Here is a 62,900-nt window from a genome sequence, read left to right on the forward strand (position 1 = left end):
CCTTGCCTGCTCCTCTGGGCCGCCTGCTCCTGCTCCTGCTCTCCAAGGAACCTTCCTAGAAATCGCCGGGTTTATTTTTAGCTGTGGCACAGCAGTGCCAGGCTGGGAGGGGACAGGCAGTGGCAGATGGTGGCTACATGAAAGGCCCATGGGGTGTCAGTGCCCCCCACAGCAGGACTTGGGGGCTGGGGGACCTGGGGGTCCTGTCCTGCTGTGTGGTTCCCTCACTGTGGTGGTGAGTGGGGGCCTGGGGGCGCTTGGGCTGTTCTGGGAAGGGTCTCTTGGGCAGGGAGGGTCAACATGGACAATGGGACCAGTGCAACTGCTGGGAAGAGAGAGTGGGGGCTGGTGGGGCCAGTGGAACCCCTGGGGCCAGTGGGACACGGGGAAGAGCAGCTCGGCCCCTCTTGCAACAGCTGATGTTCTTTTGCAGGCTGGGGATGGGACAATAACCCAGCGTGGGCTGGGGAGGGGGTGAAGGCACCAGTGCAGGCAGAGTACAGGCAGAGGTACAGGCAGGGTACAGGCAGGGTACAGCAGTAGTACAGGCAGTGGAACAGGCAGTAGTACAGGCAGGGAATGCAGGCAGTGGAACAGGCAGGATCCCGGCTATGTGGCTTGTTGGCCTCTCTCTGGCCTTTTCCATGGGCAAGTTCATCCCAGAGGCTGCAGTCCAGGAGCTCAGAATGCTCTGGATGCTCCACGGTGGCACTGAGCCCTTTACCGCTGCCAGGCTGGGCTCCAGGAGTCGTGTCCCCCTGGCTGTGCCATGTCCAGGTCCCTCTTTCCCCGCCTTTCACTCCATGATTATGTTTTGCAGCTGATGGCAAGTGCAGGGGGCCTGGTGCTCCCCAGTGTCCCCGCTCCTGCCTGACCCACTTAGCGGGGCCATCTGGTCCCCGCAGGCAAAGCGGATTAACCGGGCCAGGATCAGGGCTGGGCGCTGCCACCGCCGGGGTGACAGCCCTGCCGGGGCCAGCCTGGGGGATCGGCCACAGCAGGAGCCCCTGCCAGGGACCCACATTGGCCCCTGACATGGAGGACCCTACCCGTGACCCTGCACTCTCCGGGACCCCCAGGATCCCCATCTGCCCTGGCCATAGGGCCTGTTGGCTCACTCCGTACCTACATCTGCATCCCTCTGTCCGTCCATCCATCCATCCATCCATCCATCCATCCATCCATCCATCCACCTCTGTCCGTCTGTCCATCCATCCTCCTGTCTCTTGTACCTACCCATGCCCCCAGCTGTGCACTCACTAAATCTGTCCATCCCTCCACCCAGCCCTCCGCTCGCCCCTCCCTGTGCTGCCCCCCGGGGCCATTTCTTCCCTTTTTCCTTTCCCCCCTTTTCCCTCCCTTTCTTCCCTCCTTTTCCCTGGATTTCCTTCCCCCTTTTCCCGCCCCCCCCGCCCGGTCTCTGGCGCCCCCTGCCGGCCGCGCCTCAGACCCCGCCCCTGACCCCGCCCCGCGCGTGTCCGGCCCCGCCTCCGTCACGCGCAGCGCGGGTTCCGGGTGCGGCGGCGCGCGCAGGTGGGCGGGGCCGGGAGCGCGCGGAGCTGGGGAGGGGGTGCGGGGGTCGGGGATGGACCGGGAATGGACCGGGATTGGGGTGCGGGGACCGGGGAATGAGCCGGGAATGGACCTGGGATTGGGAGTGCGGGAATCGGGGAATGAGACCGGGATTGGGAGTGCGGGGACCGGGGTGTCCTAGGAATGGACCGGGATTGGGGTGCGGGAATCGGGGAATGGGCCGGGATTGGGGTGCGGGGACCGGGGGTGTCCCGGGAATGGACCGGGATTGGGGTGCGGGAATCGGGGAATGGGCCGGGATTGGGGTGCGGGGGTCGGGGGTGTCCCGGGAATGGGCCGGGATTGGGGTGCGGGAATCGGGGAATGAGCCGGGAATGGACCGGGATTGGGGTGCGGGGACCGGGAAATGAGCCGGGATTGGGGTGCGGGGATCGGGGAATGAGCCGAGATTGGGGTGCGGGGGTCGGGGGTGTCCTAGGGAATTTGGGCATCGGGTTGAGGCCCGTGCAGGGGTCCCGCCAGTCCCGCTGGTGGAGGCGGAGCCCCCCCCGACCCCAGCTCTGTACAGGGGCTGTTGCCGGGGAGGGGCTCATTACTGAACGGGGCTCATTACCGGGGCAGGTGGTTATTACCGGGCGGGCGCTGGGTTATTACCTGTGCGTGGGTCATTCCCGGGCGGTGGGTCACTCCCTTCGGTGGGTCACTCCCTGCCGTGGGTCACTCCGGGGCAGGTGTGGGTTGCAGGGGTCCCGCCCTGGGCCCGGGCACCGCGTCCCCAATGCGGGCAGGAGCCGGCACTGGGCCATGAGCAACGCGACGGCCCCCACGGCCCCGGGCACGGCGGGCGATTCGCTGGTGGGCTCCGTGCTGGGCCCCTTCCTCTTCCTCACCCTCCTGGGCGCCGTCCTGGCCGCGGTGAGTGGGCGGGGGACGGTCTGGGGGGCACCGTGGCCCCCGAGCCCGCGCCGCTGATGCCTTTCCCCGCAGGTGATGTACGTGCAGAAGAAGCGCAGGTGAGGGGGGTCGCGGGGCTGGGGGCCGGGGGCTGCGGGGTCACCGCTCACCGCCGGCCCCCCCAGGTCCGAGCGGCTGCGGCACCGGCTGCTGCCCATGTACAGCTACGACCCGGCCGAGGAGCCGCCCGAGTCCGAGCAGGAGCTCCTGGTGGAGGCCGAGGAGCCTCAGGTGGGTGCCAGTGGGTACTTGGATATCCAAGTTTTCCATGAGAAATGTAAGCAGCAGCGAGGTGCCCGTCCCGAGGGAGCTCTACGTGCATTAAGGTTAGAAAAAGACTTCTCAGATCGAGTCTAATCTCCGGGGAGACAGGCTTTGGGTACATTCCAGAGGGTTTTGGGAGGGTTGGGCTGCACAGCTGGTGCCTGCAAGCCCAGGGCTCCCCCACGCATGCCCTGCTCGGCCTGGGGGAGCCTGGGCTGGGCCCCTCGTTCCCCCCAGTGCCCGGTGTGCAGCTGTGACCCTCTCTCTTGCAGGTGGTGCCTGGATGGGGGGGACCCTCACCCCCTCGGCCCCCACACAGGGACTGGAGGGCCTGACCCTGCCCGAAGCAACAGGACCAGGTCCTGCCCATGGCAGGGAAGGGAGGACGGTGCTGGCACCATGGGATGGGCAGGACGTGCCCACAGTGGTCCCACACCCGAGCACTGACTGGGGAACATCTCCCACCTCAGCAGCTGGTTTTTTTTTTTTTTTTGCTTGAACTGCTTCACCAGCCCTTGGAAGGCTCAAGGTGGGGCAGCAGGGCCTGGGGAGAGCAGCAGGCTCCGGGCACTGGGGGATGCCTGGGGGCAGATGGAGCAAATAAACGTGTCTCTGCCTTCGGCCATGGGGCTCCACATGGGGCTGGGGGTTCAGCAGCACTGCCCCAGCCTCGGGGGGGAGTTTTGGGGGCAGGGGGGCTTTGCATGTTTGTGTTTCCATCGGCAGCTCCTGCCCGTGCCCAGGGATGGCCGATGGCTGCCGCCAGCACGGATGTGCCCCTGGAGAAGGTGCCATGCGGAGCAGCCACACGTGGAACCCACCTGCCCCCCCAGCCAGGGCCCGGGGCAGAGCGTCCAACGTCCATAAAATGTTTTATTCAAGTAACTGCAAATAGGAACCCAAAAGGTCGTTAACAGTGAACCAAAAAAAACCCAAACCAAACCCCGATTCTCTCCCGCCGGGGCCGCCCGGCACCGACCTCCGGTCCCGCTGCAGCCGTCATGCCTGGGCAGCGTGGGGGGGGGAGCACCCCACGGTCCCCCCACCCCACTGCCCTGCCAGCCTCAATCCCCTGGAGCAACAGAGCAAACCTAGACCTCAAAATAACAACTTTAAAAAAGAAAAACAAAGCCCAAAAAAAAAAAAGGGGAGGGAAAAAAAAAATGCCCCACGGCCCCCAGCAACACCCCGAAACAGGAACCACCAAGCCCACGGTGCCCCAGCAGCGCAGTAGCACGTCTGTGAGTTCAGAGAGTGGAACTTAAATATCCAGAGGTAGTTGTGAATGAAAGGAAAAAAAGTACTAAAAAAAAATATATATCTATACCAGAACCTATGAGGAAAGGGCTGCCCCAAGCTGGCCCTGCAAAGTCCCCCCCCAGGACAGGCTCCGGGCCTCAGCAGCGCTGCGGGAGCTGCTCCCACACACAGTGCAGTCGCCCCAGACTGGGAGGGTGCAGGGGGTGCCCAGGGAAGCCACAGGCCAGAGCAAAGGTCTAATGCATTTGGGGGTCTCACCTTTGCTGCCCCCACTCTCTTTTCTGCAGAGGCCCCAGGGCAAAGCTTGATGCTGGGGGGGAGGAGGGGGCAACCAGCATCCACTTTGGCTGGGTGAGATCACTGCGGGGGGGGCAGCGAAGGTGAGGGGTCCCAGCCCCGGCTCTCTGCCAGGCCCCCCCTTACCAGTGGGGCTGCCCCGAACCCCAGTGCTGGGGAGGGGGAGCCGGGGCAGGTGCCCCCCCGGGCGGGGGCTGCAGGGGCCGCCCGGGTCGGGCCATTTTCCAGTGCTGCCGTTGTCTGAGGGTGAGGAGGGAGCGGAGGAGGAGGAAGCCAGGGCGGCGCAGTGGGTCTCTCCCGGTCCCTCTCACCCGGCCGCCGCGGGGCCGGCGGGCGATGAGGTAGCGCCGGCTCAGGAGGTGTCACTGCTCCTCCTCGGATGACTCCTGGGAAATGTTCACCTCCTCCTGGACCTGCTGCTGCGAGGCAAGGGAGTGTGTTTGTGAGGGTGCCGGGGGCACAGCCCCACTCCATTTTCCCTGGACGAAGGGCTGCCCAGGCACATCACACCCCTCGTGCTATGAGGGAAACTGAGGCACCAGCACCCTCCCGGGTTTAAAGACTTGCCCTGACTCCAGGTTCATCCGTTGCAGATTAAATCCCAGGTGGGAAGCCCCCTGGGTAGACCCACAGCAAGGAGGGGGGACTGTACACCCTGGGTGCCTGACACCTGCAGAGGTGGGACTATGGTCCCTGGGCCACAGCCAGGTCCCCAATGGCCCCCTGGTGGGTGGGGGCAGGACCGGGTGTCCCTGTCCAGCCCTGCATGCTGGGGTGGGCGGCCATGACCCTGCACAGGGCGGTGACTCAGGGTTGAGTGAGCCTGAGTCACATCAGCCCCCACTTCCTCCCACTTCATCCACAGAAACGCCACTGCGGCTGCCAGAGGGGGACTCCGTGTCCCCTGCACGGCCCCACTGGCACAGGATGGGCTTGTCCCACCCCCCAGCACTGCCTGCCCACCCTGGGGTCCCCAAACAGCCCCTGGCATTGACGCTAGCACAGGAGATCCCAGGATGTGACCCCGGGTTTGCAGCCATGGCTGCTCCCAACCCCTCACACTCCACAAGGAATTTCAGTGGGAAAAGGAGCAAAATCTGGGACATGAAGGGAAAGGAGATAAAGCTCGAGTGATGCTTGTGGGTGCCCTGCATTCACCTCAGCTGCAAGCCGAGGGGGAAAGGAGAAAAAATGGAAAGGAGGAGGGAGGGCTCAGGGAACGGGGAGGCTGCACCCACAGGAACTGCGCCAGCAACAGGGCAAGGGCCAGCCCAGGGACAGGACCGGTCACCTCTACACTGCTCCTGGGGCTGGGACCACTCAAACTCCCAGCCCCAGGGAACAGCCGGGTTCACAGCCCACCCTGTGCCACGCTGTGTCCCCTGCTTGGTCACAGCTCTGTGCTCCTCCAGCCCGGCAGCATCCACTCATCCTCGTGGGGCCAGCCAGGGGATCTGTGCCCCCAAAGTGCACAGCACCCCACCAAGTCAGAGGGGGAAGGGAAAAAAAGCCTGCTCACCGATTTTTTGGGTCGCCCTCGAGGTTTCCTCCCTGGTGTGACTGCAGTTTTCTGAGCAACAACAACAACAAAAAAATGGGCATTTTGGTCAGGCTGTCCCTGAGATGCTGTTTGGGGGGGTGGGAGTGGCGGGTGTCCAGCCTTCCCCTTCCTCCCACCATGACTGCCAGACTCATCACCCCAGTGGCATCTCCTGGGGCGCTGCTGCCAGCTCCCCCCAGCCCCAGGCTGCCCCGTGACTCACGAGGTGGGTGCAGGATGTGAGTCGCTGTTTTGCAAACAGGTTTGTCTTGGGTGTCCTCGTGCTGACACACACGGCCCCCCCAGCTCCCTCCATCCTGCCTGGGGGCCAGTGCCCAGATCCCACCTCTCAGGGGCAGATTTGCCCAGAATTGTCCATAATTGAACTCAAATTGGATCTGTGGTCCCAGGGCTCAGCTGGAGCAGCCCCATCCCCAGGCACTTACCCTGCCCTTTGGGGTGGCCTTGTTTTTACTGCCCTTTGGCCGTCCACGGGGTCTCTTGGGGGTTGAGGCATCGCTGGGCTCCTGCTGGAGGAAGAACAGAGGGGGGCTGCATGCCCAGAGTGGCTCCCAGTGCACCCCAGGATGCTCCTGCCTGGGAGTCCTATTCTTCCCAGCAGACCCTGAGAGGGCAGAGATGCTCTTGCATGTGGTACTGGGAGCACTGGGACTGGAGATCAGGCACAGGCTCCTGTGTCCTTCAGCTGGCTGTACGTGACCTGTCCCCTCCAGCATCAGCTGCTCAGCTCAGCCAGACAGTCCCCACAGCTCCTCAGCCCAGACCCTGCTCACTGCCAGTGCCACAGCCCAGGAAGCATCAGGGAACCCAAAAATCGCCTTTTCTGCAGGAAAACAATGTGCACAAACTCCACCTGCCCCGGGGAAACTGAGGGGGGGTTGGCACTATAAAGGCTCCAGCAGCATCTTATCCCTCTGAGCAGCTTTTGCTAATGGGGCTTTAATTAGCCCATCTGCAAAGGCAGGTTCAACTGGGCCTGGGGAGGGGCAGGGGAGCCCCCAGCCCAGCCGGGGCCGGAGCAGCTCTGGGATGCTGCAGCACTTGGGGGTCTCGAGCCCCCCAGGAGGGTTTTGCTGCTGGTGAGCACTGGGGAGGTGCTGCCCAAAGGGGGGCAGTGGGGGCTGCACTGGGCGTGTCCCCAGCCCTGTCTGGGGGATGCAGGTGTAGGGGGGTTCCCTGCCTGTCTCCCCCTTCCTCCCAGGGGACCTCACGTACCTGTGGCTTCTTCCTGGGCCGCCCTCGGCCCCTCTTCTCCGACACGTCCTTCTCCCCCTTGGAGGCCAGGGGCTGACTGGATTTGGCGCTGGATTCGCTCATTGTCTGTCCCAGCAGCGGTGAGGAGGAGCAGGAGGGAGGAAGGTCAATCAGCAACAGCTCTGGCTCACCGTGCCAGCCGGCTGTGCTGTCCCCCCAGCCCTTGCACTGGGGCAGGTGAGATGTCACCTGCATCCTCCTGGCACTGCCTGGGCTGCCCCAAGCCCATGGCACGGCCACCCCCTCAACGAGCCAGTACCTGGCCCTGAGGCATCTCCCAGGGCCCCCTCGGGCATGTGGGGAGAGGTAGCTTGGCCAGCCCTTCCCACCCGACCCCTTTCCCCAAAAAGAGGAGAGCGGCTACAGGTTTAATCTGGAATCCTTGAAATCCCAGATGTGCTCCTGCACCAGCAAACTGAGACAGGATGAGTGGTGGCACCAGGGGCCTTGGGCATCCCCAAGGGGTGCCAGGGCCCTGGAGGGGCCTGCAGCCCTGCTCCATCTGGGATTAGGGACAGGCATCGCCTGGCACTTGTCCTGGGGATGCTGGGTTGTGCCCCCCGCACACGCTCCCAAGGGCTGGGCAGCTTTCCTTGCTCTTGGAGAAACCCCACAGAGGAAAAGGCTCTCCACCTCGCTGCTTCCCAGGAGTGCAGGGAAAACCTGCTTTTCCAGAGCCGTGGGGGTGGTTCCACACCCAGCTCCCGGCCTAGGAGCCAGGAGGGATGGGATTGGGGATGGAAGGAGCAGGATCACTGCCACAGCCCCTGCACTCAGCAGTGACCCTGTGCAGGGCACCTGCGCTGCTGCTCAGCCAGGTGACCGTGGCCATGCAGGGACCTCAGCCTGGAGCGGGAATATGAGGATTCCCAGCAGGAACAGGGAAGGGAGAGGCAGGTATGAGATTGTGTGCCCAGTCTATGTCTGCTGACAGAGGCACCCTCCTACCTCTGGGATAATAACGCTCAGTTTTGAGCAACTGGTTCCGATTTGGATGGTGTTGGAGGAGCTGGGACAGAGGGGCTGCAGGGACAGTGGGTGCTGAGCCCCCCAAGAAGCTGATCCTCACTGGGGCAGCTGGGGTGGGTGTGGGCAGGACGTGCAGTGTGAGGAGCCACGCTCAGACCTCTGAGGCTTTTCAAAAAACAGGCGTCAGCTCCTGCTCCCCTCTGGAAGTGACTCATGAGTGCAGAACAACAACAACAAAAACCACCCTCAGAGCCTTTTTTTTTTTTTGGGAGACAGAAACCATGCTGTCGTGTAAACACCCCGAAAATATTACTCACAGCATCCCAGAGCCCTACAAGGAGTCTCTTAGAAAAAAAGAGAAGTATGGTTTAGATTTAGGCCAGCAAAAGGCCAGCTGCTGGCCGGGCTGGGCCGGGGTTTTGTCTCTTTTTAAGTCAATCTCTGTCAGAGGCAGCACAGCCTCGAGCCACTCCGTGCCCCCTCCCGCAGCTGGAAACAGATGGGCCCAGCGTGGCTCCCACCCTGCCGCGTTCTCCCCTCCCTGTTGGGGCTGGGCCCCACGCAGCAGCTCCAGCTGGGGATGCCAAGGGGACCCCCAACACTATGGGGGTACCACTGGGTCTGCCCCCCCCAAGACAGAGCCTGCTGCCACAGAGTTGGTGCTGGGGAAAGCACGTGCACATCCCATCCATGCCCCTGCATCCCAGCAATCCCTCTGCATCCCAGCCATCCCTCTGCATCCCAGCCATCCCTCTGCATCCCAGCCATCCCTCTGCATCCCAGCCATCCCTCTGCATCCCAGCTCTCCCCAGGGCTCCAGAGCTGAAACCACACTGGGGGATTGGGGGGTCCCTGCCCCACTCCAGCAGAGGGGGTTAGGAGCAGGATGCTGGAGATGGAGGGTGCTTCTCTCCCACCCCAGCACCCTCCCAGCCAACACCCTCTTCCCGAGAGCAGCTCCAGCTCCCCGCAGTGCTCCCTGCTGGGTGGCACCTGCCAGGCCCTGGGTGCAGCCCCAGCCTGGGGGACCGCGCCGGGCACATGGCGGAAGCAGCTCCAGCCCCGCTCACGTGCGACAGAGCCATGGAGGGAGGGAGGGAGCAGCTGGGTTGCCATGGAGGAGAGGAAGCAGCTGAGAGAGAAACCTTTCCAGGCAGGGAGGATCAGTGGGGGATGCGGGCAGGGGCTCCCTGCAGCCGTGGGGGGGGCCACATCTCTGCACGGTTTGGAGGTGGAGGGGCCACATCTGCCTCTTGATGGATGGAGCAGGGGGAAGAAAACCTCCTCCCCTCTCCATCCCTACGGACGCTGAGCCACCGGGCTCTCCTCCCCCAGCGCCATCGCTGCCCCTGCTCCACAGCGTGAGCGGGGCTGTTCTCAGCAGTCACCTCTGGGCTGCACAAGGGCCAACCTGTCCCCCCGCAGCGATGCTCCTGCTGCTCCTGGGCCTGCTCCTGCCTTCCCGGCCGCCTGCACTGGCTTACGCTGCTCTGTGCAGATAACCCCACAAATCCCCCTCTCCTGCCACCTACTCTTAGATTAAACAAACCGGCCCAGGGGAAGCGGGGAGACAGGCGGGGGCTCAGGTCTTTAAAAAAAGATATAAAATCTCTTCACGCCCTGGAAAACCAGCCTGATGGCAGCTGGAGAAGGATCCCGGCCGCACCTCCTGGCAGAGGCATGGGGAGGGAGGAGGGGAAGGAACCGTGGAGCAGAAGTTGAAGAGCCTGTTGGGCAGGGGCGCGGGACAGGAGGGATGTGTGGGCTCCTCCTTAGCACAGACCCGCCGTGGGGCTGCCCTGACCACCACCCCCGGGGCTGCCATTGAGGAAAGTCCCCCCCTTCCTTCCTGGGATGCATAATAAAAGGAAGTGATAAAGGAAAGGAAGGAGGGAGGTGGGGGAGAAAGAAAAGAGGCGGGAAGGGCACCATCAGGGCTTTGTGAAGCCCCTGTCCTGGGGATGGAAGAGGGGGGGTAATAAAACCCCGCGTGGAGCCAGAGTTGATGGCAGGGTGCGGGGCTGGGCGGCGCGGGGCCCCACGGTCTCGCAGCGTGGGCACCGTTCGGGTGCAACTTTGCACCGACCCGCGTGTGCGTGTCCCGTGAGCTGGGCCCGGCCTCGCACAGGCCCCACGCACCGGCCCCGCGCACCTTGCGCCGCCCCGGCCCCGCACACGGGTCCCGCTCCCACGGCCGCGGCCCCACGCACCTTGCACGGTCCCAGCCCCGCGCACGGCCCCGGCCCCGCGCACCCCGCGGGCCGTCCCGGGGCCGTGCGGGCCCGGCCGGTGCGGGGCGTTTGCATCAGCCGCAAGCGGGGAAGCGCAGCAAAGTCGCTCCGCGGCGGGGGCAGCGGCACCGCGACCCCCGCGCCCTCCTCCCCGCGCCGCGGCCCGCCAGGTGCATCACGCTGTTAACAGCGGCGATTAATGGCAATAAAAAAAGCGAAGCGCGGCGATCCGCACGCACCCGCAAAGCCCGACACCCCGGGGCCGATCGTGCCCCGCATGCGGCGAGAGGGAACAGAGCCCCGGCCCCCGCACCCCCCGCAGCAGAAGGAAGAGGAAGGCGGCACTCACAGTCAGCTTGATCCCGGAGCGGGGTGCTCGGGGTGGGTTTTGGGGGCGGTTTGGCTTTTCCCGGCGGGTCTGTGTTGCGGAGCGAAGGGACCTCCCGCCCGCGGCGACTGCGGATCTGCAAGAAGAGAGAGGCTGCGGCTCAGCCCCGCATCCCCGGGCCCGCCAGGCCCCGCGTATTTATATAAATAATAAAGAGAGAGGAAAAAAAAATTGCTCCAGGAGGAAGGAAGCTGGGTCAAAATCATTTGCAGGGAACGAGGAAAAAAAAAAGGGGGGAGAAGCGGGGAGAGGGGGCGAAAAAAAAAAAAAAAAAACCGGAGCGAGCTCCCAGCCTTACTGGAGGGGATCCAGCCGCTAAAAATAGCAAAATCACACTCGAAATTAAATAAGGGCAAACAGGCGAAGGGAGCTCCCAGCGCCGGCGGAGCGGGGGAGGCGGGGCCGGGGCCGCGTCACGGCGGGGGCGGTGCGGGGGGCGCGGCCCGCACCGATTGGGTCGTTCAAAGGATGGAGCGGCGGTTGCGGGCCCAGCCCCGGGCGGAGAAAGGTCCCGGAGGGGGGATGGAAGGTCCCCGAGGGGGGATGGAAGGTCCCCCGGGGCGGCCGGAGGCACCCTCCCCTCCCCCTGGCCCGGGATGCTCCAGGGATGTGCCCGGCTGGAGCCGTGCGGGGGCTGCGGCGACCCCCGCCTGGGAAACCCTGGCTGGGAACCCCGGACTGGGAACCCCCGACTGCCCCCTCGCACTGTTTTGGGCTGGCGTGGGCGGTTTGGTGTCCCCGTGGGGACAAACAGCGGCCAGGGCCGGGCCACGCAGTAATGGTCAAAGCACGATGCTCTTTCCATTTGCTGCCTCCCCACCAAGTGAACCCCCCACAAAAGCATCCAGTCCCCATTTAGAGGCACCAACAGTGGGCTCAGTCTGCAGTAAAAAGCTTTGTTCAGAATTCCTCTGGTCTGCTTGGCAATGGTTAAGCTCAGCCTGGAATCAGCCAAGCTCTCCAGCTGGGTACCCCAAAACCCCAGGCCCCTGCTGTGTCAGGGCAGGGTTTCCAATGCATATCAGGCACATGAGATCTCATGGTGGGTTTCTTGATGGGATACAAGGAGATCCAGAGCTCAGCATCCTCTCACTGATGGGATTGTGTAAAATTCCCCCAAACTCCTGTGAAAACTCTAATCACAAATCTAATGAAAAGTCTGACTTAGGTGCTTTTGACCATGCTAAATCTAAGGGTTGAAATCTGGAGTGAGGAGCTGAACTTCAGACTGTTGGATTTAGGTTTCAGGCAAGTTTTTATTGAAAAAAGGGCAGCTTTAAAAACGTGAAATGTGAAAGTAACAATATCTGCTTGTGCAGAACTGCTCTGGTGGGAAAGGTTTGCAGTGTAAAACAAACCAAATCAAACCCAGCCGGACTTGGGGCACTTATTTCTGCTAATTGTTACTTGGATTTTTTAAATCCCCTGCAAATTCCCCTGCCTAAACCAGAATCCGAGCAGTGTGCCTTTCTGAAAATTAAAAGATGAAAGCAAAGAGCAGGGGAGAACTCTCCTGCAAGAGGGTTCCTGTTCCCAAATGCCTGCAGGAAGAGCAGGCACCACCCTAACCTGCACCCCCGTGGTTGGGGCTGCAGCTCCCAGCCCAGAGCAGTGGTGGGTATTCCCCATGCAGGGCCTTGTGTCCAGGCAAGGGGTTGTTTGCAGACCCTGAGTATTCTTTTTTTTGGCTAAAATTCATGTTTCCTCACCTGCAGGCAGCCCTGCCTGGGTTTGGAGGTGCCAAGGTGTCTTCTGCCCCAGCTATGCCCAGGATCACATTTGGGCTTCCCCCTTTGCTGGGAGCCCGATGAGGAGTTTGGTTTCTGTCCTGGCAGAGGCTCGTTGTTATTAATATCCCTTGTTATTTATTCTGCAGTGGTGGTAAATGGCACCGGCTGGAGCACTGCAAAGGACTGGGGCTATTCTGCCTCGCTTTGATCTCTCAAAGTTTTGGCAGTTTCCCACTCGCCAAGCCCATGCCAGGCCCTCCACACACTTGGTTTAAAGGCCACACTTGGTCTTTAAAGAAGAAGAGTGCTGAGGTGGTGCCCCAAAACTAAAGAGTGGCAGGGAGATGCTCCCAGGAAACTGACCCAGAACCGCGTGCAAGGAGGGAAAAATGGGGCAAAACCCTGGGCTGGAGCAGTGCCCAGGGCCGTGCCCAGGATCACAGTCCAGGAAGATCATTCTCACTTTTGTTCCTGCAGTTGGGTTCCTGAGTTACAGCCCGTGGCCCAGTGGGTTTGGGAGCAGGACTGGGCAGGCTCCCCCAGCCTGCGGTTCAGTTCTGAAGAGAGAAAAGAAACTGAAAATGGCTTGAAACAGAGAAACAAGTAATTTATTACCCCCACTTCGCGGCTGAGCCCGACGCAGGGCACGGGGGAGCAGCCTGTGCCGTGCCGGGTCGGCACCGCACCGAGCTGTGCTGCCCCAGTACCCCAGTGAGCCGAACGCGCTGGGAAAGCCGCCGGAATTTCAGCAGGGATGTCCCGGCCAGACTGTTCACAGGGCTGGCCGGCCATGCGGGAGGGGACGGGGACAGGGGCGGAGCCTTTGTTTCCCCTCCTGGCTTTGTTTCCCGATGGCCCCATTGGAGAAGCCCCATGTGGCCAAACAGCCCCGGACCCACCCCAAAACAGGCCTATTTTTTTGATTAAATGGCTCCTTCCTCCTCAGTCCTGGAGCAGATCGAGCTCTCACCAGGGCAGCGTTTTCCTGCAGCCTTATTCTGGGGACAAATTCCTAAATCACCTGATAACTTATAAGCTTATATCTTAACCTAATGCCGCTGCTTGGGCTGGGGTTTGCAGGACACAGCGACACGGGCGCCATGGGGCTCCTGTGCCGCACACGTGGAGTATTTCACATCTATTTATTTCCCCAGTATTTCAGCCGGGCAGGAGATCTGATGGGATGATGGGTGCCCAGTGCTCAGGAAAAGCTGAACCTCTGCAAGGTCCCCTGAAAAAGAGGTGCTTGAAATCACTCCCAGTTCCTCGGGCTCCACTCCTGCAGGTTCTGATCGGCTACCCCAAAACACACCCACCTGTGGGGAGTCATGGGGGACCAGAGGATGGCCCTCAGGGCACACATCTTGTCCTGCTCTGCCCTGTGTCCTAGTGACTGCCACCAAGCCCCGTGGCGTTTGGGGATTTGGGTGCCTAATTCCTGCTAATTTCCCTGGGAAAGGCAAAACCGGATCCTCTGAGGCAGCTCAGGTTGTTGGGTAATTGGAAGGGCCAGCCGGCTAATTAGGAGTGTGTGTGTTTGTCACCTCCGGAGCCCTCTGGAACAGCAGTTAATGCGGAGTGATGGGGACTGGATCCCCTGGCTCCGGGAGCTGGGGATTTACAGGAGAGCTTGGCCGCAGGGTGAGGCAGGAGCCAGGTTTGGAGGGGCTCCCTGGCCTGGTCTCTGGGGTGCCAGGGGCTGCAAAATGTACAACCCTCACACCCTGGGAAACACACAGCTAACTCTTGGTATCCTGCTGATCCTCCGGACAGCGCGGGCTGAGCCAGGGCAGCCGCGGGGCAAGCAGGATCAGCCGGTGGGGCTGGAAAGTGGCTCTGGCTTGGGCTCAGTGCTGAGGCAGCCACCCCCCACCTGCATGCCCTCACCTGCCAGCACCAGTGGGGACATGTCCCTGCCTGTCACCCCTGCTAGGTGGCAGGAGGGTCTGGTTTAGTCCCACTCCCATCCCCTGGGATGGCAAAGATGCATTTTGGGTGCTGCTGCCATTGGGATGGGGTAGGGAAGGGACCGTGTGTGTGGTGCTATGGCTTGGGCACACCAAGCTAGAGCACCCCTTGAGTTTTGAGGAGCTGCTTGGTGTCCCATGGCAGGTGCCCTGTGCTCCTCAGCCACCGGCTGTGCCACCTCCTGGGCCTGGGGAGGCTGCTGGCCCCGCAGGGAGCGGGATGCTCCGGGGCTGCAGTCGTCCCTGCTCGGCTGCACAATGGCCTTTTGTCTGCGGGGCTGCCCCGGGAACATCCCGCCATCCCAGTTTCCCAGTAACATGAAACCTCCTCGGGGCTGCCTGGCGGAGCACAAAGCCTGCGGCTGCTGGGTGGGGGGGGCTCGGCCTGTTCCCGGCTCTCCCCACGCTTCAAAACATGTGCACCGAGCACGTTGGGGCTCAGGCGGGTGGTGCATGGCCCCAGCCGAGCCAGGCTCCTGCTGGAAAGAGGGTGGCATGAACCAAGGGAGCACCAGGAATGGATCCGTGTGCCATCCCCCTGCCCACAGAACCTCTGTGCAAGGGTGCAGCTGACCCATGGTGGGGTCTGGCAACTTCCTCGCCTCTGGTCTCCCCACCATCGCTCCCCAATCCTCCCTGGGGGGCACTCAGGGAATGTGCCAGTGGGTGAGAAAATACCTCCAGGTGCTCCCTGGAGCCCCTTTCCTTCTGCCCTGCCCTGCGGGTGCCAAGGGGGTTGTGGGGGGAGCGGGACAGGCCGGGGAGGAGCTGCTGTAAATCATTAACGTGGTTGCGAAGGAAGGGAATGCCAAGGGTCATTAATCCAGGACTTGTTGAGTGGCTCGCAGGGGCGTCTGGCAGCCCGGTATTTTTTTAATCAATATATTTTATTGCAAGTGGCACATCAAATCTGAACAGGGCAGCGAAGGAGCCGGTGGTGGCCGGCAACATCCCCGGACGGGTGGGGGCATGCACTGCAAGGGGCTTCCTGGGAGTTGGAGGACACGTGGTGCAAGGGACAAGGGATGTTTTTCCCACCCTTCCCAACCTTTCGTGGCTCCTCCATCCCCTGGAATCTCTGCAGTTCTGTGTGATAGGAAAGGAGACCCCCACTCCCTGGCCAACTGCTGAGTTCACTGTGGCAAAGGGGACACAACAAGAGGCTGCTCCTTGTCAGGACTCCCAGAAAACACTTTTCCCTGCCAAATTCCGTGACACTTTCCCCTTTACTCAGTTCCGGTTGGAAAAGCATCAAGGACCGAGGGACTTCCCTCTGTCCCAGTGACTCAGGTGGTGGTCACCAAGGTGACTCAGCTGCTGGCAGCGTCCGGACTCTGGAGGGGCACGGGGGCCTGGGGTGACAAAGAGGCAGGGAAACAGGAACAGGAGGCGATGCCGGAGGTGACGGGACAGGGAACGGGGCCAAGCTGGCTGCTGGTGTAAGGGAGGGAGCGGGAGCCGGAGCAGCCCTGCTCGTGTCCCCTCCGTGGCCTGGGGTTTGACTAACGAGCTTTGGGGGAGATGGAGATGGGTGGGGGCGGGCGGTGGGTGCAGCACCCTGTGGTCAGTGCATGACCCGAGGTAGCAGGGCTGGGCGGGATGGAGCGTCCTGGAATGGAACCAGAAGGTTTTCCTGCGGGGAACACACTCCCACCTTGCCAGAACCACAAAATTATGGAATCATTTAGGCTGGAAAAGCCAACGCTGCGGTTTCCTGCTGCCACCTAACGGGGAGAGGCTCCGGTAGCGGGGTGGGATGAGGGGGGGCTCTGCATCCTTCCCTCACCCATTCCATGGTGAGCTCCAGCATCCCCCACCGGGAGCAGGACGGTGCTGGGGTGGGCTCGGGGCAAAGCAGGGCCGGGCAGGGCTGATGTGCGTTCCTGACACTCCTGCACGCAGCCTGCCCTGGCAGTGCCCGCGGGGACTCGCTTGGTGCCCTGGGGAGGGATGGACAGGGTGCAGGAGCTGCAGCTGCAGTGACCCCGGCTGCAGGGCTGAGCCCTCCACAGGCTGTTGGCTTTGTCCCCGGACTGCAGGGGCAGCAGTTTGTCTCCACCAGGGCCCCCCCAGGCACGTGGTGTGTCCCTGACCCTGCTATGTGGCTCTGCCATTTCTGGGGGAAATGTGACATCCAGCCCGGCCGGGGGATTAGGGCGGCTATAACGGGCCGGGTGGTCACCGATCGCTCCCGGCTCCGGTTACGCCCTGCCTGGCCCGATGCTGCCTGGCCATGCCAGGGGCTCATCTTTCAAATGACAGGGACAGGGGGGCTGTGGGGGTCATCGAGGGGGTCAGGATCTGGGAGGGGGGCCCACAAGGCTGGAAACCACCGTGGGGCTGAGCATCCCACCCCTCCGTGCCCCCAAACCCACAGTGTGGGGAGCAGGCTGGGGTTATCCCCCCAGCCCCTGCCCAGGAGGGGGGTCCCCCATGGCACCTGCCACCTTCGTGACTTCACTGCGGGGGCAGGAGGACCCCGTCCTCCAGTGCCCCCATCCGTCACGAGAGCAGCCGGGTGGGAGTTTGCCAGGCTGTCACCCACCTTCCCAGCCAGCTCCAGGCCTGCTGAACGGCTCCCTTGGCAACTGCTCCTCCGTCCGTAGGTGCCGCAGCCGCAGGCGCAGGCGTGGCCCCCCTCGAGGGGAGCGTCACGACACCGGGCTGGGGGGCGGCTCGGCGTGACTCGCAGCTGGGGGAGGACAGCAGTGTTCCCGTTCCTGATGAGCAGTCCCATGGTCCCTGTGGGGGGGAGAACAGCCCTGAAAAAGCCCACCCCTGGGCCAGCACCCACATGTCGCCCTTAAATGGGAGGATGTGGCTGCCTGGAGGGTCCCTGCTCCCCAGCACCCAGATTTGGGGTGCATTGACTGGAGGGGAGATCTTCCCTGGAGATTTAGGGAGGGCTCCTGGGGGTTGTGGAGATGTAGCCTGTGTTTCATCTGCTACACAAGGGGACAGGAAGGTGTTTGCATGTGGGGCAGAAGGGGACAGTCCCCAATGCAGCCATGTGTGTGTGGGGTGGGGATTTAGGCTGGTGATTGCCCCAAACACCTTCTCCCCATTTGACCTGGGCTCAAGGGATCCCAGTGTGCTGGAATTGTTCTGCTGTGTTGCTGCAGTGAGAGCAGCTGCCATGGGAAGGCACTGGTGGCCTTTGCTAGAGATGCTGAGCCCAGCTTTGAGACCAGAGTGCTGGTGCGGGAGCGTGGGCTGGGGTCTGTGGCAGCTGGGGGTCCCAGGGGCCGGCAGCTCCTGTGGGACCTGGCTCTGACCAAGGTTGGCTCCAAATCCTGGCTGCACAAGTTGCTCTAGATCATTTTTTCATCACTCAGTGAAAATCACCCCACCGTGCTGAGCACCCTCCTCCCAGTCCCCATCCCCTGCTCCTGGGGTGCCTTCTCCCTCTGGGATCCCACAGCTCCCTCCTCCCCCTCCCCAGCACTGAGCCCCCTCAGAGCTGAGAAATGCACCCACCTCTGCCTCCCTCTTGTCCCAGGAGACAGGGCTTTGTTGAACTGTGCTATAGCCAGTGCATAGGAAAAACCCCAGGACCCCTCGCTTGGGAGGTGTGGGATTAAAAAGAAAAACACGCAAGAAAAAATAATTATAATAATAAGGGGTTTGAATATTGTGCAGCCAAATGTGGCCAGGGCCTTTGCTGAGCTCTGCAAAGACAGGGAAATAGGAAGGAGCTCATAATGAATTGATTAGCATCCAAATTGAGAGCTGAAAGGGGCTGGTGGGGGAGACTGCTGGCAGGCATGTGAGCCTGTGTGTGTGGAAGGGGCAGAGGATGTGATGGGGATGGGGCTGGATCAGATCCAGGGTGATGCTGGGGGAGATGGTCCCTCCTGGGGTGGCTTTGCTGGTCCAAAGATGGAGCCATGAGGATGGGGAATCTCTTGGGATGCTGCTTTGCATTGCGGGATCCTTCTTCCCTCTCCCCAAACCCTTTTATAATGCTTCCAAAAGCCACTTTCTTGCACAGGGAGGGGCCACACCGATACTGGCTGGGGGGGCCCTTCCCAGCGCAGCCCCTGCTGCAGCCCCCGATCGATGACCAACACAATCACTCCTGCAAAGGCAAATCCGTGCGGCCTCGGCTGCTTGGTCACACTCCAAGGAAGACAGTGTTTCCTTGCAAGGATGAGGCCATGAATATTTTATGTCCGAAGAGGATATTTCTTTCAGGAGGTTGTTGCATGAATTATGGAAAAGTTGGGAGGAGAAGACGGGTGCTGTTTGCCAGGGCTGGCTCCGAGCTGGAGGCTGTGCTGGCACTGCGGGGCTTTACCCGGGATCCCTTTCCCTGGGTGATGGGCAAGGTCTGCCCCTCGCCCCTCACCACAGCAGCAATCAGGGGGGTGTGCTGGAGGAGCCTTTGCTGCAAATCCATCCTGATTTGGGGCACTTTGTGTTCCAGCAGAGCAGGTTGGTGTACTCAGAGTGGACAGGGCAGTTCTTGTGTGGGGCCGGAGGCAGGACGGGTGCTCAGCTGCTGGTGCGGTGTGTGAGAGGAGGACAGCGGCTTCCCCCAGGCACGTGGAGGGGAGAAGCAAGGCAATAGAGCCTCCTGGCCTGCTCCGTGCTCCTCTCCTTGTTTTCCCCTATATCCTGGGAATCCTCACGCCTGGCTGGATGCTCCAGATGCCATGCTTGGTGCTGGGCCTGTCCAGCATCCCGTGGCTCTGCGGTGCCAGTCCCTGCCCGCAGCTCATGGCTGTTTCTGGCTGAGAGCCAGTGATGCTTCTCTCCTGTCCATCTGCCCTGTCCCCTGCCCATGTCCTGTGTCCTGGATGCTGCTGCCACCCTGCTCCAGCACGGCTGGATGGGCAGAATGAGGGGATCGACTTCCACACCATCCGTGCTTCCACCTTAGTTAATATGTAAAGATTTTCCTCTAATTGTCCTGTGAGTGCAGAGGGAGTATGTGCTGTTTGGCCGTCACAGTTAATTTTACCACCAAATGTTCTCCCTCCTTCCCTTTTCTCCCTTTTTTTTTTCTTTTAAAGAAAACATTTCCAGCTGCTCACGATCCCTGTGGGTGGAAAAACCCCTCCTGCACCCAAAGGGAAATGCAGACAGAGCCATCTGCCCCCCTTCCTTGCAGAACCTCCAGTGCTGGTGTTGGGGGACAGAGCAGTGTCCCTGGGACATTGCACTGGGGACAGGGGGACACCTCTGGCTTTAAAGACGAAATTGGTGGGAGAACAGGAAGGTTGGTCCATGGGAGCAGGGTGGCACTGCCAGGACCCTGGTGTCTCTGAGGCCACATGGTGCGTGCTGGTTCAGGGGCAGATCCTGCGCTCTCCGGAGCGTCAGCAGAAAAAGCTGCTGAAGGTGCACAACGAGGGATTTCCACCAGAACATTGTGCCTCAGCTTTTCGTGTTTCTGTATTGTTTAGACCCAAAATCCGGAGAAATCACTGCCCAAAATAGCCTCGGGTCTCTGCATGTCCCTGAGCCTGCACCGTTTCCTCCTCATTTATAAGCAACAGCTTCTAACTGGGATGGGGCCAATTCACCAGTTGCACTGAGTGTGCCAAACTGGAGGGCACAGCAGCCCTTGTTCTCCCCTGTGAGCAGCAGAGTGGGGGGCAGGTCCGAGGCTCCCGAGTTCCCTCTCCCTCCCCGGTGTGGCTGTGCTGGAGCAGCAGCTGCAGGAGGGAGGTAGGACATGGCCCAGAGGGGGTGGTCAGCAAAGCTTCCCATTTCTGGAGCTGCTGGTACCTGCTCACGGGACAGGTCCTGGGGGCAAAGCAGCAGCTTCTTGGTTACCACGATCTGAGCCTGGTGGGTCCATCAGTGTGCTGAGCTGTGCTGGCCTCTGCTCTGTGCCTGAGGGTGCCATGGTGTGCCATGGAGTGTGATGATGTGCGTGCTGTGGGGTGCTCTTCCCCTGCCCTGGGCTGGCTGTCTCCTTGCTGGCTCTCTTGCCATTAGGTGGAAGTGTTGTAGAGGAAAAGAGCAGTGGTGCTACCTCAGTGGCAAAAACCAGGCACAGGTCCTTTGTCCTCTTAAACACGGCAGCACTGAGGTCCAAAGGGGAAGTTTTAGGCAGGGTACACCCAGGAGAGAGGAATAAACCCCCGAGAAGAGGCTCTGAGGCTGCAGCAGGAGGAGGTTTGGCCAGGGATGGGCATTGTCACAAAGCAGCAGTGCTGGCTGCTGCTCTCGGCCGCTCGCAGAGGAGCAGGGCTGGATCCCCAGCGTGATCCATCCCCTCAGGGGTGCCTCAGGGACTTTGGAGAAAGCCCACAAGCTCCAGGAAATGTCCCCCTTGGTGGCCTCTGAGAGGCAGGTCTGGCCTCTTGGCCCCAGCCAGGGTTTCAGTGGGGGTCCCACATCAGCCGGGTGGGATGTGGGTGCCCGGTAGGACCCCGGCATGCAGGAAAGCTGCTGCTGGGGGTTTGGCAACCCCCAGATTGGGCGAGGGGCAGCCAGGGGGGCTGCTAGGGAGCTGGTATGACCTCAGCAGCCTTCCTCCCAAGGAGGAGGAGGAGGAGGAATTGTCATCACTCCCAGCCTGCAGCCGAATCATCCCGTTCGTTGCTAATTCCTCCCCGCAAGCCTGGATGGGTTTTTTTCCCCGCATTTCTTGAAAATGCAGCTCTTCCAATCGAGATCTGTTAGTCATGAGGCATATAATGAGTTTTATATATATTTAAGTGGTCTGACATTCGGCATCCCATCATCCTCACTCCTGGAGAGAGGCATGGACCCGATGTGTGAATGTCAAGCCCATGCGAGCACAGGCAGTACCATTTCTGCTCTCTGAAAGATCCAGATCTATTACCCACATTCATGTGCTGTGGGTATGTGGGAGTCTCTTGTGGAAAGAAATTCAAGGCTGTGGTTTTTTTTTTCCCCTTGGCCTGTTATTTAGGGGTTTTTTTGGGGAGGGGCAAGCTGCATTATTTTGTTGGTTTTGTTTTGCAGTTCTGTTTATCCCTTCAGTAACTGTCCCAATACAGGGTGACTCGATGGCATTTTGTAAGCAGCTCAAGCAATTCCTGCTGGAAAATGTCTATGGGGGCTGAGCCGGGGTCACCCGCTCATTCCCAGCCTGGAACACCCTGCCAGCTTCCACGGAGACTTTTCCCATCCCCATCCTCTTGCTACAGCTCATCTCTGCCTGACGTCAGAGAAAACCTTCCCTTCGTTGGAAAATCCCCAAGGAGCAGGACAAAAGTGTCAGCGTGTTCTTCTTTCTTTCTCCTTCCCCTCAAATCCTTCTTCTACTCATTTCTTTTCTTCCAACCTGTCCCTTTTCTTCCTCCTGCATCACTGACACTGGCAGGACCCCTGTCGCTGTGCTACTGCTCCTCCTGGCCACGTTTGTCCCTCAGACAAGTGGGGCACAGGAAAAACATCCCCAGCCTCCGCCCCCCTTACCCTGAAAACGTATTTTTCTTTAAATACACATGAAAATAGCTCTTGCTGGGCCTCCTGCTTTTTAATTGTGTAGATATTACAGCTAATTACAGTTCTATTAATATTTCACTTTGAATTAAAGATTTATTTTCCACACCCTTTATTCAGGAGGGAATTAAATCCACACCCAAGGCAATTGCAGGCTCTGGCAATGCAGCTCCCAGTTGAAAAGGACCATGTGTGATTCCTGAGCCTCCATCTCTTTGACAGGAATGACCCATGAGGAGGGAGGAGGAGGTGGTGGCTTGGACATAAATTATTCAAAGCCCTTTTGCAGAGCTGAGCCGGAAAGTCCAGTCCATAAGATGCGGTTTCATGTTTTCCTATATTAAAAAAAAAAAAAGAAATTGCAAGCAATGTGTCTCCCTGATGGCGCTTGGTGGCCTCAGCAGTGGACACAGTGACCTTCCTGGCTGGCCAGGGGCCAGGGCAGCGGGAGGCAGGAGGCTGCACGGCCAGAGCTGTGCCTGCCTGGGGGAGAGCCATGGAATGAGCGGGGTCAGGGCACCCAGAGCCTCCTGCACGGGTTCTGTGAGCCCTGGAGTTCAGGAAAAGGCTGCTGGGGGCCCTGGAGATGCTGGAGCACCCTGCAGCCCCTGGATAGATGTGAGCAGGGAGCTGGGAATCGCCTCGGGGTGTACCCCAACCCTGCCCCCAGGACAGGGGAGGCAGCCACTCCCTCAGCTCCTCTTGCTCTGTGCCTGCCAAGGTGATATCGATCCTGGCGGACAGAGCCGTGTCCATTTGCTGACGGCATCGAGCTCTCCTGGAGGGTTTGAGCAGCTTTGTCCACGCTCTGAGCAGAAGCCCCGGCACCACCACAGCGACCTTTGCTGGGTCTGCACAGCCACCCCTGGGGTAACCCCAGGCAGGGGCTGTGCCCCTGGAATCACTGGGGTATCTCCCACCCCTCCCTGCAGCCTCCCAGTCCTCTCAGCCCTCACATCATGCCTTTGGTGCCAGGGGAAGTTTGGCCTCAGATGGGTTTTCAAATGTTAATTGGGTTTTGACATTCTCAGTGGTGATGCGAGCACTGTGATGGTATTTTGGGTTCTTGCTGATGGCTGGGAGAGGGGTGTGAGAAGGGGAGAAGTGCAGTCCATGAGGCTTGGAGAAAACAGGAGAAACACTGCCAGCATGTTGGGGACCACTCAGGTCCCCAAGACTTTGGGGATGAGGATTTTTCATCAGAGCCCGGGCAGCAGTGAGCCAGAGAAGCTCAGCTGATAATTCAGCTCAAATTTTCCATAATTTATCCCAGAGATCTTCCCTCAGGAATTCTTTGGACCTGGGCAGAGAAGAGCAGGGTGGGCTGGTGTCCTCGTGGCCCGGTGCTGGGAGACCCCAGGCTGTGAGTGGAACACCCTCGTTTCTCCTTGAAGGCAAGCACGTGTCTCAGAAATCCCTGGGAGCTGAGGGCTTCGCCCGACTCACAGCAGGGAGCTTGACCTCAGGGTGCTTCTGAGAGCTACTTTTGGCCAAGGGATTTGAGCCTGGCTTATCCTGAGGTGTCTGGAGTCCCCTCAGCCCTGGCTTGGAGCAGGCAGGGGTTCCTCTCCTCTGGGGGCTTGGTGTTTGTGTCCCCTCCCCGTTGGCCACAGTGCAGAGGTCCTTTTGCTTCAATGCCTGTCATCGGTGCTGGCACGGCTGAGGGATGCACACTCAAGAGGCTGGATGGGGCTGCCCCCCCAGGCTGCCCACCCGTGCCCCAGAGCAGAATAACAACAAGCAGCATGGATTCTTGATGTAAACAAAACCACTGTGACAGCCTGGTCACTCTGCAGGAGACAGCGCTCTGGGCATCATCCCCTGAGCACCTGAATCCATGGGAATGCTGCATTTATTCTGATGGCAGGAGGGTGGCTGGGCAGCTTTTCAGAAGATGTATCTCACTGGAGAGCCTAAAGCTCCTTCAAAGGCCCAGACAAGGCATTGTGCTGGGTGGTCTCGAGTGCTTTCGGAAAACTGGCTCCTCTCTGGACTCCTAACCAGGATCTGGGCAACAGGGAGCCCTTTGCAGTGGTACCCTGCCTGCCTGGGCCCTGGCTCACCCTTCTGTTACAAAGAAGCAACACAGGTCACCCCCTAGGGAAGATGAGGCTGGAATTGAGTGTTGGAAGGTCCGTGCTTTGATCTTTGGTGCTGGAAGGGGCAGGTGGAGTGGCAGAAAGCCCTCCCCACAGCCAGACCCTGCTTCGTGTGCAGGGAAGGGTCCCTGCAGGGTCTGGGAGCTCTCGTAGCCCCGAGTGCTGGCAGGTGAGCTCCGGGTGTGCCCTAATTGCTCCGGTGACCGTGATGGATCGCAGCAGTTAATGTGTCAATGGTCATTACCGGGGGGTTGTGTTTTCTCTGGATTAATGAATCGACACAGCACGACAGGCTCCTCGGAGCCGCGGGGGCTTGGGAGGGGATTCGATGGGGAGAGAAGGCGATGCAGGAGCCGAGCTCCGCGGGCATGTGTGCGGGGCGCCGGGTTGGCATCGTTTTATGGCAGGGCGAAGAGAAGGGCATCGGCTTGGGGTGACATTCTCCCGCATTGTTGCCTAGGGCAGCTGCTCCCACCTGCGAAAGGGAATTTGGGGCTTGGCTGTCAGTGCAGGGAGCCGGAGACCCTCGGCAGCCTTGCGAGGGGACCCTTCCTCCGGGAGCCGGGGGACCACCGGGGCAGGGGTCTCCGCGCTGCGCTAGTGCTTTAAGGGGCTGGCAAAGCCGGTGGCGGGCTTCCCAGCTCCTCTTCATGCAAAACTTCCCCGGCCCCGGCTCTCCTCCTCCTCTTCCCCCTCCTCCTCCCCCTTCTCCACCTTCTCCTCCTCCTCCTCGCCGCGGCTGCGGTGCGCGGAGCGCGGCGGGTCCCGCCCGGCTGCGGCTCGCTCGGCTCCCGGGCCGGGCCGGGGCTGGGGGCCAGGGCCACCCCGCCACACGCTGCAGGGCCCCCGGGCTGCCCGCGCCCCCCGGGCCGGGGGCGGATCGCGGCACCGGGCACCGGGAGGAGACGGGGCCGGCGGCGCCGCCAACTTGGCGCTGCCCGCGGGTAAGTGCGGGCGGCGCGGGGGGAGCATCCCCGGTGCCCCCGGACCCTCGCCAGGGGCTGGAGTGCCCCTCTCTCCCCTTCCCCGCAGCCTCGCCGCTTTCCTTCCCGCCCCCGCCACGCTCCGCCAGTTTTCCACCTTTCCTTTTTATTTTTGGTTTGGGGGGGCTGCGACAGCGGGGGCTGCAGCCCGGAACCTCCAGCCCCCTCCCGGCTTTTCCCTTTCCCACTCATCGCATTATTTATTCACCACTGGGGGTTGAGGAGCGCTGCCCCCCTCCTCGCCCCGCTGCCCCCCGCCGCGAGGGGCACGGGCGGCACCTCCTGCCCCTTTCCCCAACCTGCCACCTTTGCCCCTGAGGTGCCCACCGCCCGGCGGGGCTCCGGGAGGGGAGCTGGGGGGTTCGTCCGGACGGATGGGGCTGGAAGGGCTTGGGGCAGGAGGCAGCGGGCGCGGGGGTGGCCGTGACCAGGGCCGAGCGCCGGCGGGGGCTGCCCTCGCCTCGCCGCAGCGGGCAGCGCCCGCAGAGCCGCCGCAGGGCACGGCAGGGGCGACAGCAGAGCGAGGAAGGGGATGAAGGTGCTGCCCCTTCCAGCTTGGAGGGGGTGTGGAGGGTAAGATCCGACCCCGCAGAGGCACTCCCGGGCCGGGCAGAGCCCCGCTCCAGCACGGGCTCGGTTTCCTCTCCCGGGCGCTCTCCCGCTCCTTGGCGCTTTCCGGGAGAGCGGATCTGAGGCGTCGGGAGCCGCTGGGGAAGTTGGCAGCCGTGGGAAAAAACCGGAGAACTCTCCCACCGCCTGCCCGGGTGCAGCCCCGCCACCTTCCTCCTCCTCCTCCTCCTCCCCCCCGCGGTGTGATGAGCTTGCCGTGCTCTGCCAGCCGGGTGCTTTTCCGGGGGCTGCTCCCGCGCTGGGGGATGCCCGCTGCCTTCGGCGGCGGCTGCGACGGAGAGGCTGCGGGTGAGTCACTGCCTTTGCCATCGCCATCGCGCCGCAGGTGACCTGTGGCTCGGGGCTCGCCGGGGGTGGCACGAGGCAGGGCTGCGGTGACCGGAGGAACCCACGGGCCGCGTGCCCCGGGCAGGGCCTGGGAAGAGAGGGAGGGAAGGAGCGGAGCTGATCTGTTGAATGCAGCGTGGAGCTCGGGAGAACGCCACGAGAACTGCCAAAAGAAAAAGCTCATTTCCTTCCCTCTCTTCGCTGCCTGTAAGCAGCATTTATCCGCATAAGGGCAGTGGACGGGGGTGCGGGGGACATGCTGGGCAAGGCTGTGGCAGGGGGGGAGCTGGGACAAGACCTTCTTCCCTGTGACCTACTGCCTCCGTGCTGGGAGCCACGGTCCGATGGGATGTGCAGAGATCCCAGCTGATTTTGGCCAGCCTGGCCGAGCTGGAGGGGCAGTGCTGGGGGCTGCAGTGAGGGTGGTCCCTTTCTGTGAAGGCAGAGGGACCCCATGCAACCCCTGGGGCTGCAGTTGCCCCAGGATGGGGGTACAGGCAAAGCCCTTTTGGGGAGGGCATCAGGCACTGGGCTGGGGGTGTTGAGCTGCATCCTGCAGGAGCGTCGAGAGAATCCTCCCTTGGGAACTGAAGCTCGGGTGCAACCGTGACCCGACCCCGCGTCCCAGGGGCCAACATTGCGCTGCAGGGGAGCCTGATGGCTCCCCAAAAAAGAGCGTCACGTGCTTCAACTTTGGCATCAGGCAGGAGGAGGATGGATTTGTCAGCTCAGCCACCCCCTTCCAGCTCTTCCCAGAAAGGCAACGGCTTGAAGAAGTGGCAGGTCCTAATTATAACATCTGCGAACCTGCGCCCGCCGCCCTCCCCGGCTTCGCGCCTGCTGCGGGCACCGGCTCTTCCTCCTGGCTCCGCGTCGCATGGAGGGCTTTGCTCTGCGGTTCCCCAGATGGCTCTGCTCAAAGCCTGGCTCAGGATGGGGGTCTCTGCCGCAGCTGGAGGGGTGCGGGCAGGGGCTGGCACTGCCAGACCGTGGTCTTGGGGCGTGGGTGCGCGATGAGGAGCGGGAACACCGCGTGGTGCCACGGGCACTGGCGAGCACCGGCAGTCAGGCCGCGCTCCCGCTCCGAGCCAGCGCCGTCCCAAATTGCAGACGGTGATAAAAAATTAATTGCGGGATTTTGCTGCACGTGGCAGGAGTGGGGATGAGCAGCATCTCCTTCCCTCCCTCCAGCCTCTCCTGCTGGAGCTCTCCACTGCTGGCAGAGACCCCGTGCCAGACCCCGCAAGGTGAGCTGCTGTTATCTCCGCGTGCTCCGCGGCCATATCCTGCTCGCCTTCCCCCCGCCGCGCCATCCCATCCTTCAAAGTGAGGGATTAGTCCTGACCTGCTTGGCAGCGGGAGGGAGGCGGAAGGAGAGGGCTTGCTGCAGTTAAGGAAATATATGGTGTGATAAATATTCCCTGCATCTCATTCGTGCCCCATGGGAGCACTTTTGTTTGGACTTCAGCATCCGTCAGGGGATGCTCCAGGGCAGTGAGGTGGGTGGTCATACCCAGCTTTTCTCCACCATGGGGCTCTGAGCTGGGCACTGACAGGACGTGGTTGCAGAGAGGACGAGTTGGCACCTTGGCAATGGGCTTGGGTTTGTGCGAGCGTCGTGGTATCGGTTTGCGCGTCGATCGCGGGGTTGCTGGGGCAGGGACTGCGTTTTGGAGCTCCTTGGGTGGGTTTGGATGGTACAATCTGGGGTCTCTGCTCGTTGCTGCCTGCTGAGCCGTGGCCTCGCTTCTCTGAGCGAACGCTGGGGTACTGGACCTGAATACTTAAGGTTTATCCTGTTGAGAGAGAACTTAACTGGCATCCCTTCCCTCCCTCTGTGTCTCAAATCTGCTGTACTGCATGGAGCTTTTGCAATTAAAAAGAGCAGGAGCCAAACAAAGTTCCCTGTAACTGCTTGCAAGCGGGAAGAGCAAGTGTGTGCTAATTGGGATATTGTGCTGCCTGCTGGCTGGCCCTGCTTGCTGGGGAAGAGCAGGTGGGGACAGAAATGGTTTGATTTTTTCAAAACGATGCTGCTGAGCTGGGGGAAGCCAGCATGGCTTAAGATGGCACAGCCCTCCCAGCGCTGGGGCTGGGCTGGAGTCTCCGTGGTGTTGTGCTGGTGGTGCCGGGCTCCTTGGCAGCTGGGGATGGGGACATGCAGGTGAGTGCTGGGCGCAGCCTCTTGGCTGTTTGTTCCTGCATCTCCTGGGCCGTGTCACTGGCTCAGCCTCTGCCTGGTTTAACAACCCCAGAGTTGTTGTGGCTCTGAACTGGGAGATGACAGGTCCTGCTGCAGGCTTAGCTCTGCGGTCCTTGGGTGCGGGGTCTGTGTCCCACCACAGCCCAGCCAGAGCAGCACTTGCAGGGACATGCAGGAGGAACTGTGGGAAGGAGCAGCAGAGGTGATGCCTGGGATGGCTGGTACCTCCTTTGGGCATTGGAGGTGGTCTTACAGCAGGAGCTCTCCGTGGTGTGGGGGAATTTTTAATCAGTGTTCAATTTCAATAAAATCACAGAATGGTTTGGATGGGAAAGGACTTTAAAATGCATCCAGTTTCAGTCCCCATGGGCACAGACACCTTCCACTAGACCAGGTTGCCCCAAGGGGGACTCCCTTGCCCAGCTGAATCCTCCCCTGCCCTTTCCAGGGACCTCTGTGTCTGGGGATGCGGGTGGCCCAGTGGCTTGGCCACCACTAGAGGGGGGCAAGATGCCACCGTGCTGACTGGCCCCATGTCTGAGGTGCCAGGACCCGCAGGGCTCTGCCCATGCCCCCATCTCTGCCTGTCCTAGGGTGGCATCATCCCCAGCACCCGGCACCTGCTTCTCTGCCCTGGTGCTCCTCAGCTCACCCCGGCTTGGGCAGGTGATGATGCAGCCTGGGGGCTGGAGATCTCAGTTTGGGTAGTCCTAGCACTGCCTTGCAGATCCAGATCAGGCTGTGGTGTGGCTGGGATGAGGGCGGTGGGAAGGCTCCTTCCTCACGGACCATGTGTGGTGGAAGTAGGAGGAAGCAGCATTGCTCCTTCCTTTGGGGCTGGGGTGAGCACCACACTGGGTGATTCCCACCTGTTATTCCTGCCCTTGGGATGCCCCTGTGGAGCTGTGCAGGTGGGGCAGGAGGGTAGTTCTGGCCCCTCGCTGCCTGGAGCATGTGGGTAAGGCTGTTCCCTGCTCCACGAGCACCTGCTTTAGGCAGGTGTCTTCTTCCAGATGTGCACCTTCCTCCAGATGTGCAGCACCAGCCTCCTGGTGGAGGGCCTGTTTTGGGGAGGCTCAGGCATGATGGGAGCAAGATTTGGGCTGTGCAGGAGCAGTGGCTCGTGTGTGGCTGTGGGGATGGGGGAGGCAGGTGGAGAGGACAGGGGTGCTCATCTGCCACCCCTTCCCAGGCTGTTTGCAACCCGAGCTCATCGGGTGATTCAGGCTCCATCTCCCTTAATGATTCCGCGAGGGATCTGAACCAGCTCCCTCCTCCCCTCCCCATTATTGGTGCTTTATTCTTGCCTGCCGTGATATTTTTACCTTCAGTTCGTTCAGATTATGTGATCAAAGGAGCCACAAAGGGGAGAGAACAGAGAGGAAAAAGCTTGAAAGAAGAAAGGGAGAAGCAGTGGGCTCTGGGGGCACTGCCAGCTCCGTAGGAGCTGCCATGGGCCACGAGGGTTTTCCTGGGAGTGGGTCCGTGTTGTGACCAACCCACCTTTGATGGGCAGAAGTGTCGCAGCTCCGGGGATGAGGCTGGGAGAAGTGACTGCTCTGGGCTGGTGCAGGGCTGTGGGGGGGGACGGGACTGTGGTGTCTGAGCATCCCTTGGTCGCCCCATCATCCACCTGCTCGGCACAGGCAAAGCATGACCTGCTTCCAGACCGTGCCAGGAGCCACGTTCCCCTGCTCCGTGCCCACTGGAGATGCATGAGGTGGTTCTTGCAGAGGGCACAGGACTGTGCAGAGGGCTGATCCCTGTCCCTGATCCCCAGCCGAGCAAGGGCCTTTCTCCCAGGGGCTCTCCCGGCAGGCTGGGGCTGGCAATGTGCTGCAGCATTCCCAACTTCCTACCTTTGGAAGCACAGAACTCAGCACCGGGTAATTCTGGTTCCTTAAAAGCCCCGGCTGTCAGAATCGCTTTGGAGATGGGCCTTCAAGCGGCTGCGGCGGGCAGGGACGTGCATAATTTATGGAGGTGAGTTGCAACCAGGGTCCTCCTGGCTGGGGCTGGAGCCGGAGTGGGAGTCTCCCCCGCGATGTAAACGGGCTGGGCACGGCTGGCTCTGGTGGCAGCACCCCCGGGGCCGGTGAGGATCCGGCCGGCAGCCCCAGGCTTGGGTGCCGGGCTCTGTGCTTGAGCTGAGATTAATTTAAGCTGTTTCCTCGGTCTCGCTGTTGCAGCCTGTCCTGCCTGGGGAGCACATCTGCCCGCTCGGCACCGCGCTGCCTTTGCTGCCTGCATTAATCACACGCTGCCCTCAGCATCCATCCGTGGCTGCTGGGAGGCAGCAGGGATGGGCTCCAGGGAGAACCTGCCCGGGGGGAAACTGAGGCAGGGGCTGTGCTGCTCGGGCAGGGGCAGCTCAGGTGCTGTCAATATTTGCTGCTGGAAGCTGTCGATAAGGGAAGTTTGCAAGGAAGCAGCTGCTGGTTCAGGAATCAGTTGCCTGAAGGGAGAGCGGCAGGAACACAGTGCTTTGGGTAGTGACTCGGATCCATAATGCTGGATTTTGTCAGTGCCTGGCTCTCGCTGAGGACACAGACCAGCACTGAGCCTGCTCAGTTTATGGCGCTCAAGACTTGTGGGCTCATGGCAGGTGACTGAAAAACCTGTTGGGAAAGAGGAGGGATACTCTGTGGTAGGCAGGGACCAGGCTTGGGGTGTATGTGGGATTTGCCCCCCCACCTCCAACCAGTGCTGTCTTGGGACCTGTCCCACCCTCTCAGCTCCCTCAAGAGTGGATGGGGTGGGTTCCAGGACCTCCCTCCAGCCCTGAGCTGGCCACTGACCTTGTCCTGCTCTGTGGACAGGGCGTGTGTGGCACCCTGACGAGCCCCTCTGCCTGGATGCAGTTTGGGCTGAGCTGAAGCCACTGGCATGAATCAGAAATCTAGTGAATCCCAAATCTATTTTCTGCAATAACCCCCAGTGCTAATTTCTGATGGGCTCCCTGACAAAATCTCGGAATAGCTGATGTTCTCTTCATGCTCCTGCTTAATTTTCTCTCTCACCCCTGTCCCCTTCCCTCTCAAGGTCTCCAGAGGAAGGACCCGAAGCTTTGTGTGGGCTCGTGTCTCTGCCGCTGTCTCTCCACCCTGGTGTAGCCATGCAGACCCCGGCACCCTCCGGCAGCCCGGCCACCCACTGCTGCCCCGGGGCCGGCAGCGCCGGTGGGAGCCACTGATGGTGCCGGAGCGGGATCCCACCGGAGCCATGGCACCCGCCCGCGCCAGCCCGGCCCCCTGAGTGCTGCCCGAGCTCTGCCCCAGCACGGCCTTGGCGATGAGCGGGAGTCACTTCTGCATGGAGCGTCTCTCCTTCTGCCTCCTCCTGAGTGCCTGGAGCTGGGGGTGGGCGCCCGGGGGTGCCGCCAAGCCCAAGGGCCAGGGCTACCCGCACATGAACTCCATCCGCATCGACGGGGACATCACGCTCGGGGGGCTCTTCCCCGTGCACGGCCGGGGCGCCGAGGGCAAGGCCTGCGGGGAACTCAAGAAGGAAAAGGGCATCCACCGCCTGGAGGCCATGCTGTTTGCCCTGGACCGCATCAACAACGACCCCGACCTGCTCCCCAACATCACCCTGGGCGCGCGCATCCTGGACACGTGCTCGCGGGACACGCACGCCCTGGAGCAGTCGCTGACCTTCGTGCAAGCCCTCATCGAGAAGGACAGCACCGAGGTGCGCTGTGTCAGCGGGGGCCCCCCCATCATCACCAAACCCGAGCGGGTGGTCGGCGTCATCGGCGCCTCGGGCAGCTCCGTCTCCATCATGGTGGCCAACATCCTGCGGCTCTTCAAGGTAGGGCTCGGCTGGGCTAAAAGGAACCCCTCGGCAAAACCGCCGCGGGTGCTTTGGCGGTGTTTCTCTGTGCGTGCCTCTTCCTCCACAGCTGGGGGCAGGTGGGAGCTGGTGTCATTAAAAGGCTTCTCCTGCCTCCCCCGGGTCCCCAGGGATCCCTCCCTCCATCCCCCTCCACTGACGGCATTTGGAGCAGGAGGATTTTTATTTCTTCTCCCCCAGCTTCGTGGTGAGGGGGGATGCTGATGGGGGAGGTGGGCTGAGGATGGGTTATGACACCAATTATGGGGGTGCTCGATGAGGGGTGTGGGTTATACCCCAAAGTGGAAGGTTCCACCTGAGCCAGAGGGCTGGGCAGCTGAGGACAGGGTGGCTGACGGGGTGCAGGGACAGCTGAGATCGCTCTGCTCCAACCCATGGGACATCAGCCAGGTTGGGGACACTTGTTCTGTGCCACCAACCCCACAGGTGCTCAGCCTGCGATGGGATGAGTGCAGCTCTCCCTCCTGCTCCGTGTCAGCTGCAGGAATGCTGAGTTGATAATTCCTCTCCCCCTTGCTGTGTATTTATTTATCTGCAGCCACGTCCATGGGCTGGAGAGTGTGAACAAGGGCCCCTCTTCAGGAATGAGGGAAGAACATAAATATTCTGTGCCCCCAGCAGTGGTGGGAGCCCCATCCCAGCTTGGCCTCTCCCCAGCACTCTGTAACCCCTCTGTTCTGCAGGACTGGTGCTGTTTCCCTTTCTCTCTTCCCCCTCCTCTTCCTCCACCAGCCCAGCGTGCTGAGAGCAGGGTGCCCTCCTGGGAGGGCTGGAAGCTGTTAGTGAAGACAGAAAAACCAGATCTCTGATGGAGTTTGATTTTTCTGGGTCCTTTTTTTTTCAAAACGTGTTAATGTTCCAGGCGACGAGTGAGAGGGCTATTCAATAATTAAAATAATATAAATTAGAGGGAGTGGGAGGAACTTAAAAGCTATTTGCTGAGACAAGAAAGATTGAATGCTTGCTCTGGAGAGGAGGAGGCAGGCAGGCAGTGGGGAAGGAGGCAGGAGAGTGACAGTTGGAGGTACCTACAGTCTTTCTAGGTTCTTGCTTTTTTTTTTTTTTTTTTCCTTTTCTTGCCCTTCTCCGGTTTTGATCCTTGGCCAAAGAGCTGTGACCTGTGCAGGAAGGATGTCCCTGAGCTCAGGTGTGGAGCCAGGCACTGGTGCTGCTGGGGGTACATCTTGAGCCCCAGCAGCTTTAATCCAGAACTGATCCCGTCCCATCAGGACAGGGAGGAAATACAAATGGTGGGAAGGGCAGGTAAAGAGGGGTTGGAGAACTCAAAACCCCCTAGGAGGGGAGGACAAGGTCAAGCTCAGCCCTTCCTAGAAGCAGCAAATCCTGTTTGGGGCTGAGCAGGTGTAGGAGTTGGTGGGCTCCCAGTGGTCCCCAGCACAGGGATATCATTCCCATGGGATGGGGTTCTCGTCCCACCTGTCTGGGCACAGCCTCGTTCATGCAACAGGCAGGGGCTGGGGAGTTCTGGGGTCTCTTCCTCCTGCCATGGCCTGAGTGCTGCTGCTGCTCTTTGTTATTCAAACACGGGTTTGATGGCAGGGACATGCTTAAAATGAAAATAAGGCGACTTCCATCTCACGCCGCCGCTGACCTTTAAGCGCGGGTGACTCCGCTCCGGGGTTCAGCGAAGCTCTGCTGCCCAGGGCACAGGCAGCTGCCTCTGCCCATTCTCTGGGGAATGGCACTTGCTGGAGCTCTGCTCCTGCTTGGCCCCATGTTGCTGTGTCACTCGTGTCCCCCTTGGCACTCCCTCAGCACAGGGACACTGGTGTAAAGTGTGGGAGCTGCAACAGGGGGACCCGCTCGCGATGCCCCCTCCCTGTGGGCAGCCAGGGCAGTTGTGCTGATGGTTAAAGTGCCCTCTGAGTGCTCTGGTTTCTGAATTGCTGAAGTGGTTCTCCAGGATGGCTGCAGCACGTCTCGGGGGGGCTGTAGCATATCCAGTGAGCGGTGAAGGCACAGAATCAACTAGAAAGTCCAACAAGATGAGGAGAAAATAGAAGTCCTGCAGAGTCCTGGCTGGGAGGGGGCACAGCAGCCCCCCTGGTTTTCCCTGGGAGCCTGGAGCAGCCCCTTCTGTCCTGTTATACACACAGCAGGGGTGGCTGTTCCTGTCTCTGGATGATGCTATCCTTGCCATGGCCCCTTGCCCCATCCCACACTCCCTCCTGTGCACCTCTCCCTGCTCCATCCCTGCTCCCTGCTGTGCAGCCCCCAGCCCTCCCTGCTAGGCTGGCCTTGCCCCTCCCTGACAGGCCTTTTGTCACTCCTGTGCTACATAAATAAATAACAGGTCCTTCGTTAGCTGCCGCTGCCTAATTAGAGCTGTACATCAGTGGAACAACTTGCAGATGCGGCATCCTCTGTCCAAGCTGGTTTCATCACTCCTCGTCGCTCTGCCTGCAGAAAATCCTTCCCCCAAATCCGTGCTCTCGGCTCTGTGTGATAGCATCTCTCTGGCATCACTGCCAGAGCGCTCTGGCACGTTCCAGCTCCTTCCCACCCCTCACTGCTGCCTTTCCAGCCCCAGCTCTACCCACTGTCTCCTGAACCACCACAGTGGTGATGGTGCAAAGAAACCAGATCCATCTCCTACAAGTGCGATCTCCAAAAAGCTGTGTCAGGGTTTGGGGTGCATTTTTCATCCCCCTCCCGAAAGAGCTGGGACAAGATGGAGCCCAGGTGCTCAGCCAGGTTGAAGAGCATCCTTGGCCGGAGGGTGGACTTGACACGTGCCAGGCGCTTTGAGACGCTTGTTTTCTCCGTGCCAGTGAGTGCAGCCACTCTCTTTAGCGCAGGAGTGTTGTACAACATGAATAATTCACCTGAGGACGGCGCTGCCCGTGGTGTGTGCGGCACGGCCACAGGCGCTCAGCACCTGCAGGCGCATGAGGTTGTGCTGCCTGGGGGCTGGGGGTGCAGAGCAGGATCAGCCCCTGGTGCTGAGCCCCCCGGCTCGTGTCGGGGTGCCCCGAGGCTCTGGGGGCGGTGGGTGCTGAGTTCAGCACAGGCTTCCCCACTCAGTGGGTGAATAACCTTCCCGAGGTGGGAAGGTGGCAGCCGGCAGGGGGACACTGATTAATCGCCTGCTCCTGCCACTTCAGTTCCTTGCTCTTCACTGGGTTTATTGAAACAAATTGCAGCTGCCTGGCTCCCCTGGGCTGCCCCGGCCCCATGGCCCTGAGGCATGGCTCGGTGAGGAGGAGTGGGAGGCCAAAGGCAGGGAGGATGTTGAAGGACAGCATCCTCCTGCACCTGCTTCCCAGGGCTTTATTTGTGCCTTACTGCTCTCCAAGGAGGTGCTGGGGGCTGGACCCTGGCTTGGCACTGGGCCAAGGGGAAGGGGCAGCAGGACAGAACTGCAGCTCACTCTGCTCCGATGCCCGCCCAGCCCCTCGCTGCTCCAGCCCCTGCGGTGCTTTACGCTCTCCCTAATTAAAAGCTGCCATCCAAATGGCTCGATGATGGAAATTCTAATTAAATCAATTCCATCTTGTCAGTGAACCAGAGGTTTGCATAAGATATGCGTGAAATTAATAATTGTGGGTAGGGAATTAGCTGTTCCCGACCCTGTTTCTGGGATGGGGGGCTGGTGCAGGAGCCCCTGCTCGTGGGGTGCTCCTGACAAGTGTGCCCAGCTCTGGCTCTGCAGTGGCCCTGTTGGTCTGGGGCTCCTTCGCTCCTGGCTGCTCAGGCTGGTGTTCAGATAGATGGTTTAAGCCTTAGCTGGGATGTGCTGAAATTGCTACCTTTGTCTAATTCTCCCCAGTCTGGGGGGATTCTGCCCCACACCGGTGGAGAAAACGCCTCAGCAGCTCCTGAGCCGTGTTCATGGTGGGTGACAGTGATGGGTACAAAATCCAGCTTTTCCAGTGCACTGGAAGTCAATCACACCAGTCCATTGATCCAGGAAGCTGGGGGAGCAGGAGGACACCCTGAACCCTGGCTCCCACCTGCACTCTAATCCCAAGGGACCTTTCTGCAGGCTGGGGGTGCTTCTGGATGACGCTGATTCTGGTTTTTGGTTCAAAAAAAGAGGAGGAAGGAGGTTTTATCCCCTGCCCTGGGGTTACTCCCCACTCTGACTCACAATGAAGTCTTGGAGTGCAGGAGAGCTTTCCTGCCCCCTTCTCAACCTGGTGTTTATTCCAGGCTGGAGATGAGCCAGGCAAGAGAACATCAGTGGCCAAATATGCAGCTGAGATGTATTTCCAGCTCCCCCTTCCTGCTGCATCCTTCTTTCTAAGAACCTTGAATTCCCTGCCTGCATTTTGCTTTTATGGACCTAAAAGGACTTTTGTCTTTTATCTGAGAAAATAGCTGGAGCCAGGAGTTGGGCTATCAAAAAGGCAGAGGGGGAAAAGGCAGAAGAAATCTATGAAATGGTCATTTGGGAACTGGTATTTTATTTTCACTTTCATCCAAGGCAGAGGAGTGAGAGAAAAAAAGCTCTTTCCTTTTGTTTATTAAAATACAGCTTCCAGTTTGTACCTGTGGATCAACAGGTATTTTCTGGGCTTTGTTGCTGAGGTTGGAGCAGGATGGACAGGCCTGAGGTTAAGCCCAGACCACCTGGATGGGGTGGTGGTGGCATGCGGAATAGCTGGGAAGTCTCTATCGCCAGTGTCCTGTGGAGAAGGCAGGTGTCTGGTTAAACCAAAACACTTCTCAGAGGGAAAATCACTGGGAAAGGATCCTCTGGCAGGGCAGGGCTGCATCCCTGCCTCCCAATCACCTTTGACGTGGGCACTGCTGCTTGCCGTGCCCTGGTGGTGCGGGCACTCTGTGGGCATCACCTCCATCCCGAGCCCATGCCGGAGGAGGGGAGGGAGCGGGCTCGGATCACCCCCCCTTCCCCTGGGATGAGTGATTGCCAGGCGAGCGCCTCACCTGCTGAGCAGAATTTTAATCGAGTCTCAGGCACCAGCTCCACTCACAGATCCCCAACGAGCAGATCAGAGCCCCTCGGAACGGAGCACAAAGCAGATTGTCACAGGGAGTAATCCTATTTGTGCCTTGATAAAGATTCCTTCCTCTCCCCCTCTCCCACTCCTTCTCCATCTCTCCCTTTTTTCATCTCCTATTTCTTAGGCAGGTAGAAGGGTGGCTGCTCCTTTCCAGGGGCCTTTTAGCATTCAGGTGGAGTCATGGGTTTATAACACTGGAATCACATTTAATAGAGAGAGAGGCAGGAGTGGGAGAGGGGAAATAACAGAGAAACAAAGGAGAAACTGGGAGATGCAGGAGTGGAGGAGGATGGAGTGGGTCCTGGGGCTGGCAGACCCAGGAGGATCTGTGGGGTTGCCCTGGTGCACGTCTATTCTCAGGATGCCACGCCCCAGATGGGCTCCCAGAAAGCTGGATGGATCTTATTACATAACCCAGGATTCCCACAGACCCCAAACCTCCCCTGGCCCCTGCAAGCCCACCCAGGTGTCTCTGCTGCTGGGAATTGGCTGACTGCTTATTGGGGAGGGGCACTGGGTGAGGCAGCCTGAGCTGATTTGGGCATCCAGGTGCCTGCTGAGCCTGGAGGATGACTGGGATCCGTCACAGTCCCCTGTGGTTCTGGCAGCTGCAATTATTGAATTATTTCTAAAGTGGATCAGAGGGAACAGGAGAGAAGGAGAGCCCTGGAAGAGCTGGGGATCATGCTCTACACCCGCTCACCCCTGAGGCACAGGGTGGTCTGGAGTCAGTGATACCCTGGGCTGTTCCTCCTCTGTTTTCTCCATTCTGCAGTAAAGCAGCACCTGCAGGAAGGTGAGAGGGTGGTGGGTGGCCAGAGCCCTCCCTAGGATGCACCAGCTCCAGTCAGCCCTGCTGCCCTGTGGCTCCAGTCCTTGCCATTATTTAAAACTTTGCCAGGTTTGGGGCAGGGCTCTGCCAGCCCCTGCGGTACCTGGGGCAGGTACCTGCTTGGGATTGGGACGGGGAGATGGTGGATGGGGCTGTCTGGGTGCTCAGGATGTCTTTGGTAGTGAGCTTCAGGCTTGTGGTGAGAACCTGGGTTTGATAATTTAATAAGCCTTTTCCATCTTGAAGATAAATGAGGATGTGTGGTGTGTTTTGGAGATGGAAAGTGCTGTGTAAGTGTTAAACATCGCCTGATCCGGCGGTGCTAAATCATCCCAGTGCACTGTGAGGTGTGGCGCATCTGGTTAATTTAAAGGGCTTATTTATGGCTTGGGTGGGCAGGACCTGCCGGGGGGGGTTGGATCTGTCCTTCCTGGGGCAGGAAGCCAAAGGGAGTCCTTGGCAGTGCTGGCCAGGGCACAATTTGAGTTTTCTCTTTGGTCTTTTCCACGCCAGGCACATCTGATGCTCAAGAAACCCCTCTGGGGTCCCACTGGGTGTCCCTGAGCTGCAGGTGGTCCCGGAGCCCCCCACGTCCACCTGGTGGCACGTGCTCCACCTGACCCATGGTCTTCCTCCACTCCCACCTCCCTGCCCCTCAGATGAGAGATCTCCTGCTGCCCCTGACGCTTTGCCTTTCCCTCCTCCACCCCAGATCCCCCAGATCAGCTACGCCTCCACCGCGCCGGACCTGAGCGACAACAGCCGCTACGACTTCTTCTCGCGCGTGGTGCCGTCGGACACGTACCAGGCCCAGGCCATGGTGGACATCGTCAAGGCCCTCAAGTGGAATTACGTCTCCACCTTGGCCTCCGAGGGCAGCTACGGGGAAAGCGGCGTGGAGGCCTTCATCCAGAAGTCCAGGGAGGATGGTGAGTGGATGTCTCTGGGAACGGGAGCAGCTGTGGCTGGAGGAGAAAAGGCACTGGATGGGGTGGAGGGAACATGTGAGCTGCTTGGGCTGAGCTGGGATGTGTTTGGGGTGATGAATAGGGGTGGATGGTGCAGTTTGGGGGATGACCCCGGAGCAGGGCAGGTTCTGGGGCTGCTGTGCTGATTGCAAGGACAGTGGGGTGGTCAGGAAGGATTTAAGCTTTCCAGCAGGGGTTAGGACCAGCAGTACTGGACTTCCCTCTACAGGGCAGGCTGCTTTTGGGAAGCATCTCAGGATCCCATTCCCTGCTCCCCAGGAGACCTCAGTTCCTCCAAGCTGGTCTGACCCCTTCCCCCTGCATCTGAGCCATGGTGCTGGGCATCTTCCAGAAGAAAAAGCTTTTACAAATATTCCCAGGTTTTAACAGAAAATGAAGTTGGCACCACCGTGCATGTTGCCCAATTTTAGTGGAATTATCCCTGAGGGCAGGTGCTTTAATTTGTCTATGAGCTTTGGACAGGCAGAAAGTCCATGCTCAGCAAAACTCTTTGGGAGGATTTGTGTAGAGCCAGAAAGCGTTTTGCTGACGGGAGCTCTGGGATGCTTAGGGGGGATTAGCAGCCTCGGGAGCAGTGGGGGAGCTTGTGGGTACCTGAGCATCAACCCTTGGGCAGCTGGGTGCAGGTGAATTGGGAATTGCTGCTGTGGGTGCTCTTACTGTGCACGTGGAGCTGCCCCACGGAGGGCTGGCACAGCACTGGGGTCCCTCCTGGCTCTGGTGTCACCTCACCTGTGCAGCATCATGTGCACAGGGTGAGATGGGAGCTAAAGGGTGTTTTTTGAGGCAGTTAAAGCCCTGTGGTGCTCAGGCTGCTGCCTATTACTGGCTTAAGTGCGTCTGAACGGCACATTAGGTTCTGGCAAAGTCGGTGGGACACCAGCCTATCTGGAGCCAGTCAAACTGTGTTATGGCCTTATAAATGGATAAAGGGAATAAAAACTTCGAGGTGACGAGCTCCTAATCAAAGCCCTATAAATAGGAACAGCGTTAATTCTGTCTCTCGCGTGCCCTGGCACTGGCTACGCTTTTAGTATGCAGAGAAACCCATCTGGGGATCCAACCTGGAAGCTGCTCTTCAGGATTTTCACTTGAAAAGTAGAATATTTTCATGGGGCTGTGGTTTTCCAAGGAGGAGCGCGTGGGGATGCTCCGGAGCAGTCGTGCAGGGGGTGTGTGGATCTGCAGAGGTGCTGCTGCCTGTGTGGGGTGCCTGGCAGGGCTGGGGGAGTGGCTGGAGGGTGCTCTGCTGCCCCATCCTGGGTGCAGCTCCCCAGGGGCCCGGGTGCAGACACCACGTGGCCAGGATCACAGGCACGATTCAAACCCATACTCCTCCTCCACTAAGAACCAGTAAGGAGCAGTGGTTGTGCCTTGTGGTCCTGCTGCAGCACAAGCACTTCTCCTTCGAGATACCTGTGGTTACCACGAACTCCTCTAACCAGATGTTAACGATCTGACAGTGTAATTGCAGAGTAAACGAGTGTACATGGAGCTGAAACAGCCGCGTGTTAATCCAGAGCTGAGAGAGTCCTGTAATTTGTGTATCCACATAACCCAGCGATTATGTGCATTAGTGATAATTTAGTTATCAAAAAGCATAATTCCACAGTGACTGCAGTGTAACAGCGGCGTGAGGGCAGCCCAGTGGTGAGGCTGAGTTCCTGATGCACTGCAGGAACACAGAAATTTGTAAGAGCTGTCGTGTGCCAGCCTGAGCACAGGGCCCTGGGTGGGTCCTGACCTGCTCCCCCCTGCTCTCTGGAGCATCTCCCATGGGGGTGAGAGCAGTGGGTCGGCCTCAGATCCTCAGTGAATAATGGCAAGGCTGGGCTAAAACCATGCCTTTTCTTTTTTTTTTTCTTTTATACTTTTTTATTTGAATCCCCCAGTCCTGCCTTCTGTGGTGGTGGCTGCCAGGCTGTGCCCACTTCACCTCTCTGTCTTCCCCTGTGCAAAGGGCTCTGCTGACACCAAACACCTTTACACCAGCACGGATCCACTGGGAAGGGCTGAAGGATCCATCCTCTGCGTTAGAGCTGGGTTGGATATGTTTGGCTCTCAGATGCATTTCTCCAGCAGCCTAAAGGGCCCTGCAATTTACTGCTGCTTCCAGGGACCTCCAGCCTGTCAGAGGGATGGAAAGGGCTGTTGGCTGAGGGAGGATCTGTCCTGTGCCAGGGGCTCTCCAGCTGTTGGTCAAGCGGTGGAGACATCTGTGCGGGGGTGTTTATGCTGGGGGGACAGTCAGTCCCAGCCCAGCCCCTGCCCCAGCCCTGTCCCAGCCCCAGCAGAGACCACACTGGCTCTGCCCAGGGGGTTCCTCACCGACCTCAGGGTGAGCATCTCCCGACTCTCATCCCCACAGCGCTCTGCTTCATTTCTCATGCCAAGCCTGAGCCTTCAGAGTCGGGTTTTATTTCCATCAGGCAATAATGCTCATTGCTGTCGTTAGCAGCTCGCACTCAAGCTGTTTGCTTTCTGATGCATTATCAACTTGACCTTCAGTTTCAATTTTTAGCAAAGCCTCACGCTGAAGCTTCACATCGCAGTGCAAAGCGTTTCTGCTCGAGGCACAAACCGACCTCCGACGATGGTGGGGGGAAGAAACTCACCCTGGAGATGGCTTATTCTTGCAGCTGGGGCTGGCCCTAGGCTACCACAACAGACTGACCCGGGTGGCTGTTGTATCTTTATTTATATATCTTTATATCTCTGTCCATATTGCACTTACTCTGGCAGTGATGCTGTTGGCCCCTGGCGATTGCTGGTGGCTGCAGTGGTGGCTGGAGAGTCCTTACCCCCTAGAGTGCTGGTTTTTTGGGTGTCAGAATTGCAGAGATGTTAAGACTGCAAAGGATGAGTATTCTTCAACCATTTTTGAGGGTTTTAAGTGCTTCTCCAAAGCATCCTGCTCCCAAAAAACATCTTGCATAGGCAGTGTGTGTCAGCTGGATTTCCACTGGGCACCAAGGTGCACAGCAGGGCCAGCATCGAGGTGTCCCTGGTGTCCCCATCTCCAACCCTTCTGTCCAGCACCTCCCCATGCCTCTGACCTCTGGCATCATTTGGGTGGGTGGATAGACCCTCGTGCAGCCCTTTGGCTCTGGGTGGTTGATGTCTCTGCTGTCACCAAGCTCTCGGAGATGAGGAGCTGGATTGATGTTTATGTAACAGAGCTGGTGAGCACAGCGTGTTGTGCTGTGTGTTGGAATGTGCAGTGCTGGGTTTGTGAAGAGGGGAATTTTTCCAGCCCAACACAGGACTCCTTAGTCATGTGTCTGGATCAGTTTTACTGTCATTTCCCCCCTCTATTGTTTTATCCTTCACTGAGTTTTCTATATTTTTAGTTAAGAGCCTGATGTATATTTGTGATGCATTTGCTCATCCCCATGTGACATCCCTGGCTGTCTCTTTCTGGTTTTAGCTGGGTTCATTACTTTTGGTTGATGCACCAGGATGTCGCCCCCAAAAAGCCACTCCCAGGTCTTAAGACAGGAGGTTTGACCGCAGCATATCGGTCTCACCACGTGTGGGAGCTTTGCCTCCATGAGGGCACAGATCTGTGTCCCTAATGACTTCTCCTTTAATGAGTTGGTTCCTGGAGGCTTTGAAGTCACAAGAATAATGAATCCTGGGGCAGGGGAACAGCTCCCAATTAAGACTCTGGGCTTGGGAATCTCACATGAAGGGGTAGAGTTAGGACAGGAGCCAGGGGTGGGCAGGGGAGCCGTGCAGGTGCTGCTCGCAGAAGGCCACTGCTGCTGGGCTGTGCAGAGCCCAGTCCCTCCTCAGGGTGCCCAGGTCTGCTCAGGGTGCACATCCTGGCGGGGGGAATGTGCACATGGCTGTTCCCAGCTCTGCTGGGCCAGGTCCCCCTTACCCAGGTCCCTGCTCGCCCTGTGCTTGGCAGCGCCGGCTCTGCGGGAACCCTGGCAGAACCCCCTGAGTGCTGGTGTAGTTAAGTGCCAGCAAAAGCTAATTAGCCACCTGCAATCAGGAGGGGAACCCAGAGCGGCTGCACTCCCACTGAGCCGTAATGGTGGAGATTAAACCCTGACCCGTGTTTGACAACAGGCGTTACCCCAGCGGCACGAGGAGAGTCCCTGGAGCCCTGGCGAGGTCCCAGCGGGCTGGGGACGATGCTGCTGGCAGGGACACGGCCACATGCCTGGGGATGGTGCAGGCAGCGTTTGAAGTGGAAGGCTGGAAATGGCTCAGGTTGGGTTTTTGAGGCTGTTTCTTGCTGCAGGTGCCGTTTGTCCTGCGTTGCCATCCGTCAGTGATGGTGGGCACGGGATCTCAACTGAGCATCCTCCAACCCAGAACCTGCCTGCAGCAGCTGGCTGTGGATTCTTACCCCCACCCTGGAGGCTTTCCCCTCTGTTCCTGCTCCTCAAAGCCTTTTCCCAAAACTGGGGGTGGAAAGGGTCCCCCATCTCGACCTCCTGCCTTTTCCTGGAGTCACATCACACCTTGTCACAAGTCAGGGAGCAGTCCTGCTGGAAGAGGGAGAGCGATTGCCTCCTCCCCATCGCCTCCACCTCCTCACTTTGATTTCTTGCTTTAGAGGAGTGTTTTGACTAAATGGATTTTTGTGCGAAGACAGTGGGAGCATCACTTGGCAAATCCCTTTCCACTGTGGTGCCAGGGGCTGTGAGTAATGCAGGTGCTGAGAGACAGGGCTCCCCAAAACACACAGCTCTGCCTACTCCAGCCACTGCCTGCCGACCCCCTGGACCTCTTTCTTTTCATTATTAACTTTTCAGTAATTAAGTAGATAAAAACATTAAATGGTGTTGTCAGCATCTGCTGCGGGAGCGAGGGGCTCCCAGGCCCTGCAGGCTCTTACCTGGAGGAGCTGCTTTCCTTGTTAGTTTGATTTAGTGGAGAAGCTGAGTAACATGGTCATATCTGAATTGCCATCGATTTCGTCTCTTTTCTTGTTTATTTATGGGCTCATCTCCTCTGTCCCCCACTCGTTGCTGTCTCTGGGAAGTCCTAAGGCTGGGTTTACTCTGGCTGTGCTGGAAAGGGGCCACTGTGCAGCTGCCACGTGCCTGGAGCCCCCTGTCCCTGTATCACACACGTGTCCAGCAGTGCATGTCACAGAGGGACATGTGTCATGGTGTGTGCCTTCCTGCCCTCCCTGTGCCCCGAGCCGAGCACAGGCTGTGGCTGCACCCAGGCCTTTGGAAGGTTCTTCTGTTTGCAAACTGCTGCTTTTTTTGATTTTCTCCATTTATTGCCATGGAAACTGTAATTGAGCTGCACGGTGGCCCCTGGCAGCGTGCCCTGACCCCTGGCCTGGCCCGGGGCTCAGCGGTGACTGGGTGAGTGTCCCTGAGTGTCCCAGGGCCATTCCCATCCTGCCAGCACTGCCTGATGCTGCCGGCCTCGCCTGGCTGATCTGTCTGTCCGGGTGTCTGTTTATCCAACTCCCTCCTCTCCATCCATCTGGCTCCCCATATGGGAAACAAACAGCAAATTGGCCCAATTTCTTACCATAGGAAAAAAAAATCCAGGAACCCCCTGAAAAGTGCCGGCCAGCAGCACAGGCTGGGGATGCTGTGTCCCCATCCCCACAGCTCCCCTTGCTGCCCGCTCAGCACCCAGCAGATCCCCCTTCTCTCATTTTTGGGCTGCAAGGGGCCAAATTTTCAGTTTTACTGCAGCCCCATGTAGGGAGCAAACCCTCCCAGAGCCTGTCCCCATCCAGTCCTGCCCTGCTCCTCTCCAGGGCTGTGCACTGGGAATCTCTCCCTGCCCTGGGTGCTAATTATGCCGACCTTTGCTTAATCTGGGATCTGTTAGTGGCAGGAGGCATCAGCCGTGTCATTTACTATGCAAATTAAGACCATCAATTACATCCAGAAGGTCCCACAATGTTTAATTTTCACTCTCATCTCTCTCTTTATTGGCATCTGCAGAAATGCAGGAGCAGGAGGGCTCTGACTTTCCAGAGCTGGAGGCTGGGAGCCCAGCAGCCATGTGTGTGGGTTCTTCCAATTGCCAGCTTCCCCTTATCTCTTTTAATTTTAATTACCTGCTTTTGCAATGGCCCCTTGGAAAGCTGGGCTGGAGCTCAGCTGGTGCAGCAGGGATGGGAATAAAACCCTCTGCAGGGCCTGGCTGCTGTCTCGGGGTGAAGGGCTCATCTGCCCTTCCCATGGGCTGGTTTTGCCAGTCTGACCATTCCATGTGCAAATGAGTCTGACCATTCCATGTGCAGAACCCTTTGCAAATCCTGGGCTGGGGAGGGGCTGGTGCTCGGAGCTTTCCCGGGGGGCTGGGAATTCCCGGAGTGTCTCAGTGCCGGGGCTCTCTCTGCCGCAGGGGGGGTCTGCGTGGCCCAGTCCGTCAAGATCCCGAGGGAGCCCAAGCCGGGAGAGTTTGACAAGATCATCCGCCGCCTCCTGGAGACCTCCCACGCGCGGGCCGTCATCATCTTTGCCAACGAGGACGATATCAGGTGTGGAGGGGCCGGCCTGGCTGGGAGGGGGATCTGGGGCAGGGGGGACTGAAGGGACGTGTCTGCAGTGGGGAGGGGATGCCCCGTGAAGCGTAGCAGGGACACGGTCATGGCAGGGACCCACCAGAGCTGACCTCAGAGTGGCCACCTGGCACGTCATTGCCATCCAGCCACAGCCACACAGAGCTGAACAGAGGAAAAATCCGCTTTCCGTGGGTTTTGGAAGCCGTGGCTGTCATGACCCACCGCTTCACATCACTCAGGGGCTGGACACAGCTGGCCTGGGCAGGACCCGGGCACTGGCTCTGCTTTGCTGTGCAGCCCCAGCCGCAGTGTGGCAGAGGAACAGGTCTGGGGGACCTTCCAGGGACCCCCCAGCTCTGCTGCCCAGCAGGGGTGGGGATGTGGCCACGCTTCGAGGTGATGAGCTGCTCTGCGGGTGAAGTGGCGTCTGCGGCTCTGTGTTTATGGAGCAGAATGATTCACATGGAGCTACCCCTGATTTCCTAAGTGTCTAATTTATTAATCAGCAAACATTATGTAAATGTGGGTAAACTGTGAGTTTAAATCAGTTTACATCAGATGTGCAAACGCTCCCGGTTTTCTTTTTCCTTCCTTAATAGAAATGTCTGTGGAGCTGACATCAGGTGGGGGTGAGGGGAGAAGGGGCTTTACCTTGATGGGTAAATGGCAGGTCCTGTTCCCAGGAGTCTGGAAATCCCATCCAAATGGGATTGCAGCCCTGGGCAGTGGGGTTCCACACCACCTGTCTTTAGCCTGGGCATGGGGTCCTCCATAATCCTGATCCTCTAGCCAGCTTGAGCTGTGGAGCCTGGAAGATGGGGATCAGGGACGTGCTGCTGGACAGGAGGGACTGGGAAGGTAGTTGCTGGAATTCCTGCGTGGCTCAGACAGGGTATAAATCAGTGATGCCACAGGAATGTCCTGAGTTTGCCCTGGAGAGATCCTTCTCCTCACAGGGACTCTGGGCAGCTGGAGGTGCTGCTCGTGCCCAGAGTGGTTCATGGGCTGTGCCTGCCTGGCATCGGGATATGCCCGGAGCTCGGAGCAGCCGGCAGAGCTCCCCCTGCACGCCTGCCTCTTCCCATCTTGTCTTCACTCTCTGCTGGATTTCTATGGGTTTTTTTCCTTATTACGCATTTCAAACACCATCTGGACTTGAAATGATCAGCTCCGACGCGGGGGGTGAGTCACAACCTGCCTCTGCTCGGCACAGGGAGACGGAGCTGCCCCGAGCCTGCTCCCACGCGGCTGGGGACCCACAGACCCGAGGGGACAGCGAGCCCTGGGAAGCAGAGCCTGGAGCTTTGGATCCAGGAACACTCCATTCCCATCCACCACGGAGAGTTTCTGACCTGACTGGTGCTGGTGGAGCGGGCAGGCGTGTGTCTGAGTGTCTGGCACAATGGGGGTGCTCAGCAGGTCAGATCCTTCGGCATCTCCACCCCAGCTGCTACTCAGCTGCCCGGTTGAACCCAGCAGAGCCCCTTTAACTCCATCCTGGGCACTGTCAGCACTGGCTGTTCCTCTCTCATGGCTGGTGATGCTGAGGAGCTGGAAGCACAGGCTCTCCCTGCTGCTGCTTTCCCTGCCTGCTGCAGCATAACCTGATTTTTTTTTTCCTTTCTTAATGTTGGGTAATTAAGGGGAAATTCAATTACCAGTCAGCAAATATGCAAATGAGGTGGGAGAAGCAGCCTATGTGCCCAGGCTATGAGGGCAGAGGGTGTGGGAGCTGAGTTGCACCATTTGCTCCTGTGTATCCATATACACCAGATTGTGCCTGGTGCCAACCGTGTGCCCGGAGCAGGAGATGCCACCAGCACAGTGCCCTGCCCCGTGCCAGCGTCCCCACTTCCCTGGGGACAGACACAGAGCCGGTGTCCCAGTGCCTGCTGCTTCTCTCCACAGAAGGGTGCTGGAGGCGGCCAAGAGGGCGAACCAGACGGGGCACTTCATCTGGATGGGCTCGGACAGCTGGGGCTCCAAAATCGCCCCGGTGCTGCACCTGGAGGAGGTGGCCGAGGGCTCCGTCACCATCCTGCCCAAGAGGGTCTCTGTCAGAGGTAGAGGCTGCGCTCGGTGGGACCCCCAAAGGCAGCCCCATAACTGCAGGGTTTGGCTCTGAAATCATCACGGAATTGCAGAGTGGTTTGGGTCTGAAGGGACCTTAAAGACCACCTGATTTGCCCTCGGTGCAGCCGTGTTGGCTGTCACCAGTCCCCACCTTATTTTCTGTGCACCATGTTTTTCAGGCTCTTCCTTTTATCCCTGACATGCCTAGGGAAGTGTTTCTTGCTGCCCTCAACGTCCCAGAAAGTCTCTGTGTTTTGTAGTGGGTCTTCCCTGAGTGGGTTTTCCACTTGCAGCTCTGCCCAAGGGGTGCCTCAGACACAATCCCACCACACTCTGGTGTGTCCCCATCACCCACGACACCCCCCCTCCCCTCTGTCTGGGGAGTTCAGGGACATGTCATGCATCTCTCTGTCATCTCAGGGATTTAGTCCCTCCATCCACTTTTCCTCGGGCAGGTTTCGACCGCTACTTCTCCAGCAGGACGCTGGACAACAACCGCCGAAACATCTGGTTTGCTGAGTTCTGGGAGGATAATTTCCACTGCAAGCTGAGCCGGCACGCGCTGAGGAAAGGCAGCAGCATCAAGAAGTGCACCAGTAAGAGCTGCGGGGCTGCTGTGGGCGAGGGAGGGCTCTTGAGAGGGGTTGTGGGCGTGGTTGTGAGCGTGGTTGTTTCTGAGTGAACATCAAGGCTGGGTGGGGATCCCAGCGGAACCTAATTCTGGGTCCCCGACCCCCTCCCCAAAACCCCCACTGTGCATATTTCCAGCCAAAAGAGACTTTAGGGACGAATGCAGTAAACAAGGCAGCAGGGATCTGTCTTGCTGACAGCGCTGCTGTCAGGTGATGGTTGGAGGCTCGAGGAGGTGACATGTTTACTGAGAGATGGGAGAGATTTACTGCCTGCCTGGCAGTGGCTGAAGACAGATAACGATGCGGCGGCTCTTGGGCTGCGACGTGGCAGGACTTGGGGACATTTGCACGTCCCTCCGTCCCCTTGGGAGGGACGTCTGTGGAAGCCGTGGTGTGCCATCAGATGGAGCTGGCTGTGCCCGGGAAGTTTGATCATTAAGGGTTTTTTTCCCCCTGCTTTCACCACTGAGGATGAGTGGGATGGTGCTTCTATGTCCTTGTCCTTGCAGGCATTCCCCAGAAGTTCATCTGATGATCTGGGCAGTCTTGTGGCTAATGCACAGGTGTGAGTTGGGTAAGCAGCGAGGGCATGCAAGGAAACTGGCCCATGCCATGGCCTTGGGCAGCCAGGAGCTCCTCATCCTTCCTGAGTGCATCACAAAACTCTCAGCACCAGGAGATGTGCGAGCAGGTCCTGAGAACACTGATCTTCTCATCTTCACAGTGATGTAGCTTTTAAATGGGTGATATTTCAGGGCCAAGGTGTCAGTGGAGGCAGCTGAAACCATGACGTGGCAAATGTCCTAGGAACTGTCTTTAAATTATCTGAACTTGTCAGCAAATAAACCATCTCCTGAGTGTTTGCTTGGCAGATAGAGCAGGGAACTAACACATGGTGAAGCAAATCACCTGCCCGTGCAGATCCAGGAGCTCCTGCCTTGCAGGGCTGATGCAAATGGCCCATTTGGGGCTGTTTTCTTCAGGTTTGGGTAGAGCTCATCTTGCCCAGAGAAGTGCCAACTTTTCTTGTTTATTACACCCCAAAAACCAGACTGAAGCATCCCACCCTGAACAGGACAGCTCGTGGCTCCCATTCCTGTACAGGAAGTGTGTGAGGAAGGTGGGGGGTGAGGACTGGGGTGCTGCTCCCAGCTCCCATGAGATTTGGAGATTCTCCCTGGAGCAGCACTGTGAGTGATTCTGATTAACTCCTGCCCAAAGCTGGCACCAGTGGTGTGATGGGAATTGATGCTAATCCCTTCTCATCCGCTGCTGGAGAAGATATCTGCATCCCTCCTCCGAGGGGGCTGCAGAGCCTCGTCACGCACTCGAAAATTAATTACCAGCCCTGTAGAACGATGCACGACCCTGCTATTATAATCAGCAGGTCACATCCCTTTCGTGGCCCTAATCTATTCGAGTTTGGCAGAGATTTATTGTCTCCATGCTGGGAACAAGCCTCAGTTTTCTGCTCCACATTGCCCCTCTGTGCACCAGCCTGATTCCTGTCTGGAAAGAGCATGGGGGTCTAGGGTAAGGTGCTACAGACAGGCAGACAGCCCCAGGGATGTCTCCTTATCTGCAGTGCTCAGCCTTGGCACCACATCAGCTTTCCCACAGCCCCAGGCTGATGCTCCCTGCAGGGCACAGAGATGGCTGGGGTGAAAATCCACAGCCTGTGTTATTGCAGTGGGTTGGATTTTGGGACCTCTGGGATTTGGCTGGCTGCTGGGGAGCAAAGTAGCTGTAAGGGACCAGCCCTGGGTCCTTTGTGTCCCCTGGGCAGGACAATGCTGGGGGTGATGGCAGGGCTGGGACATCCCCATGGGCTCAGCTCCCCTGGACAGTCTATTACATCCCTTCCTTTAATGGGTAATTATCTTGACAAGACAGAGTGGCTTGTCTGCACCTTTGGAGATGAATGTGGGGAAGGGCTCAAAGTTGAGGGAGAAGATTAATGGCTCCTGTCAATAATGTGGAAGGAGGGATCACCTGGCAGGGTTTGCATGAGTAATCTCCACGTTCCAAAAGCGCTTTTATAACTTTGAAGGATGGGCTATGAATTCACCTCCCTGATATCATCTTTTGCTGTCGGTCAGTTTGTTATCAATTCGCTTTAGTGTCATGTCAGTGGCATGTGTCACCTCATCCTGGCACAGGAACCTCCAGCACAGCTTGTGGGACTGTCCCCTCTCAGAGGAAGTTTGCTCTGCATCCAGAGCCAGCTTCATCCCACCCTCCCACAGCAGGGATGGAGGGGATCAGCACCCAATGCTGGCTTGTGCCTTTCTGTCCCCAAGTCACAGGCTGAGTGCCTGGTCCCCTGTGGGTGAATCCCACCTTACCTCAGGGTGCATCTGAGTACGGTGGAGCCAGAGTTAATTTTGGACACCCTTGCATGACTTTCTAGGATGTGCTGCCCCTCTGGAGGAGGGAGGCCCTGCCCTCAGCTCTCTGACAAACCCTCCTTCCCCTTGTTTGTAGCTGGAGGAGCTGGCGGGGTGCCCGGCCGTGCCCTGGAGTGGCGATGGAGGGGCAGAGGCCGAGGCTCTGTCGTGGCACTGCCCCTTGGGAGATGCTCTCTTAGCTGTAATTAACAGCGTGTTACATTAAGCGGTGTCTTCTGCTAAGTGATTAACATGCTTCTGGTCCCATTAAGGGCAGTTACGGCAGGGATGAAGGCAGCTGTCACTGGTAATTGCCAGATCCTTGCAGGATCCTGTGAGCCAGGAAGGCTGTGGGGTCAGCGAGGCCAGAGGGTGGCAGGGGGTGATGAGGGGAGAAGGGGGACAGGAGGCATTGGGAGTGAGAGGGAGGACATGCACATAGTGGTGGGTGCTGCCTGGGCAGTCCTTGATGCCACTGATAGAGACTGAGCCTGTGGGAGCTCCGAGGAGATGAAGGAGGTCAGTGCATGGGGGTGAGGGTGGGATGTCAGTCACAGCCCAGTCTGTATCCCTCCTGGGGACCTGGGAGTATGAAGATGTCCTGTGGCACTGGGACGTGACATCCCAAGGGCTCTTGGAAGCACAGCAGGGTGTCAGCACCCACATTTTCAGGACAGGGAGATTGGTTGGGTATTTCCCCCGTGAACGTTTTTTGGCTGCACATCACCTGGGTTTGCAGTTTTGGGAATGGGATTGGAGTTTCCAGCTGCTCCAGTCCAGAGTGGGCTTGTTTGTAAGGGACTGGATGCAGCAGACACATCCCTGGGGGTTGGCTGGGGTGCAGGGAGATGGAACCCGCTTCCCCCTGTACCTGCAGACCGAGAGCGGATCGGCCAGGACTCCTCCTACGAGCAGGAGGGGAAGGTCCAGTTTGTCATCGACGCCGTTTACGCCATGGGACACGCACTGCACAACATGCACAAGAACCTGTGCCCTGGCAAGGTCGGGCTGTGCCCCAGGATGGACCCGGTGGACGGCGTGGAGCTGCTCAAGTACATCCGCAACGTCAACTTCTCAGGTCTGTCGTGCCCGGGGCGCTGGGAGGAGCGGCCCCAGGGACTGGGTGTCCTGGGTGTCCCCCATTAAGGGTCACACAGCAGCACCCACAATTTATTCGTGTTGCCATTTGGCACCCACTGCGAATGAGGGGCCAGAGACAGGGTGGTTTTGCAGCAGATCAGCAGATGAGGAGGTCTGAGCTGCCACATCTCCTGGGAGCCTTTGGAGTGTAACCCGGCAGCCATCTGGCCCTCACCCTGCTCTCACCTGGGCATCCTGCCTGGGCTCTCCCCTTCCCTGTTCCCCCCACCATCTCCTTGCCTCCTGCCTGGCAGAGGTCCCACTGAATTCTGCTGCTCTGCCCTTGTCTGTCTCGGATCTCCTCTGGAAATGCCATTTTTGCCCTGCTCTATCTCCTTAATAAACATTTTCTGTCTTGTCCCCTTATTACTTCTATTTATCTCCACCCTGTGATCTCCTCCACAGCGTCTCTTCTATTTATTTTTCCCTTTTGCTTGATTTTTAGCTTTCTTCCTTTCATTAGTGTTTATCTGCAGACTTCATTTGATTTAACTTTAAAGCTGCTTTTACCCATTTCTTAAAATAAGCAGCGAGGGGGGAGTATCAAACCAGAGCCCCCTTGGACCTCATCACCAGGGCTCCCCATGCTGGGGGTGCTGTGGGTGCTGAGCCCCCCTCTCCCACAGGCATTGCTGGGACTCCCGTGACGTTCAATGAGAACGGAGACGCGCCAGGGCGTTATGACATCTACCAGTACCAGATCAGGAACTCCACCCCTGAGTACAAAGTCATCGGGCAATGGACAGACCACCTGCACCTCAAGGTAAGGGCTCGCTGGTGCTGCAGTGGGGCCATGAGCAGCCTGTGCTGAGGGGAAGGCCCTGCAGGTTTCTCTCCTCACCAAGGAGGGTCTGTGAGCCTGGGAGCCCATGGGTGCAAAGTCAGGCAGACAAACATGAGGGGGTCAGAGGAGGGTGTCCTGCAGGTACACACTTGTGCTTCATCTGCAGTGGCCCATCAGCATGTGTGACCATCCCCACGGGCTGCAGGCATCGGACAGCAAAGAGAAGCCAGAACAGGGCAGATGGGGTTTTCTCAGAGAAGGAGGGACTTTGGGTTTCTGATGTTGAATTTTCCCAAAAGGCCAATGGAGAGCTTCATCACCACCCTATCCCATGCCAGGCTGGGCTGGGACCCTTCATAGGATGTGCTGATGGGGAGAGGGGCTGGATCTTGGCAGCACTGCTGTGAGCAGAGGCAGGGCAGGGCATCCCCTGTGCCCCAGCAGTGCCTGGCAGGTGCCATCAGCAGGGCTGGTGCTGTGTCCCCCACAGGTTGAGAACATGCTGTGGCCAGGGGGTGGGACCCAGCTCCCCAGCTCCATCTGCAGCCTGCCCTGCAAGCCGGGCGAGAGGAAGAAGCTGGTGAAGGGCATTCCCTGCTGCTGGCACTGCGAGCGCTGCGACGGCTACCAGTACCAGCTGGACGAGTTCCACTGCAAGCGCTGCCACTTCAACGAGCGGCCCAACGAGAACCACACCAGCTGCACCCCCATCCCCATCATCAAGCTGGAGTGGAGCTCGCCCTGGGCTGTGGTCCCCGTCTTCATCGCCATCGTGGGCATCATCGCCACCCTCTTCGTGGTGATCACCTTTGTGCGCTACAATGACACGCCCATCGTCAAGGCGTCGGGGCGGGAGCTGAGCTACGTCCTGCTGACAGGCATCTTCCTCTGCTACGCCACCACCTTCCTCATGATCGCCGAGCCCGACCTGAGCACCTGCTCCTTGCGGCGCATCTTCCTCGGGCTGGGCATGAGCATCAGCTACGCCGCGCTGCTCACCAAGACCAACCGCATCTACCGCATCTTCGAGCAGGGCAAGAAGTCGGTGAGTGCCCCCCGGTTTATCAGCCCCGCTTCCCAGCTGGTCATCACCTTCAGCCTCATCTCGCTGCAGCTCGTCGGCGTCTGCATCTGGTTCATCGTGGACCCGTCCCACTCTGTCATTGACTACGAGGACCAGCGGACTACAAACCCCCACTTTGCCCGGGGCATCCTCAAATGTGACATTTCGGACCTGTCCCTCATCTGTTTGCTTGGGTACAGCATGCTCCTCATGGTCACCTGCACTGTGTATGCTATTAAGACCCGTGGGGTCCCAGAGACCTTTAACGAAGCCAAACCCATCGGGTTCACCATGTACACTACTTGCATTGTGTGGTTAGCCTTCATCCCGATATTTTTTGGGACGTCACAGTCGGCGGAAAAGGTAAGGGAGGAGGGGAGAGGCCTGGCTGGTGTCTGGTGGGCTGTGAGGAGCAGGGCTGAGAGAGAGGCTGTCATGGCTGTCATGTCTTCATGTTGCTCCCCGTGGCCTGGCCAGCATGGGAATTGGGGTGGGAAGAGCTCTGTTGACCCTGCTGCCCCTCTCCGGATGGGCAGCACAGGATGCTGCTGTGTGGGAGGGGAGGATGAGTCCCGAGGGCAGATCCAGGTCCCCGGTGCCATGAGCACCTTTTCTGCATGGAAAGGGACCAAGTGCTGCCCGGCCCGTGCCTTTCCCCAGTACTGAGTTCCCGTGGGACTGAGGCCAGCCTGGAGGAGGCTCCGCGCTCAAGTGCGAGGGATTAAGAACAAAGAATAAAAATCTCATGAATGAGCCCCAAATCCCTTTGCTTGCCAGCCAAAACAGGAATCATCTCGTTTATGTCAAATGCAAACAGCTCACGCCTGCCAGCCCAGAGCTGCTCTGACAAACACATCTTGGAGTTGCTGTTCCCTGGAAATTCCCGGGGTGACCCACCGTCCGGACCCCTCTCTGGACCCCGAGTGTGTCCCCACGATGCTGAGCTGCTGGCACCATGGCTTTTGGGAAAACCTATTGCAAAGGGCTGGGGGTGGTTTGCTCAGGGACCTTTTTCTGAACTGACTCTGCTCAGAGCATCCGGAGCTCAAGGAGGCCGAGTGTGCCCAGCCACCTCGAGCCTTGGCTCAACCAAAAAGTCTCACCAAGCCAGTGCTGGCTGGAAGTGTGAAGGAGAATTAAAGGAAATAAATGGAGCCTTTTGCAGCATTTCCATTTTGATGAGATGGCAGGGGAGATACTAACAAGAAAGCAGGTTTTTTAAGAAATTATTGCAAAACAAAAGCTCCCTGAAAGCCTCCTTAATGTGCTCGGCATACTGTGGGTAATAAAGATGGAAATGATAATGATTGTAGATTATGCGCAAGGTTGCTCACCTCTTCACTGCAGCTTGTCACGGGATAATTTAGGGCTGCCGAACGCTGGCTGTCAGGCAGCAGCTCCACAATAGGCTGTGCCTCACATTGGGGGTTGTAATGCACAGGGCTGCTCTGTTATTAGGCTGCTAACAAGCTGATTAGAGGCGGAAAAAGTGATGTTCCAAACTCCCCTTGGACGCAGGGCTCTGTCTCGCATCCTGCCACTGCCTTGAGGTACTGCTGAGTGATCCCTGGAGGGGTTTTGTGGTTCCAGCTCGGTGCTGTGCTGTGGGAGCGGGCTCTGAGTGTCCCTGGGCAGCAGCTGAGGGGTGATGGGTGTGCTTAAAGGGCAATCAGAGGGAGTGGCTGCTCAGGGCTGCCTTGGTGCTTTAGCTGCTGGTTGGCAGTCCTGGTGAGAAAAAGGTCAAAAAGGAGTCATTGCACAGCCTGCACAGAGGGTCTGGCTCTGAGAGTGTCCTTGGGATGGGAACTGGGGGTACTGGCAGCAGCATCACCCTGTGTGGTGCTGGGGATGCCCCCTGGGTCACCCCCAGGTCACCATGGGAGGGATCCCCTTGCCTTCACCCCAGCTGCCAGCTCCAAGGGCCTGCTGGGCTCCGTGGAGCACCTGCACACCCGGGAAAAGAAAAGTCAGGAGCATCGGCCGGGCTGTTCTTCTCCCGAGAGCACCGCTGGAGTCCTGAGGATGCCACGGGGCAGACGCGCACCCCAGACCGCCGGCACCTCTGCCGGATCCCAGCTGAGGCTGCGGCCGAGGCCTCGCGGTCTGGAGGAGTTGGGTAATAATAATCTCCACTTTTATTTTAATTCGCTTTACCTCGTGCCCACAACTTTGCATGGAGGTGGCATATTACTGTAACAAGTCCCCCAAGCCTTTTCTGAAAAGAACCTCTTATCCCCGCCGATCCCGGCGGATTACAGAAATAGCAATAACAGAGGATCTAAAGAAAGAGACAATTTCCTGCACTGATAAGGCGGCAGTGGAACAGTGGAGTCATTGTCTGATTCCCTGTTTATCACATTTGCTTTCAGCGAGGCAAAAGAGGGAGAGGGAAGGAATGAGAGGGACTGTCCAGTGGTGTTAGTGTGCTGGAGGAGGGCTGATCAGATCTGCCTTTCCCCAGCAGCCAGCATGGTGCAAAATCCCTTGTAGTGGGCCCAGGCATGGATTCAGGGTGGGGGAGTTTCCAATTAATGCAGAGATTTGCTGTGGGGCAAGCATAAGCTGTGCAGGGCTGTGCCTTGAGCCTGGGCTGCTCCCTCAGGCAGGACAGGCTCATCCAGCCCCGGGCAAGGGCTGAGCACAGCACTGGGCTTGGGGGCTTGTGCGGGGTCACTTCAGGTTGCTGCAGTCCCTTGATGCAACGTCATCGTCCTGAGTCAGAGATGGCTCTGCTCTTTGATCCTGCCCATGAGGCAGCAGTTGCTGCTGGGCCAGGAGCTGGAACTTCCTCAGTAGCCACAGCACACACCTCTGAGGGCTCCAGAGGAAGCTCGAGTCTTGTTAACGTAGGGGCGAAGCGAGGTTCTGGACTGGAAACCAATTAAGAGAGTAGGAACTGAAATAGTGAGAAATGGTCATTTTTTGCAGTGGCAAAAGGTTAACTGAGCAGAGCTCCACAGCTGTGTTGAAGCTCCAGGCTAAAAATACTCCTCTCTGAGCTGTTGGGGGGTTTGGTGCGGCGAGACAGAGCTGCGGAGGCCGGTGTGGGCTGCGGAGAACGGGGCTGATCCTGGTGCAGGCATCATCGGGGTGAAGGTCACCACAGTGGCCCTGTGAGACCCCAGAACGCTGCAGGAATAAAGAGGTGGGGGGAGTGTGGGGGTCTGGAGCTGGTGCCAGTGGGGGTCTCCGCAGAGGGGAGTCCCTGGTGGTGCTGGGAGCCCCGGCTCAGGCACACAGAGATGTCTGAGCTCAGCTCAGCTGCTCTCTCCCTCCTTGCTGAAACGCCTCCGAGTCCCGAGGCACAGGGGGGAGTTGCTGCAGAGGCACAAAAACTGGAAATTGCTGGATTGGAGAGTGAGGTTCTATGGAAAGGCATTGCTGAGGAGCTGGAGGGGGGCCGGGGGATGAGGCGTGCTGGGCCATGTCCCACCAGGGTCACGCTGTGCTGGGCAGAGTTGTGCTGGTTCCCAGGCAGGGGTTGTTGGGGTCCCTGGGTTGGGGTCCCAGTGCTGCCCTTGTTCCTGGCCAGTCCAGGACACTTGCAGCAGAGTCTGGGGAGCTGGAGTGAAAAAAAGAGGAAGAAAGAAAAAAGCACACATATTCTGGCACAGAGATATGTTTTGACTTTGCTTGATGAAATGACATTTTTATTTCCAAAAACTGCCTAGAGAGAGAAGGTGGAACAAACAAACCGGTGCATGTGACAGCAGGAGGTTTTATTCTGGGGACAAACCAAAGTTTTCTGTTGACTCAGAACAAGCTTTGTGGCATTTTCCCTTCAGAGCTGAGTTGGAACACTCGGGCCATGTGTTGATTTGCTTTGCACAGTCACAGCTGGGACCTGTGGGTCCTGGTGGGGCTGACAGCCCTGCCTGGGAAGGAGTTTCTCCCACCAGCTCTCACTCTTGGCATGGAACAGCCCCCAGGTGATGCCCTCCATCACCTTCTGCTCTATTGACTTCAGAAACTGAGCCCCCAGGTCAAATGTGTGGCCCTGGAGTGGGGACCCCCTGCCCTGGTTGCTGCTGCAGTCCCTGGGCTTCCCTGGCTCCTCCAGGTTGTGCCTCCTCACACGGCATTAAATCCCCCATGTGAAACACCTGCAGGAGAATCCCTGGACACTGTGCTGTGACAGAGTCGTGGGTGTAGTTCAGGAACTGCTTTGAAGCTCCTTCTAAACCCTTGTCAGCACCCTGCAAACCAGGTGTGTGCAGAGGCACCCAGAGCCCCCTTCCTGCTCAGCCCCCCTGGCCCAGCACATGGGTTGGGTTGTGTGGAGGAGAGGATGCTGGAGAGGAGGAAGCAGGTGCCAGCTGCTGATGGAGCAGGGATGCCAATGGAGCAGAGATGCCCATGGAGCAGGGACTTGCACTCCTGGCCACCCTGGGAGATGGGATGGGCAGAGGGTGGGGGTCTCTTCCTCCTCCAGGTTGCCACCTGCTTCAGATGCCCCCGGCTTGTGAGGAGCCTGCCAAACGCTCTCCATACAAAAATGGATTATTCTACAGTCAGATTAATGGGCTTTCATTTTGCAAAACATCTGTCACTGTTAGTCCTGGACAGTGAGCGTGAAATTAGTTTTGACTGCAAAAAGGCAGTGTCGGTGTGTAATATGTGACTTACATGACAACGGCCCAGAAGCCAGCTGGGGAATGGGAATTACCTGTTGAAGGGAGATGGGACATGAGGGTGCCCTGGGAGTGGGTGTCCTTGCTGTGCCCACCATCAGCGTCGGAGGTCCTGCCCTGCAGCTGGTGGAGCATCAAGCCTAATGTTAAAGATCCCAGAGTGCCAACATTTCTAGCACTGGCTCCCCACTCCGCTTATTTAACTCACAACTTTTCCATGTTCTCCTGTTTCCTCCTTTCCCAGCTGACCCTTCTGGATCCCACAGAGCTGGGGGGGTCTCAGCTCGTGCTCTTGTGTCTTGCAGATGTACATCCAGACCACGACGCTCACCATCTCAGTGAGTCTGAGTGCCTCGGTGTCCCTGGGCATGCTCTACATGCCCAAGGTGTACATCATCCTCTTCCACCCGGAGCAGAACGTCCCCAAGCGCAAGCGGAGCCTCAAGGCGGTGGTGACAGCGGCCACCATGTCCAACAAGTTCTCTCAGAAGGGAGGTTTCCGCCCCAACGGAGAGGCCAAATCAGAGCTCTGTGAAAACCTGGAGACACAAGGTAAGGTGGCTCCCATGGGGACTCGCAGCAGGATCCTCTGAGGATCGTACGTGCTGGGAGCAGGGAGAGCCGAGTCTGCTGCGGCTCCGGCTGCGACGTGTCTGTTGTGGGGATGTGGGAGCTGGGTGTGAGCAGGGCTGGCAGTGAGTTCCCGGGTGTGCCAAGGCAGGGAGCAGGCACAGCAGCAGCGCTGGGGGCAGGAGGCATGGGGAGGATGTCAGTGCAGCACCGAGGGGACATTTTTCACTCTGTCACTGGCGGGTCACGTATCCTCAAATAAACAACAGAATAAATAATTCACAGGGCTTTGATATGGGCAGATCGGCTACGAAAACATCGCAGCTAACAAATAGCTCTGTCAGCTCTAATTTCTTCTGCTCTATCTAATTGTTATCTGGGAACACCAGTTGGAAACCTGCAGCAAGGTTCGATTGTCAGCGAGGCACCACGAGCTGCCAGGTGTCCCCTCCGTGCGGTGCCGTGGGAGGGCTCCACAGGGGACACCTTTGTGCTGCTCAGGCTGTGCTGGCTTTGCTGTCTGTGCCAGCACTGTCCCTGTCCTTGGCTGGAGGGTGTCCTTGTGCCCACTGAGCTCTGTGGTGGCTTTTGGATCTCATGGGGGCATCTCCACAGAGCATCATGCCCACTGAGGGCAAGACCCCAAATTGTGCCTCGCAGGGCTGCGACAAGATGAGCTTTGGGGACATGGAACAGCTGTGGTCTGTCTGTAGGAGGTTGCTGAGGGAAGTGAATGGGAGCCCAAGAGCATATTTCCATGGCTCATGCCACATCCTGGGTCACTCTTTGGGATGAACTGTCTTTAGAGAGCGCCCAGGGGCTGCCATGGAGCTCAGCCCCTCTGCCACGGCTCCGTGCCCTCACAGGGAAGGATCCCATGGGCTGGTGCTGGCTGGATCCATGAGCAAACCCCGTTCACATCCCTGCCAGCATCTCCTGGCGTGACAGACGGGTCGGGGGGTGGGACAGGAGCCAGAAGGGGAGGGTGGACTCCGTTAATGATCCATGTGAGCTCTGTCTCTCCTTCCAGCACTGGCCACCAAACAGACCTACGTCAGCTACAGCAACCACGCCATTTAGCTCCAGGCCCAGAGGGACTGCGGGTGCCACGGCCGGGAGGCAGCGGAGCCGCTCCTGGCAGGACCCTGGAGGGGAGCAGGACGGGACGGGGAGGGACAGCCTGGGGAAACACTCCTGCGGGGCCACTGGGCATTGCTCCCGGGAAAACGGCCATCAACAGCAGCAAAAAATACATACAGGAACAACAAAACTATTCCACGCCCACGGTGTCAATGCATGGCTCCCACGGGGGAGCGGAGCGGGGGAATGGAGTGCGGGGAAGAGGGGATGAACTTCGGCAAGTCTTTGGGTTTTTTTCTGTATTTTGGCAAAAAAAAAAAAAAAGAGACCCAACATTTTCCCTTTTCTGGAATTTGTGAGATTGTTTGTGGTTGTGCAGAACCTTCTGTTTTCTCTTTCTTTTTTTGTTTTAATCCTCCATTTTATTTTGTTCCTGTCTTCCTCCATCCCTCTTCACTCTCTCCCCCATATCCTACCAAATTCTATATGTTGCAAAAAGGAAAAATAAATAAAAATACATAAAATTTACATAAAAAACAGACGACAAAATAAAATAAAATAAAACCTAGACTGTGTTCAAAGTGCTGATTTCTATAGGTGGTTCCTTAATGTATGTGATGACCATATGGATTGAAATACGTCTGCTTTATGTACTGACCAGTCAAAAAACAAAAACACACAAAAAAAACAAAGTTCAGTGCCTGGATGTTTATGAATTATTCGATGACTGTGTAGAGCATGATCATTTTTATACAAGGAGATTTCTAATAAAAGACCCTGGTTTTGCACTCGGCGTTTGCTGTCTCTTGGTGACTTGGTTTCAGGAGGTGACTTGGTTTGGGCTGACAGGGAAGGTTTTGGGTGGCCAAGAGCTCTGGGAGAGCAGGGAGCTCGGTGTCCTTCCTCTCCAGGCACTGCTGCTGCAGAGGGGTCCTTTGGGAGGGGATGGGGCAGGGAGAGGGGAGCTCGGCATGTCCCTGGCATGGGGCACTGGGGCACACTCTGCAGCCTGTGCCTCACCAGGGCTGGAGCAGATCCAGGGCTGATTCCTCCTCGTTCCCTCTTCCCCCAGGTGTGGGCTGAGGTGGGGAGATGGACCAGAGATGAAGGGATTTTCCAGAGATTTTCCATTCAGGCTGTGCAGGGAAGTGGTGGAGTCACGATCCCTGGACAGATTTGTTTAAAGTTGTGCAGATGTGGCACTTGGGGACATGGTGGCCTTGGCAGTGCTGGGTTAATGGTTGGGTTGGATGATCTTAGAGAGCTCTTCCAATCTGAAGGATCCTGTGATGCAGAGGCGGGGCCAGCTCCACTCTTCTCATCAGGAGCAATCTGGGCTAATTAGGAGGTTGCCCATTAAGAAAAGCAGCTCTGCCTGCCCTGGGGGGGAGGATTTCATTTCCTGCCTGCAGCCCGACCTCGGGATAGCACAGGTCTGTGTGTGAGGCACGTGGCTGTTCTGAGTGTTGGCTGTGCCTGTTTTGGGGCGTTTTGGTGTGTTGGCTGCTGGTGTTTCTGTCTCTGGAGTGGGGATTCCCCTGTTGGAAAGGGGTGCCTGTGCTTGTTTGCTGCTGGGTGGGGAGAGGAGGGTCCAAGCTTGTCTCTGTTCGGGGAGGTGGGCAAAGGTGGCAGAGGGGGTGCTGCTGCCCACCCTGGTTGGGATGGGTGCCTCCAGCTTTTGGACAAGCTGTGGTTTCAGGGGCTCAGCAAAAGCACTGGAGCTGGTGGTGACCTGGCCTTGGAGAGGGTGCTGGGATGGCTCCCATCCCTGTGTGTGTGTTCCCCTCGCCCGTTTGTGTAGCAATCACAGCTCTGCTCTTGCCTTGCTGGGTTGCCTGGGGAGGGGGGACCCCGGTGCCCTGAGCCCCCCGGGAGCTCCAGCCTGTGATCGGTGCCCGAGGGAAAGGCGCCCGTTCCTGCCTGTGCACAGGGGACAGAGCGGGGCTTGAAGGCAGGAGTTAAAAAAAGAAAAAAGAAGCGTAATGAAAAGCTTGCAACTTTGATAAGATCATACTTGTCAAAAGAGCTTCTCAGGAGAAAAAACTGCTCCATTCCCAGCGCATCCATCACTGTCAGATCAGATGTGAGGCGCTGCCTGGTTCAGAGGGCTCCCAGAAAACCCGAGCTGATGTCTGTGGTGCTGTTTCTAGCTCAGAGATACTGCTCTACTGGCTTTACAAGCAGCTTTCACCCCGAGCTTTGCCTGATAATGACTGGAAAGGCTGATCCTACCTTAATTACAGCATCCCCCTCCCTTCCCTGGCTGTGCCTGTGAGGAAGGATCTCTGAGCCTTCCAGAGATAGCCCTGTTTTTACCAGCCCAAACCTGCCCTGGCTGTCACTGTCCCTGTGCTGCTGAAGGACCCGTGTCCCTCCCAGTGCTGGGCACATTCCAGTGGATGCCGTGACCCCCCAACATGGCACTGCATGATACAGTGCTGTTTAATTCTGAACACGTATTTGATTATGAAAGCTACTTAAAAGGGAGCTGTCTATAAGCCATGGACATGGATGGGGATCTAGCCAGGCCTTGGTGTGGATGCCTGGGGAGCTGGTGGATCCAGAATCCAGTTTCTGCTTTGCTTAGTATTTTTGAGGGTAGTTCTACCTGTGGCTGAGCAGAAGAGCAGAGTAGATGCTGATTCCTGGATAGATTCCTAGTTTTTGGTACTTTGTGTATATATTCTTTTAAATGAGGTGCCTGTCGTGAAATACGTGCTGTGATTTCTCCTCCCCGCCTCCCTTACGGATGAAAAGCACTTGTCTGACTTTCCCTGTATTTCTGTGAAGGGCTATTGAATTTAAACAGCAATAATTGCTTGAGTTCCCTGAGTGGTTGACCTGCACATTTTCCACTTTTTCTGGGAGTTTGAGAAGTGGGGAGAAAAACCTGGGCTGGTGCCAGCTCCTTCCGTTGCCTGCTCATGTCTCCCCTTGCCTGGAACTTTCTGTTGTCCTTGGCTGCTGTTCCCAGTCTGCAGCTCTTCTCCTGAGCTCCCTTTTCCAGGGACAAGTGGGAACTTTTGGGGTCCCAGGGCATGGCTGGGGGCTGGAGCGGGAGCTGTGTGTGGGCTCATCGCCCCGGCCCCGTGCGGAGCGACAGCAGCCTGGAACCAGTCATTAACTCTCTTCTGTGAGAGGCAAATTACAGACTTCAGTGGCATAATTAGGCCAACTCGATAGGAAATGGAAAAACAAGATAATTTCTCTGCGAATTTTCCAGTCTGCCAGCCACCTCGTGCCTTGCTTCCCATGTCTTGGGAAAAATCCCCCTCCTGCTCCTCGGGCCTGGAGATCTCCTGTTGCAG

General features: G+C 58.5%; 3 protein-coding genes across 9 annotated transcripts; 2 read left to right on the plus strand and 1 right to left on the minus strand.

Moving 5' to 3' along the window:
- Positions 1 to 1,597: 1,597 nt before the first annotated feature.
- On the plus strand, positions 1,598 to 3,374 carry SMIM29 (small integral membrane protein 29). 4 transcript variants are annotated; one of them, XM_050327197.1, is made up of 5 exons: positions 1,598 to 1,612; positions 2,265 to 2,448; positions 2,521 to 2,546; positions 2,613 to 2,718; positions 3,024 to 3,374. In XM_050327197.1, the coding sequence occupies exons 2-5, from the start codon at positions 2,338 to 2,340 to the stop codon at positions 3,084 to 3,086; spliced, it is 306 nt and encodes a 101-aa protein (XP_050183154.1). In that variant the 5' UTR covers positions 1,598 to 1,612; positions 2,265 to 2,337; the 3' UTR covers positions 3,087 to 3,374. The 4 variants fall into 4 exon arrangements, with proteins under 4 accessions (XP_050183154.1, XP_050183156.1, XP_050183157.1 ...); XM_050327199.1 differs by lacking the exon at positions 1,598 to 1,612 and adding an exon at positions 1,792 to 1,806; XM_050327200.1 differs by lacking the exon at positions 1,598 to 1,612 and adding an exon at positions 1,909 to 1,923.
- A 230-nt stretch (positions 3,375 to 3,604) lies between these two features.
- HMGA1 (high mobility group AT-hook 1) lies at positions 3,605 to 11,121 on the minus strand. Of its 3 annotated transcripts, none has more exons than XM_050327203.1 (6): positions 11,010 to 11,121; positions 10,673 to 10,787; positions 7,085 to 7,189; positions 6,295 to 6,375; positions 5,828 to 5,878; positions 3,605 to 4,724 (listed from the first exon to the last, which is right to left on the minus strand). In XM_050327203.1, exons 3-6 carry the CDS (start codon positions 7,184 to 7,186, stop codon positions 4,671 to 4,673), a joined length of 288 nt encoding a protein of 95 aa, XP_050183160.1. In that variant the 5' UTR covers positions 7,187 to 7,189; positions 10,673 to 10,787; positions 11,010 to 11,121; the 3' UTR covers positions 3,605 to 4,670. The 3 variants fall into 3 exon arrangements, with proteins under 3 accessions (XP_050183160.1, XP_050183159.1, XP_050183158.1); XM_050327202.1 differs by having other exon boundaries at positions 3,605 to 4,727; XM_050327201.1 differs by having other exon boundaries at positions 3,605 to 4,727; positions 6,295 to 6,378.
- A 13,634-nt stretch (positions 11,122 to 24,755) lies between these two features.
- On the plus strand, positions 24,756 to 60,385 carry GRM4 (glutamate metabotropic receptor 4). Of its 2 annotated transcripts, none has more exons than XM_050326755.1 (11): positions 24,756 to 24,876; positions 31,118 to 31,885; positions 38,460 to 38,676; positions 45,073 to 45,208; positions 47,141 to 47,295; positions 47,761 to 47,901; positions 51,202 to 51,402; positions 52,091 to 52,227; positions 52,739 to 53,674; positions 58,248 to 58,494; positions 59,543 to 60,385. In XM_050326755.1, exons 2-11 carry the CDS (start codon positions 31,367 to 31,369, stop codon positions 59,590 to 59,592), a joined length of 2,739 nt encoding a protein of 912 aa, XP_050182712.1. In that variant the 5' UTR covers positions 24,756 to 24,876; positions 31,118 to 31,366; the 3' UTR covers positions 59,593 to 60,385. The 2 variants fall into 2 exon arrangements, with proteins under 2 accessions (XP_050182712.1, XP_050182711.1); XM_050326754.1 differs by lacking the exon at positions 24,756 to 24,876 and adding an exon at positions 29,653 to 30,058.
- Positions 60,386 to 62,900: the final 2,515 nt, after the last annotated feature.

This window comes from Myiozetetes cayanensis, unplaced genomic scaffold (genome assembly GCF_022539395.1).
Source record: "Myiozetetes cayanensis isolate MyiCay16 unplaced genomic scaffold, myiCay2020 scf32, whole genome shotgun sequence".
NCBI classification, from domain to species: Eukaryota; Metazoa; Chordata; class Aves; order Passeriformes; family Tyrannidae; genus Myiozetetes; species Myiozetetes cayanensis.

What these genes read in the sequence shown, in the direction of transcription:
- HMGA1 (XM_050327201.1), bottom strand. Translation starts at nt 7,186, where the DNA reads ATGAGCGAATCCAGCGCCAAATCCAGTCAGCCCCTGGCCTCCAAGGGG. An exon ending in GGCCCAGGAAGAAGCCACAG is followed by an intron (nt 6,379 to 7,084) that starts GTACGTGAGGTC and finishes TTCTTCCTCCAG; the next exon opens with CAGGAGCCCAGCGATGCCTC. An exon ending in AGGCCACCCCAAAGGGCAGG is followed by an intron (nt 5,879 to 6,294) that starts GTAAGTGCCTGG and finishes GTTGTTGCTCAG; the next exon opens with AAAACTGCAGTCACACCAGG.
- GRM4 (XM_050326755.1), top strand. Translation starts at nt 31,367, where the DNA reads ATGAGCGGGAGTCACTTCTGCATGGAGCGTCTCTCCTTCTGCCTCCTC. An exon ending in CAAGAGGGTCTCTGTCAGAG is followed by an intron (nt 47,296 to 47,760) that starts GTAGAGGCTGCG and finishes TTCCTCGGGCAG; the next exon opens with GTTTCGACCGCTACTTCTCC. An exon ending in CGTCACAGTCGGCGGAAAAG is followed by an intron (nt 53,675 to 58,247) that starts GTAAGGGAGGAG and finishes TGTGTCTTGCAG; the next exon opens with ATGTACATCCAGACCACGAC.
- SMIM29 (XM_050327197.1), top strand. Translation starts at nt 2,338, where the DNA reads ATGAGCAACGCGACGGCCCCCACGGCCCCGGGCACGGCGGGCGATTCG. An exon ending in TACGTGCAGAAGAAGCGCAG is followed by an intron (nt 2,547 to 2,612) that starts GTGAGGGGGGTC and finishes CGGCCCCCCCAG; the next exon opens with GTCCGAGCGGCTGCGGCACC. An exon ending in TGGAGGCCGAGGAGCCTCAG is followed by an intron (nt 2,719 to 3,023) that starts GTGGGTGCCAGT and finishes TCTCTCTTGCAG; the next exon opens with GTGGTGCCTGGATGGGGGGG.